Below are 71,787 nucleotides of genomic sequence, written 5' to 3'. Positions count from 1 at the left end.
ATACGACACTTTTAGCTTCACCGAATTTAGGTATAGTCAAGTGATTAAATTTTGGTTATATATGCAATAACAGATTAATTTTAATCATTAGACCAAATAAATAGTCAAAATAGTACTTTTAAATTTTGTGTGATACTTATGTAAAATGGACTAATGTCTCTCACTCGGTGTCAAATAAAAAACCGTCAACATAAAAAATGACCAAATAAATTTTATAAATAAAATGATGAGTTCGATGTTGGCCATAAAGTTTGGTCAACGTAACAAAATCATTTTATGTCGAACTCCTGCCAAGCTCGTACTTTGTAAAAAATATGATGACTTGGACATCGATCACATAACTGACCGACGTCTTAAATGTGTTCGAAGTCAATTTTGGTAGTTCATTGACATCTAATATGATGTTGAACTACTGTCGAGTTTAGGCTGACGAATGTCGAGCTTGACTGTTGAGCTGTTGAGCTCAAACTTCCAAACTATGCATAAATGAACCATACGTCGTTGGAAATCTTCAAAGTCGATGTTTAAAGTCGTTTAGACATCAGTATGGCTAAATAACCGTTATCAGCCTATGTTGAAATAATAAAAAACCTGGATCAAAAAGATGTTTCACTGTCCTTATACCACTTTAGACATCAGAGGATCATAGGACTGACGTTTAAATGTGTTCAAATCAATAAAAAAAATGTAACACAAAAGTGGCCAATTAGGGCATTAAATGTCTAATGATGTATGATATGGGTTAGGTAAGGTGTTCGACGTTATATGCTATTTTAACTTAAAAAAACATTGCGATAGAGTGCATTTTGCTCAGTGTTCATGTGTGCTCGCTGTTCTCATGCTTTCAAACGTACTTTAGCGACAACTTCGAGATCCACCAAATGCAATTTCTGTTTTATTTAACAAAAATGCATGTTCATTCCATGCTTTGAATATGATTTTCTTTCATTTTGATCGATTGTTTTCATGTGTGTACATTATTTTAAGCAACGATGAGTTCTCTTTTCTCTCTCGCCGGTGGTGACTCTTCAACTCCCGTGTTGATTCCTCCCCCAAATATATACTGTTAATTTTTTGAATGGGTAGGGTCTAACCTTGTAAGAGTTAAAAATTTGAGATTGATAGATTTTGTTACTGATACAATATGGATCGAAGTTGGGTAAATGAACATCCCATGAGGAAGAGTATGAAAATGAGGTTTATGAGTTCTTGCAATATGTTAAAGAACATGCAAACTCTATGAATGAGTCATATTTTTGTTTTTGTGTTCGCTATCTTAATCAAATACACCAAGATTTGGACAACATACATGGTCATTTATTCATCTTCGATATGCAGTGCAGATCAATGGTATGTTAAAACATTTGCAAAAATTCGTGCTCAATGATATAAATCTTGTCGCTCAATGCACTTGAACGTCAATTTCTCTTTTGTCTGTCCTCAATGAGCATCGGTTTCACATAGGGTCGATGTCCTTCGACTTCTACATTTCTCTTTGACGTCTTCAATTATGATGTCAGAGTTTGGGTTGATGTCAAAGATTAAAAATAACGAATATCAAAATTCGTTTTTGTAGTAGTATGAGAAACAACTCAATATGAATAAATGTTTATGAAAGTTAATTTAGTTTATGAATTTTTTCAATTATATGATTCACATAAAATATTTGATAAACTAAATGGAATTTAATAAAATAAAAGAACCTACCAGTTATTATGCGAAATTATATTAAAAGAAGAAACTTATGGTAACCAACTTTAAAAGTTGGTTAATAAAAGAAATTATGATTTTCTTTTTATCACAAGGTTCTTTCTCACTTAATCATCAAGAAAAAAAAAAGAGAGAAAGAAAGATAAAGATATATATGGGAAAAAAGAGAGGGAAGAACAAGAAGATTAAATAACGCATTATTAGATCTCTCATGTATTAAGGTAGAAAATTAATAAATTAACCCAGTAAGTAATTTTGTTAAATAAATTAAAAATGTAGAAAACTAGAAATTAATTTATGTGGTATCAGAATTTTTGTTATTAAATTTATAATTCTCCTTTACGATGTTTCTTTCAAATTAATATGAATCCTGAAATTTAAATCTTCATTTGTGAAATTGTTAGGAATCCCTTATGTTTTTCCTATGTGATAACCATATTTATCAATTTGGGAATTAAGATGGTCTGTAATTAAAAACAAACTATGACCAAGTTCTCTCTCAATGTATAAGAGCTGTCACAAACAGGTAATCCGGTTCGACTCGGCACGACTCACAACGGGTTGGTTACTTAGTGAATCAATTCAACCTGATTCACTTATTAGCAAGCTGAAAAAATTCGAACCCAGCTTAATCCAACACACACGTTGGTGGCTTAAACGAGTTGACTCACTAACTCACTTAATTATAAGTTTTTTTAATTCAAATCTAAATAAGTTTCACTCAAAAATGATGTTAAACTTCAAAGAAATTCAAAATAAAAAAAATATATCATACAATCTAAGCGTAATTAAAAAGCAAACCCAAAAACCGCACAAATAAGTTTTTAATATTGATAATTTTTGTATAATTTGTCCATCTATAATATTATAATATTAGAGTTTTGAATAGATAAATCTATAATATTTTTCTCTCTTGAAACATTTATTTATTTTATCTCATCTATAATATAATAAAAAAATGCTAAATAATAATATTGAAACACAAAATGATAAATAATTAAATTAAATTAGGTGGGTTGGGGAGCCAATCCGGCTCACCACAGGGTCAACTCCGATGAGTCGGGTTCTAAGTGAGCTGAATTAAAAACGAACCTGCATAAAAAAAATTATATTTTTTTCAAATTCAACCCAGCTTAAACCCGTGGTGAGTCGTGTTGGCTCGTGAGTTACAACTTATTTTGACAACACTACTTTATATTATTTAAGGTAAAATTAAATTTGAACTTATGCTTTTATTAAATTGATTTGGTTCTGTTTTATTTTTTTTGTTAATTCAAATGAAAACAAACTATTAAAATTTATATGAATTGATTTTCTCAATCATTTACTTATGATAAAAAAATCATATTTTAATATATTCTAAATTTATTGCTATTTTATATTAATGCAAGGTAAAAATAATTTTAAAATTTTAAAGATTTCATATTTGTTGAATAGAACACAAGGATGTTCTTAAATTAAGATTCTTGGTACGTAATACTGAATAAGAAATAAGAAATTAAAACAAAAATCAAATATTAAAGCATGAGTATATTAATCTACAAATAAAAATACTAATTTATCAAGTTTAAAAATTGTAAATAATAAAGTTATCACAAATTACTTTTTTATAAATACAAGTGAAACTTAATCAGAACTAAGTAAGCACAAGGTGTGTACAAGTTTAAGAACAAATAGAAAAGAAAGTTATAAGAACATTTCATAATACTCGCACCAATTCGTTTACGAATGCAAAAACATCATTACCTTCACTTTTACACTTTATTTTACACCAATCCGTATATGGCCAATTACAGATTCTCAAATGTATCACCAATTGTCATAATCAGATCACAATGCATGATCAACTGAATATTTTCTAAGAAAAAAAAAAACGTACTTGTCAAAATGAAAATTTAAATATAATTATAACAAAACACCAATGATACATTCCTTACTTTTTTCATCACTCCACCAACCATAGCTGTTCATTAATTAAAAATTTGTTTGATTCAAATTTGAAACGAAAGAAACAATTAGTAATTGAATTGGTTTGACTTAAAGAATTTATTGGATCAAACGTCTCCAATGAATTCATCTATTAAATTTCATTTAATTTTTTTTCTGTTTTTTCGGTGAAACATTAATAATTATACATAATTTTCTGACGTAATGATTGGGCCGTATTATCTATTGTTTTATTCGTTGATTTGATTTCTCACCGTGTCTAAAAAAAACATCTTTATGACCAAACAAAAAACTTCGACTTTACGAGATTGTTTTGAAATAAAGTACTTTTTATATATATATTTTTTAAACTTTTATAAAATATAAGTCCTTTCTAATATCCGTTTTTTCCGATTATAAGCCTTTGCCAAGGATGATGTGGTAATAGGTTTAGTTGGCTTAGGTCAAATTATAAAAAAAAGTGAGTGAAATCGGTCTTACTAGCCAAAGAAACATGCCTAAACAGTAAGTGTTGTATGTCCTTTCAACATTAGCTCAACATTGATGTCTAGGAATAATGTTCCATAAAGTGATAACATATATTTTGATGTTTTTTTGTCGTCATTTTTTTTCAGTTAATTGTTTGATTATCCAATTTGTTACTCATCCACCAAAACATGACATGTTTTATTTAGTATATTTGCAATAATTACACAGAAGAAGTTGTCTTCAGTCTCAAACACTGAGTTAAAATAGGAGTTGGTTTTGTTACTCTGTTATGTCCTATATATCCTCATCAACAATTCAAATTTTAACTACAAGGAGAGTTTATCAGAGAAAAAGTAAGAGAGAATATATATATTTTTTCATCCTCGTTTCACAGTAAACTTAATTACTTTTCTTAATTATTATCAATTAATCTTACGATGGAATGAATCCTAGCAATCTAAATTGTATTATTTTATTAAAATATAAAAGATAATTATGAAGCATGTGAGTAGTATAGTGCGAAAGGGAAGGGGTTGCTTAGAACGTAGAAGAGTGGAAAAGGAGAAAGAGAATTGCAAAATGGGATAATTGGATATGATTGTTTGCAATGATGAGTGATGCCAATCCTTATCAGTTTGTGCTGGAAATAAGTAATTTGGTAGTTTGAGAAGCAAATAAAAAGCAGAATGTCAAAGGATGTATCCACAAGCAAATACAAAACAGAAAAGATACTCATTATATTTGATATCACATAATCGTGGAGAATTGGATGTTGGAGTGGTTTACATTTCACAATACGCTGAGAAAGGCATGATCAAGAATCATTATGGCAATTTTAAAAAAATAAAAAAGGGAATTAACGTGCTTATGCATCAGGCTATTTTCCAAATTTCCAATTCTGCCTGCAAACAAAAAGTCAATCTTGAATGGTGTGGATATAAGGACCCCACCACCTATATTTTGAATTTACACAAAACTTCAAATAAAAGCCAGCTTCGGCGGCAGATCTATAATCACCATTAACAAATTTACAACAACGATTCAAAAATACCAGACGCATTTTATAATCAAAACCAATTAAACAAGTGAAAGTGAGGCTTTGGCCATTAATAGATATTTCATATTTCAAATTCATCTACGCTTTTATATATTTTTATAACCTCTTTTAGCAATCTATTCAAACACTTCCCTATTTTTTTTAATATTCTTTTTTAGAATGAGAATATAAGTAGTATCCACAGTCCGTTTCAGTTCGATAACATTAGTGTTGATGATATTTTTCAATATTTACTCCAACTGCATATTTAACATTCAAATTTAATATTCCGTACTAACCCGTATAATCTTTTATAAAATTCACAGATAATAAATTTAAATTAAAAAAATTATACATAAGATGAGTTGAATCCATGAATTTAACACTCAAACCTAAAACCTAATTTCAAGATTATGAATTTGATTAAATTGAGTTTAATTCAATCTTGTCTTTAGAAAAAAAATTAAAAAGAAACTGATTTTTTATAATTTTACAAGAATAATTTATTAATTAAAATATATATAATTTTGTATCCTATTTAAAACGTGAAATTTTAATGGTAGGAACATGGGTATCTTAATTTTGACATATTTTTTACGATAAATGTTTCTTCATATCAAAACTAATAATGTTTATTTTTTTAGATATAATTGAGATCCTTTCTACTATTGATGTTAGAGTAAAATTATTTTTCAACCAATATTAATTAGAATTTTTTTAGTAAACATTGATGTTATTTTTTCGACTGATATCTTAACAACTTTCTTATAAATACTCATAGTAAAATAATAAAAAAAAGTTGAATATATATTTTGTTTCTAAACTATTGATGGAAAAAAAATGTATTTTATCATTTTTCCAAAAAATGTATCAATTTAATCTTAATACTTAATTAAAAAAAATGTAAGATGTTCTCAATAACAAACAATGTTAAAAAATTTCTTTCCTTTTTGTAACTCTTTCACTTCTTATGGAGATGGGGTTTTCAAGTCCTTGTTTAAGGGTGAGTGGAGGCAGGCCATTCACATTGTCATAAACCTTTCTCAGCAACTCCAAAACCTTATTCTTATGGTTTTAGTGAATAAAAGTGAAGATTGTATAGATGATTTGAAAAAGAGATATTAAAAGAGAAGAAGATGGAGGGAGTATATGAGAGCATATTGTTAAAATATGGTCTGTCCTTGAATGATGGGAAGTGGTATGGCAATGAGATTTGAATGAAAGAGTGTTAAGATTAGGAGTGGACAAATGGCAGCTGTGTTCTGCAAACAAAAACAGGGACAAATATTTCCAACTACTGGGACATCTTCTTACATTAATAATATTACCAAAATAACTTTTCATTTTTTAAATTTCAAAATTCCCACTGCCTCAAAAGGACCCTGAAACCTTAATAAAAGCAGATTGTCTTCAACATTCTATGCTCCAACTCCCTACAACTATCACCACTGTCTTCTCTTTCTCTCTTTCTCTCTCTCTCCCTCTCTCTCATCTCACATAACCATAATCACTTCCTTACCCATCCCAACTACCACCATGGCTGATGCTGCCCTCTGGCTTCCCTCGCACTTCCTTGCCGCCCACGACCATCACATCAACAACGTCCACTTCCACGCCCCTTTCGCCTTTCCTTCCGAGTTCCCCTACGACCTTGGACTCTCTTCTCCGCCGCTCGAATCTCTGGCCGGCTCCACGGAGACCCAAAGCAGCGACGGCGAAGAGGACTTCTTCGCCGGCCTCACTCGCCGACTCAGTCAGTCCTCGCTTAACGAAACTCGCAAACACCTCTCTGCGCTGCCTATTCAACCCGACAACCGAACATTCTCGGAGATTCCGAGGAAGACTCAGGGTTTGGTCGGCTCCCCGCAGTCTACGCTTACCGGATTCGGGAGCTGGTCGGGTCGAAGCGCCGGTTCCGGCGACGGAAGCCCGAACGGGTACTCGCGCGTACCTTCGCCCTCGACGACTCCATTTGACGAAAACAACGACCCCTGGGAAGCTATATACGCTGCCGCCGGACAAGTCGCAAGGTTGAAGATAAACAACAACCATGTTTCTGAGTATGACTTTCAGAAGAGCAGGGGATTACTTACTCATTCTCGTCCCAACCAGTGTTTCAGTCAGGTAAACAAGCTTTTTTTGTTATTATTTCGTCACTTGGTTCCTTATTTGCCTTGTCGCATTGATATACACTCTGTTTTAGTCTTATTACCGGTCTTATGCGGGGATTCTCATAATGACTGATGTTCTGTTGGTTCCGTAGGTTGCGTCACCAAAGCAGCAGTGCGGTTCGGTTTGGGGAAGGCCAACCAAGCCTAACTGGGTTGTTCAGCAGCAACAGGTTCAGGTTCAGAACAGAGCGCGTGAGTTTGGCCATGAGAGTATGAATGTGAAATGCACTCGTCCTACATGTTTTCCCCAATCTGCATGGTCCCCTAGTCAAGTTCAGCAACAAAACAGTCGGGTGCAGTTTGGCGGATCCGGGTCTCGGGTTGCTGTAGGTACAGGTGGATCTTCTGTGAAAAGGGGATGCGGTGGAACTGGGGTGTTCTTGCCTCGTCATTATGAAACAACCCCTTCTGAACCTCGCAAGAAAACTGGTGAGGAGTTATTTGCTTTTACTTGTACCTTTCTCTCTCTTGCCTCATCTCTGTATATCTCAGTTGTTTTGGTGGTTGATTTTGTCTTATGGTGTGCTTTTAATCTGGTCAGGCTCTGCTCCTGTCTTGTTACCGGCAAAGGTGGCTCATACTTTGAACTTTAATATCGATGACCTAAATGGGGCTAACCAACAACGCTTTACTAATGCCTTTGCTTCGGATTACGGTGAGTTAGTATTTACAGTATCATATTTCGACCAAGTAGAGTTTTTGGCATGTGTATTGAACTCACTTTTCTTAAATTTTATTTTCGGTTACAGACGCGATTTTGGCGAGGAAAAAAGCGCTTCTGATGCAGCAGAGACTGAGTGTTCGACAAGAAGAGGCAGCTAACTGTGAAATTCGCCTACCGCAAGAGTGGACTTACTGACGCTTTTGACTCTGGCAACCAAAGAAGCTCTGATTTCTCCAAGGAAAACTTGTATGGAGAAGAAGTGAAATAGTTTTTGGTAGCCTTGTTTGGTTGTTTTGACAGAAGACGAAATTGAAGAATGCGTTTGGCTAGTTTAGTTCAAATAAGGCATCTCATCCACTTTTTTCTTCCTAGTTCCAGTTCTGGGAAGAAAAGCTAGGAAGCAGCTTTTGGGACCTGGTTTAGTTTTAGTGGAAGGAATAGTGAAAGGATAGCAGATTAGGAAGGGTTTTTTCCTTTTTTATTTTTCTTTTACCCTTTTAATATTAATATTATTATTAGTTGTAATAATAACAATAATAAGATAAAATCTGGTCGTTTTCTTTGGCGTTATTATCGTTATGGTGATGATGATACTGATAGGGCTAAGGTGCAAGGTATGGCCAAGTTTGAAATGAAGCGATGTTCATTTCGCTATGGTATATTGTATGTTTATAAGTTTGATTATGTAATAAAATGATGGTTTGTGCATTTTGAAGATCAGTGTCTGAGTTTTAGGGTTGTGATGATGAAGATAATTTGAATGAAAAAGGAGGGGAGAAAGATATTTGGGAAGATGGCATTGAATTTGAATCTGATTTTGGGATATGATGTGATATGATTGTGGTGATGTTATTGAGTTGGGTCCAATCTAATCCATGGCTTTTCTTTTTTCCTAAAAGTGGCAACTAACGATTTGGTGATTTTGACTAGGTCCGACTTCGCCATCATCCACACTAGTATTTATAAATTATCCTTTTCTCAATTATTTTTCCTTTCAAAATATTGTGTTTGGGAACATGTGGTGTGTTGTGTTGTGTCCTCTACCCTAGCTATTCCATTATTTTATGGGTGTAACTACCAGTACTTTTCATCCCCATTATTTTAACTTTTACACCCTTCCATTCATTTTCTTCACAGATACTACTACTACTACTATCTTTACCCAAAATATCATTACTGTTCGATACTATTTCCTATTATCCACTAAATAGTAAATAGATGGCTATTATAATATTTACTGTTACATTATGGTTTAATAAATATTTGTTACAAAAATAATTTATGAACGAATGCAATGTATATTCAAGAAATTTATAAATACAGTCTTTAAACGAATCTCAATACTTAAACCAATTATAATGTACTCCTTGTTGGAATAATTTACACAAAAAAATTAGTTCTTCAAGAAAAATTGATTGCTTATATAAATTTAATGAGAAACGGTTTCAATTTTAATATGTTTAAGATTGACCTGTTATATGAAGATATGCTTTTATTGTTTTTTAATTCGTTTCTAATTTCCACCCTCATTGGATATCGTGGGAGATTATTAATGTATGGAGCAACTATCAGTTTTGGACAGCTGTTACTTTATTATATTAATACACTTCTATATAAGAAGCGACTAAAGTTCGTTGTAATTCAGTTTTTATTATTCTTTCTTTGCTGTTACTTGGTTTTTAATACAATGCTAAGTTCACAGCCAAAGTTAATTTAAATATTTTATATTTTAATGATGTAAAAATTGCTGGTATCGTTTTTAATAGGAAATGAAAATTAATACTTTCTCGGGTGTTTAAACTGTAACCCGAACATAACATGTCGTTAGGGTCGTGTTACACAGTGTAGATCACTTTTACGAATATGATTATTGAAAAAAATATTTTACGTAGAATGTTGATTCGCACGTAAAGTAACCAAAATCTTGATCCTCACAGAAAAGCAAGTTGAATATTCAAGAATTAAGGTTGTCACTCCTTTAGACTAGAAAATGACATGTACCCTTATTTTACTTCATTCCAAAATTCCAGATGCTGAAACCAGAATTGAATTTCACTGTATATTTTTGTTGTTTTAGTTTTCTGGCGTACATAATTAAAAAGAGAAGTAAATATTGAACTTTATTAAAAGTAATTTTGTAGCATAAAACCTTTGAAAGATTTATATTTATAAGTTGAAAGTTTATGTTGATGGCAAGTGGCACAATACGAATGATTAAAGCAAATCCTGGAAGGAAGTAACGTGAAGTAGTGACGTGTAGGGTCTGAAACTCTGAACACAAAACAGTCGCGAATAGTTTGGTGTAACATCATGGTTTCCATTTTTATTACTTTTATTTTCCACTGTTTGGTTTCTCAATGGACGAATAGGGCTCAAACCTGCTTATTTTGTGGCCCATGTCTAACCGTAAATCACGTTTTGATGGACCCAGAATTTTTTTCCCGGTCCATTGTATTTTTATACAATTTTTTCTGTTTGTGTGCCGAGTACAAAGTAACGACCACACTAACCAAAAACCCGGGGAATAAAATAGGACAAGTCTACACCCACGAATTCATTATTCTCGGTGCACATTATCAACAATAATTAATTAACTATGCACACACTTGAGAAATTTTGAAATTTATCATTACGTTGACTGCATGTAGCAGTTCAAATAAATTACTTACAACTATTTGTTTTTAAAAGTAAATGTAAAATATTATTGTTTTTATAGGGATTTGAAATAAGCCTTTGAACATGAACAGGTGGTAAGATTTGAAAGGTAGAAAAATCTTGATGCGTCCTTATGTGGTTGAAATAGGAGAAAATTCACTAGTAAAATATTCTCTTTAATATTTTGAATAAAAAAGAATGGGTACGAGTGAGTATGTATTTTCTGAGTACGAGTGATGTGTCTTATGTTCTGATGGTAAGAATACTTTTTTTAAGGTTAATTTCAAGGAGAGGTTGAGGTTGTCCATGTTCGAGAAGTTGGATGAGTTTCAAGTTTCACGTTTCTATAAGTATGATATCTTTAGTAGCATTTAAGGGAATATACTAGTTATCAGACTGTAGTTCTTCTTGTTATTTTCTCCGGTTGCGATGTTGAGTTTTTTTGGATCCTTTTAGTTTGTTTTCTTCAATGTATTTGGCTGCTCATTCTCTTAGATCGTACATGATAAGGATTCTTTTGGGATGCTAGCCCAAGTTACCTCCATTGTGAAAGAATGAAAGTTTTTCATATTAAGTTGACATAAGTAGTTAACCTTATTCCGGTAATTCTCTTGTGGGATAGACCATAGAGAGAAAGTTAATAAGAAAGTTTGAATCTTTTGAATAAGAGAGAATAAGTACGAGTGAATGTGTTATTTTCTAGAAAATATCATATGTATTTACAGGACTTTTGAGTCTCATCATCCATATAATAAAACTGATAATATAATATGAAATAATATCCATAAAATAACAACTTGTCTCAAATATATAATAATAATAATAATAATAATAATAATAATAATAATAATAATAATAATAATAATAATGTGACACCTTGATATCCTAAATATTATGTAAACATTTAGAATAAAAAATATCGTGGTATAATTAAACGTTTCATAATTACTGTTAATATGTAAATATTTGTTTCAATAAAAATGTCTTGAAATATTTTTTTTAAGAGTTTCAAATCGATGAAATTTGATGGGTCTTGTTCTTAGTATATCTATTCAGTCTGGTAGCTACAATTTTTTTTTATTTACACTTTCAAATTCAAAATTTATATTTTAACTTTTTTTATTTCATCCCAAATAGAAAAAATGAATAACTAAAGTTAAATAAATGGTAATTGGACAACTGACTTGATTCATTACTAAGCAACATACATTAAGACAGTAAAAGTTCGAGCATAAATTAGATTAATTTTTTAGTCAAAGTGAATTATATTTTATACGTAAAATACCTTTCACGAGGCCATATATTTTAATTTCAGTACTGTTTTTGCAAAAAGGAGAAAAATACAGACGCATTGGACTAATTGATGAAATTTGGTCTTTTAAGGTTAAAAGGTGACATAAGTTCATTGTAAAAATGTAACTTGAATTGATGAAGTAACATAAATTTAATACATGAAACATTGGAGGATCATTTTAGGAATTTTGTTAATTTCAAGGGATAGTTAGACTCTTCTATAATTGACGGAAGTTCACAATTCAATGAGTTTAAGATGTTATCCTCAATTGATATGTATGGATAATGGAACATAGTGCGTTTTTTATTTGATCATTAATTACGAGTTTAATTTATGGTGACTTTTTCCCCACATGCTACTGAAGATAGGATTTGAACTTAAAACTTCGTTCACTAATTATGATTTAAATTTTTTCTTAATATTTTGATTAGTTTAATCATTTTAATGAAATGCCTCTTTTTTAACCACGCTCTTTCAGTTTACAAAACTTAAACACAGATTTTATTAAGGAAATTCTAACCAATGAGTTATCGGTTAAGTGTTTGATATTGAAATTTAATTATTTCATCACTTTAAATATATAATTATGTAAATTACTGTTTGATCGCAAAGAAAAGAGAACGAAATATCTAAATGTATTACATTTTATTAAAATTTAGTATAGTTGAGTGCAAAAAGTTTGTCTTTCTTTTTCAGACATTGAAACATATCTTAAATTTTGAAAACACTTTTTCAAAAGTATTTACACATTGTTGTATATCAATGAATTTTGTACATCGAAAAAGCAAGATTTGGATTCTTATTTTCGTAATATACGTGTTCAATTCTTACTCAATTAACTGAAAATTACACGTATCACACCAAATACAAGAAAGTTACTATATCTGTCTTCTGAATGTGTGCTTCATGTGCATATATATGTATGGTTATTATAATAAGGTTGATTTCATGATTCGGTGCTTGAACATGGTTATAGTCTTATCCCAAATTAATGATTGATTTGCGAAACGAAGCTTTGTTTTTCAATGATTTGATGTCTGAACAAGCTGCTTAGTGTTGGAACCAATTATCCTCACCATACCCACACTGCATGCATCATGTACGCCTGTTTTATTACTCACTGGCGTGCACTCAGTTAATCATTTGCAACCAACAATGTATTAAAAAAAAATAAAAAATTATCTATTTATTCGTTGACGAGTAAAATCACTCTGCTTTTACTCTTCATTCTTTCACCTTCTTTGAGTCATCAAAATCACCAATCATCTATAGCTTTATCGGCAAATCTGCACAGCCGAAGTCAGCGTAAGAGTTAAGACATCTCTTTTGACATTATTAGTAGTGTTTCACTCATTGCCAATAGTTAATCCCAACAATCTCCTACAAACAAACTCCCAGAATGCTAAAATACAACAATCCATGTATAATCCCACTGATCTGACCCTGGTTTTTTTACTTCTTAAATTTGTTCAACAGAGTAGACCTGAGTATCAAGCTGCTAGAGGAAGAGGATGAAGAAAAGTACTTGTGAAAGGGTCCTATTGGGAAGATTGGTATGGAAAACTCCTTGCTCAGTTTTGTCAATGCAGGTGTCTCCAACCCTTCGAAGGAGTTCCAAATCACTCCCAACGAACCCTTTGTCTCTTTCAAGAAATTGCTCAATAATTCGTAGTACTTTTCTGGCTCCTCCGTCTTAATCAGAGGTAGGTCTTTCACTCTCAGTGGTGCCAGTTCTTCCACTTCCTCCTCCAATATGCAATCTATGTGCAACATACAGAAAAGTGATGCATTATTGCTAGTGTTATACCGTAATTTTGTCAACGTTTGACCATTGCAAATAAATAACTTGAAAAGAAATGAAGAATAAACTTCATTAATCCCAATATTTAATAATTTCGAAAAAATATCCTTTCATAATCTAAACAGTCACAACATTGTTTATCGTTTTTTTATCAGCACACCATTATTAATCATATCAATGAATTTACCTTTATACAAAAAAAAGTACTACAGTAGATAATTTTGAAATTTTTATTATCCTTATTAATTTCTACAAAACACTTAATCAACCATACAATAAAAATTGAAGTAAAAAATTTATAAAAATCATATAATTATTTCAACGTACATAACATTTTTATCCTTCAGTCACAGGGGACTTGTTCATTAAATCTTTTTTATAATAAATATGACAGCTGTATATTGTATTTTATATATATATATATATATATATATATATATATATATATATATATATATATATATATATATATATTCATCGAATAGCTTGTATTATTATTTATCTATGCATTATTATTTCTGAATAATTATACTCGTATTTTTTATTACCTGACCTATTTTAGTCGGTTAACACTTGACACAGTGATAATCTAATATTATAATAGAAAATATAAATTTGACAATGACATTTTCCTTCTGAAACTAACAGCTACAAGGAGATAATCGAAGTTTAAAAACCAGTACAAAGAATTTTGAGTATATTAAATGTGTAGTTTGATTTTAAGAATATATTATAATTTTTTTATAGGTTTCTATTTTTTAATTATAAATTAAATTCATCTTCAAATTTAAATAGTTCATTCAGTTTTTAAGAGTAAATCTAGACAACAGTTCTTATATACTTTATGAGATTGTAAGGTATTGTTATAAAATAAGATTTGACTAAAACATGTTTCAAATTTAGCTTTTGAATGTATAAGAAAGTCATTTTAAAAATAGTTCTATACATATAAGTAATTTATTTATACTAAATGAGATTTTGTTAACAATTTTTTTTATAACGGCAATATATTATTATTATTTTATTAGTATGTTTGAATTTATTTTTAAAAAATATATTTTGAAAGAAATTAATACCACATATACATTATCATAACGTTCTGAAAAAAAAAATTGTTAGAAAAACATTTTTCAATTTTAAAATCTAATTCACGTAGATTTTAAGAAATTTAGTTTGTTTCTGAGTGACGTTCTTCTGCATATATCCAGTTGAGGATCCAGTAAGAAAAGTGAACGATGATAGGTCTAGTAAGAAAGTGGTTTTTTGAAAGGCAAAAATGGAATGAAAAATGAGAAAGTAACGAACCTTGTGTGGGAATGTAGCCTCTTTGTCTGAACAAAGGATAGGCGAGGAAAGCAACGTAGGAAGAGATGCCACTGGTTCGCAGTACAATCCTAGGAAGCTGAAGGTTGTCGGCAACAGCTTGAGTGAAGTAACAAATAGCATCTGAAATCAAACACGCGACAGGTTCCTCCGCCGCTTGATCAGTCCGTAGTAGCTTTGTGACGCAGTCTTTGAAAGGGTGGACACATTTGACGTTGAGTTCGACGAGGAAATTTAAGAGATCGGAGGGTTGAGTCTGAGACAAACCGTCTTGGAAAAAGGAGAAGGTGAAGTGAGGGTAGTTGGAAGGGTCTGGGGAATTGAAAGTGGTGTGGATGATGGTGATAGAAAAACCCTTTGAGTGAAGGATTTCTGCGAGTTGAAGCATTGGGTTTATGTGGCCTTGGACTGGCAAAGGAATAAGCAACAATCTCCGACCCTTTCTTCCGGTCATTGCTTCTTCTCTTTTCTTATCTTCTTTCTTACTTCACAAAGATACTATGAGAGGATGAGGAATTGGGGACACAAAAATCAGCATTAATCATTTGAAGTTTTGTGAAGGCTCGTCACGTGGTGTGCTTTGGCACTGTATCTCTGTGCGGTTTGCTTACCAGGCAGGTAGTGCAATTCTCTTTACGTGGTTCAGAGATGTAATTCAATCACCATTATTCAGAGATGGTAATTTAATGAAAAAGATCATATTAAATCAATTTAAAACACGAGGAGACTTTATTGAATAAAAATTAAATATTAAGACCAAAACAAATAAAAGTCCAAAATATAGAAATAAAAAATGAAACCTAATAATAAAATGATTTCAATACTTGTAACTATTATGCATATGCAAAAATATTAAAGGAAAAGGAAAACGTAGAAGCTAAAAAACCAACCAGCAAATTGAAATTCATCTTGATCTAAAACAAAAATGCGTTTACAATAGCTTTTGTGTAAACTATAAATGACATTAGTTGGAAACAATGAACTATTGAAAATTTATTAAAAGATAACTAAAATCCTTTAGTTTTGTTGCTAAGAATATATGAAATTTGTGTGATAATTGGATAAATACATCGTAATTTGGCAAAAAAAAATAACTTTTATCATTTTTGTTTATCAGGATTATATATGATATAATTCAAAGGTTTATATATATATATATATATATATATATATATATTAAAACTGTTTTTTTCTATATTTTAAAATAGATAAAACACTTGAATGTAGTCTTTCTTCTAGTTTTGATAAAAAAGACTCTTAAATATTTAATTTAAATATAAAATTCAATTTTATAGATTTAAAAAAATTTAAAGAATTAATTTACCCATTAAAAAAATTAGATTGAAAACCAAATTTAATAAAAAAATGGAACCAACGACTATTTTTCTCTTAGTTAATTTGATATACGAAAACAAAATATTTGTAAACTGCCCACGAATTTCCTTTTAAGTTTTCGGAGAGCATAACATATTTGATAATATTTTCTTTTATAACATTTTAACATTATTATTATATGATTGATCCATGTTAATATTTATATTATTATTATAGATTTTGAAAAAATTTTGAATCAACGTAATAACTCATAAATAATGTTAAAATACTGTGAAAAAAACAAAATGTCAAATTATTATTATGTTTGGGAGAAAGTATACTGTTGAAAACAGTGCAATGAATTTGTGTGCAGATTTTCTGAGTCAAAGATGATGCAGATAAGCAGGAAGAAAGTTCAAAGGGATGAAAGATAAGAAAAACTCCAACTCTCTCTCTCTCACTGGGTTACATGAATTGAAGGGCAGAAATGGAGGAGCAGAAGAAGGAACACAGATTGTTGCTGATGCCATCACCCTTACAAGGCCACATAACACCCTTACTCCACCTCGCTCAAATCCTCTTCTCGAAGGGCTTCTCCATCACTATTCTTCACACCCTTTACAACTCTCCCGATCCTACTTCCTACCCTCAATTCTCCTTCCACGCCATCCCCGATGGCTTATCCGAATCAGAAACAGCCACGCTCGACGCCGTTAACCTCACCGACCTTATCAACATCAGATGCGTCCACCCTTTGAAGGAATACTTGCTTTCGCTGCTCTCTAACTCTCTTCAATCTGTTCCATGCTTCATTTCTGATGCTGCTCTTCATTTCACTCGATCTGTCTGCGATGAGTTTAAGCTCCCTCGCCTTGTGCTCAGAACTGGTGGAGCATCTTCCTTCCTTGTTTTTGCCTCCTTTCCCCTCCTAAGAGAAAAGGGCTACCTCCCCGTACAAGGTTCCTTGCTTCTTCTTCTCTTTTTATACTTTTTTATTTTATCAAACACGATTGGTTCAGATAAGAAAATTCCTTGTGTTCGTGATTTTGTTGATTGGCTGATGCAAGTTGGGTAAAGAGTTTTTCTATTGTATATTGTTAATGAGAAACTAGTTTTCAGGAGAATCCTTGTTTTATTGAACTAGTTTAGGCTTTTGTTCTTCATGCGAATGAGGATTATCCAAGTTATGGATATTTGTTTTGGAAATACAGCTATACAGTTAAATCATTCGAGTTTTCTCCCATTTATCAATCAAGTTCCTTCATTCTGATTTTGTCTAATATTTAACCAGAACATGTCATATGTCATACCTGAGTAGATAGAGTAGTGTGTTAGATTAATCTTAAATGGGATAGATTTAATTAGATTGTTTATTTATTTAAGAGTTTTGTCAGATTTAATGTAGTGGTTTTTAGAAAATAAATGGTGTTTTAATAGTAGAGTTTATAGTTTTGTAGATGAAAAGCCAATATACGAGTTTATAAATTATAAGTGTATAATTGACACAATGTGTGGCAAACACCAGAAACATATTCAGAGAATTCTAAGAGTGTCATTTTCCAAACATAGTGTACCTAGTAAAAAACTAAACATTGACTTAACTCCGTGTTATGCTTGTGTGGATATATATTGTTTTTGACAGTAAAGAGCTAGAAAAGAGATGCCTTTCTATTTTGAGGAAATTAATAGCTTAAATATTGGTTGAAGTCTAGAAGGAGGAGGTTTCAATTGGAGAAAATTTGAGAGACTTAATTGATGCAACTGGGATTTGAGGAGCGGAAATTACACAATCCAATATCCCAAGGGCTAAAAGTACAATTAAATGTTTGCTTCAATTTTATAGATATTATGATAAAAAATGTCATTTTACTTTTATGTTTTATTTTGTTTTTAAAATGCAAATACAAGCAACATGCCTTCAGATGAACGGGCCTAAAATTTTCGTGTTTACTTTTATTGATTTCGAAAATTCAGAATCTAGATTGGAAGAGTCTGTGGTTGATTTCCCACCACTGAAGGTGAAAGATCTTCCTAAGTATCAGTCGAATGATCCCGAGGCATTCTACAATCTAGTTTGTCGTTTTGTTGAGGATTGCAAAGCATCTTCAGGGATTATTTGGAACACATTTGAAGAATTGGAATCCTCTGCATTGACAAAACTGCGCCAAGATTTTTCCATACCAATATACCCTATAGGCCCTTTTCACAAACTCTTGCTTACTGGCTCAGCTTCTTCTGCTAGCTTGTTGACTCCAGACAAAAGCTGCATGTCTTGGTTAGACAGACAAGAACATAAGAGTGTTGTTTATGTGAGTTTTGGGAGTATTGCATCAATAAGTGAGGATGAGTTCTTGGAGATAGCTTGGGGGTTATCCGACAGCCAGCAACCGTTCTTGTGGGTGATTCGACCTGGGTTAATCCGTGATTCAGAATGGCTTGAAGCATTGCCAAGTGGGTTCCTAGAGAATTTGGGAGGAAGAGGCTACTTTGTGAAATGGGCTCCTCAAGAACAAGTTCTGAGCCATCCTGCAGTGGGAGCATTTTGGACTCATAATGGTTGGAACTCAACCTTGGAGAGCATATGTGAAGGGGTTCCCATGATTTGTATGCCATGTTTTGCAGACCAAAAAGTGAATGCCAAATTTGCAAGCAGTGTTTGGAAGGTTGGAGTGCAACTAGAGAATAAGCTAGAGAGAGGAGAGGTAGAGAGGACTATTCAAAAAGTAATGGTTGGGGATGGAGCGAAGGAGATTAGAGAGAATGCTTTGAATTTGAAGGAAAAGGCAAGTGCTTGCTTGCGAGAAGGTGGTTCATCTCACTGTTTCCTTGATAGCTTGGTTAGTGACATATTATCAGTGGCATCTTCTGCATCTAGTGATCACTGATTTCTTTACTATTAATAAATAAACCACATTCTTTGCAGAATGTAACAGTATATATATGTGGCACAGATAGACAGAAGGAAGTGCTAATAGTCGAATTTTATTCAGTTAAACGCCACGGATTAATCCCACCATAACTTGTTTGTCATGTCCATATCCTGTTGGGATGAATTGTCACAAATATTGATTAGACATTTCTTTTATAAAAAAATAAAAATTATATTCTTAATTATGTAAGGTCAAATAACACTTTTTATCTTCAATCTTAAATTAAAAAACTATAATTATATACATTTTAAAATAAAATATTAAATAACAGTTACATGATAAAGTTGTCAAAATTTATTATTAGACATTTTACATGATAAAAGAATAAACAAAAAATAACAATATTTAAAAAAAGAACATAAATGACTAAATGTGTGTTTCATAAATAATTTAATTTGATAAAATTTAGACTTGCATTCTTTTAAATATAATATATTATTTAAATGAAATAACAAAAAGAAATATATGTAATTGATGTTGTGATGAAAGGAAAAATATATTAAGGATTTTATTGAAATTGGTGGATATGAATAACTTGAGGATGAGTGTGTAAAAGTTTAAGTAGAATAAAAAACATTATTTAAGATATTTAATAAATTATAATCTAAATTATAAATTAGAATGAGGAGAGGAGGGAAAATGTGTGCATTTAGAAAGCAAAAACAAAAATGGATGGTTTTCGTTTGGAAACATTGGAAAATATTAATATAACACATTGGTAAAAAGTAAAACCATCAAAGCCAAAAATCCAGAGGTTCAAAAAGCACTATAGCTTTATTCAAGAGAAATCAACAAATAACAGACGCATGCTTGTGTCAGAAATAAATCTAAAGGAAATCTAACGAATATCAAACTAGCTCTATTCACTACAAAACAGTCCGAAACGAATCCTAGGTAACCTATCAATACAGTCAACTAAAAAAATATAATATATAGCCTCCATTTCCGTACAAGTCTTACCTTTCAAGTGGCCCAGTGCCATGAAAACTTTTTAGATAGATATAATCGTGTAAAAACACAAAGTAGACAGAAAATTTAACATAATCCCAATTGGAAACCGATATCTGAAGTTAATTTTATGATTATTTAGAATATTTTGTCTGTAAGTTATTCACATTGCAGATATTTCCCTTGGATGGAAAAAAAGAAAAAGGTAAAAGTAGAAGTTTGTATTGAGTGTTGAAAATTGTTTCCTTCTATTCTAGGTAGTTTGCTGTGAGAATAGAAGGAAGGATTAAACTAAAATCACAGATTCACAGCTCAACTACAAACTCGAACATGTACCCAGTATTTACAAAAAAAAATATGTAAGGAACGCAAAGATTTACAAATCTTCGTCGCTCTCGCTGGTACAGGAATCATCCAAGTTGACAGCTGCTACTTTTGAAGCACTGATCCTAAAAGAAGCCGAACGAATCTTGTAGGGTAACTTGGCATTATTGCTTGCAACCACCCCACCACCACACTCTGCTTCCTCTTCATTATCTTCCTCTCTCTTCAAATCACTAGGAGGCAAAAAGCAGTCTATGGACAACCCTTTGATGTTAAAGTCCACTTCCTCAACTTGCCAAACCTCTTCCATGAGTGTCCTGGAATGTGTCTCGGGCCCCCCACCAAACCTGAACAAGGACACCCAAGTCTTGCCACCGTGTGCTATTTGAATGCCATCCACGCTTCTGTAGTCTTGTAACAGAGACTCCATGTTGGTTTCCCAGTATATGCTCTCGTGTTCATGAGACTTTAGTTTTAGTAAGTGAGAGTCTTCTAGTTTAACTAATAAACCTGTTCTTTGGCTGAAATACCCCCACACCGTGTGCCGAACTATCTCTACGTTGCTGTTGCTCCTTGCTCTCAGTGTCGACGTCTCGCTTTCCACTTTCAATATGAAACAATCTTCGTTGTTCACTGTCTTCTCTCCAATGCAGATAGAGTTGCCGAACAAATTAGCCGTCGACCTTGGATCAAGACCCTGTTTAAATCAAGTATTAGATCCTCCTCGTTTCTCCTTATGATTCATTATCAAAATCTGAATTTGCTGCAATGTAGTTTTTTGATATCTAATAAGAGAATCCAAGCATGCACACGATTTTAGTTTTATATCTAAAAGCAATGTGTTCATTTGTCTTTAGTATAACTCTGCTTTTCTCTTTACAATATTCTATTATTTGTGAATTTCACGTAAATCCTATGATATAATTTATGCAGAGTAAATGTTAAAATTCACTTTATGATGAAAAGATAACGGGTAAATTATACTGTTAACAACTACAAACTTTTCAATCGGTGGTCACATTAATTTACTGAAAGGGTTCCCGGCAAAAGAATAAAACAGCTTCGGAACGGATGAGGACAGGTTGTCACACACACGGAGGAAAAGTTTGGATATTGTTGACTTGTCCTAGTCGCAACTACTAACTTGGAAAAAAATTTATAATTGACTTTTAAAGGGAGGATTTTCCCGTGTTCCCTTTGTAGAGTGTTGACTTTTTTTTATTTAAACTTAAAGTTTAGACCTTCTGGTTCTGAGAGGGGATGCAGGACGCAAATTTCTACGGAAAAGCATAAGGAAAGAAAATCAGCTTTGCCAATTCCTCTAGAAAGTGGAAAGCACTTTGTTACGTGGACTTCTTTTCTTCCTTGCTGGCATGTTTTCATTTGGGATGCTGACAACAACCAACTCCACTTTCCTTCAAATGTTAAAGGGGCCAAAACTATTTGAGGAGGTTCAAAAATAGTACTTGAAAACTGGGAAAAGAGCTCAGGAGAAACAAACCAAACACGGAAAGACAGTATAGAAAGAAAAAAAAGTAGCATTTAAGCATGGTTTAGTTTAGACTTAAGGGATCCTTTAGGGTATTGATATTATAGTAACCTAGAGAGGCAATTTTGTCCTGTCCATCAAAATCAGTGAAGAATAACTCCTCTGGTAGAATGATTCAATTTTTTACTACTCCATACACTAATCATGATTAAGCTTGCTCTATGGTGTCCAGTGCAAACAGTCATAATTAAGCATGCTCCTTTATATCCCATACAAATTAACAATGTACCCCTTTTGAAAAAAATTGTTTTTATCTTTGAAGAACTACTGATTACCTGTAAGAAACGTCTAAGAGGTCTTGGTGGGCCACGAGAAGCATGAGAATGGTGCCAAGGGGTTTGCCTCCATGCCACTTTACCATCACTCCCTGCACTGATCTTGTACCCAGAAACCACAAGCTCTAAGCACCACAACTCTGGCCTCTTCTGCCAAACCACGAACCCCCCCATCTCTCCCTTCATCTGCAAATTCTTCACTTTCATCGCCTTCTTACTGTTCACATTACCTTCTCCAGCAGAAAACTCTGTTGTTGCCATCTTCACCTGCCCCATCGCATACATGCTGTCCACACAATTCAAAGCACGTTCTCCTCCCACCGCCGCCACATACTGCTTCACTATGTATTTAGCCATCGAAACCTCCTGCACAGCACATAAAGCCATTAGTAAACATCGCAAATTTCAGAGACCAAACTACTTTTCCTCCAAGTAAGGGATTTTTGACTATTTTTTTTTAATGAAACAAAACGTTCTCCATCTTTTATTTTATCACCGTATTGAATCATTGGAAAAAATTTAGAATTTGTAGTTCTTCAATCAGAATCGCAGCTAGAATTCCATTTGAGTACTTAGGCTACGGAGGTTATTTAAATGAAAACTTTTATTCTGATTGAACGAAAATAACAGTGTAAATACTTAATTAACTGTGTATATGTTTCGTGTTGAATTGTTATCTACTGAAAAAGAGTGAAAGAAAAGTTACTGACAATGTGTTGGTCTTTAATGCTGCGAGTGATGGGTTGGTTGTCAGAGGCGATGGGTGAAGGGATTAATGGCGCTCCAACAACACCCAACAAAAGCTGAATCTCTGTGTTTTTCCCTCCAAAAACTGCTGCCATGGACGTCGAGTTTGATCTGGACTCAGCGTGGGGCTTCATCCAGTTCTTCATGTTGTGCCAAGCTTTGGTGGTTCCACTCTTGTGGGTGAGAGTCTCCTCCGGAATAGGGACTTCAAGAACGGTTTCGAGCCCATCCTCGCGATCAAGATTGGGACAAAGCTTCTTCATATCAGAGAACTAATGGAACGTGTTTGTATGTGTCTGTACTTGTGATTCCGGAAAGAAAATCGAGTGAGGTAGATTATAGATAGTTTGGAGATAAAAACATAGATAATGAGAACTGAGGTAGCGAAGGTTAACGAGAGAGGGAAGTTGAATAGAAAGATAAAAGAAGAATGATAGGAAGTTGTAGTATGAGGAGTATTGAGTATGAGACTTTGGAAAAGATTGCCAACCAAACCATGGAGGGTCCCCCTAGTTTCTAACGTGGTCCGCTGTGTCTGTGTCGTGTCTGCACGCCTCTATAATTCACACTTTCACACAAAATTAAATAGGAGACTCATTAATTAAGCTTATTATTAACTTCTAATATAAAATTATCTCTGATGGTGACATGTATATATGGTTTCATTAATTTCACGTTAGTCCTTTTTTATTTTTTTCTCAGGGGAGCATGTTAAGTTAGGTTGTCGATTTTGAACTGTTAAGGCTGTTACGTTTTAGATGTACTGTCACTGTCTTTGTTTTCATTTTTCTTTCACATGGTAGAAAGGTGGAGAAGTGAAACTCCACAGATCCATAGTTTGGTACGTTGGTAGAGTTTCACATCAATGTTTTAACTTACCGTTCAACTCAAAATTTGTGTCTTCAGCAAGGACGAGTCAAATTCGTTATCAATTTGTTGAGTAACGAAATAGGATCAAAATTATCTGATGAGTTAGTATAATATGATACATTGTAACTTGAGAGTAACGGGGACTTCATAAAGTTTGAGTGATTGTTGCGACTCTTCTTAATCACTCAATCGGAGGGGCTCCATTTCAATTTTCAACCTCTCTCATTCCAAATAATTTATGAATATCGAATCATAGGAGAATTTGAGAGGTACTAGAACCATATATAAAAATAAATTCTATTTTTTTTCCCAGTACTGCTAATTATTGCACTTATATATGATTCGAAGCTTAATAGTATCAGGTCTTCTTCACAAAACTATTCAACATAACTATACACAAATTGATATTCTATATTATTTTTCTGTACTAATTCAGTGATAGTAAATATACACCGAATTTGTTAATCAATCAATAATTCAGATACTTTCTCTTTCGACAATATGTGTACAAATAATTCGTTTTTGAAGGATGAGTAGTGAAGATGACAGAAGAAATCCCTTAATTAGCCTTGATGAAATCAGAGGAAGATCTGAATGAATTCTCTTCACCAGGATAAACACTTGTTTAATACACTTAAAAATTTTTACACACATTTATATCTTTTATTTTACTTTCAATTTATTTCTTTTTTTTATAAATACCAAAATTAACTTTTTAATGATTAAAATATTTTTTAAAAGTGAATTATCAACTAGTCTAATTATAAAAACATTTTGCTTTGTTTTAATGTTAATGAGTTTGATTAACAGATGATCCAAAGTAGGGAATCAAATGTTGCTACCTTACATAAAATAGTACATAATATATATTTTGTAAACATGCATGCATCCCCCCGAAGTCGATATTAAGTAAGATGATGATTACCCACGTAGACTACTATAGAAGCATAGGAAAATGATACAGACGCAGTACAGCAATGAAACAGAGAGTGTATGTAGGTAAAAAATGGCAGAAACGAAGATTGAAAATTGTAATTGAAGTGATGGAGAAGAGAGGATAATAGGAAGAAATGAAAGTGAGGATTATTGGAGTGGTAGGGGGCAGAAACATGTGAGGTGTAGCTTGTTGATATTTGAGATGATTGATCCTGAAAATGAATAAAGTGGTCCATTGGAGAAGCAATACACATCGGGTTTAGCCGACGAGGATGTATTAACCGACAAAAGAAGTTGTTGTCGTTTCCAATCATGCCATGCACGTTCTCTTCATAATCTTTATTGTCTGTTGGAGCTGGCGACGACGTAACAATCTCCCCCTCACAACAACTCCTATTTTTTTTTATTTATTTTATTTATTTACTTCTTAAGCTAAATTACATTCTTTTCTTAAGGTTATCATCTCCCCCTCTCAAATCTCCCTAGATTGCACAACACACGAACCAAATATTATATATGTGTATATTCCTATCAATCATAGCTATTTTTTTCAGTGCCAATTGATTTTATAAGCTCCCCAATAAGGTGTAAATGGGAAGTTGCATTCTAGAATTATTAATTAACTAACTTGTGAATTTTATTAAAGTTAAATTTAGCTTCAATTGCGAGACTGATAAACAATATTACAATTATATAATTAAAATAAAATCCATTGAGTAATACAATAGAAAAATAAATATCATATGATCTATATTATATCTATAAACAGGCATGCACCACATATTTATGTATTATTTTTAAATATGTTATATGGGGAATTATTTCAATTTTATTAATGATATATTAAATTTAAATATTTTTATTTGTACTGTATATATGATTGAGTATCATTTTGCCTTATCAACATTAATATTTTCTTATGAAAACTTAGTACATAATACATTATAAGTGTCACTTAATGAAAATCAAATGTTACTTGCCAAAACTTAGGTACTCTCAGTGAGATCATGTGTTGCATGTCAAGAATCTAGCGCTATAGCTAAAGGTTTGGTGCGGACTATGTCGAAGGCCTAAAGCTACCTGTTAAAAGTTAAGTGTTGTCTGTTGAGTGTTATGTGTCGCTTGTTGAGAGCCGAGTGCCGCCTACTAAGTGTCGACTACCAGAACCAAGTTTTGGTTATTGGGACTGCGTGCTGTCTACCAAGAATTATGTGTTGTCTACCAAGACTAATGATGAACTACCTGACCATAAGTCGATTTGTCTGACTGCTTCTATCCGACCATAAGCTAGACTATATGACCACCACCACCTGGTCACAAGTCGACCTGTTCAACTATCTTTTAAACAAGTTAATGATGTTTTACTCTCTAACTTAACAAAATTTAGATCAAACAACAAACTCGTAAGATAAATGAGTCATTAGGCCTACATAGACCTATATAGGTGAGAGCTTACAAATGTGATAATTACCCTATAAATAGTAAAATCATTGAGATAAATGATTTATATTCATTAGTACAACATTAATGGTTTTGTGACACATTTAACTAACTTGGACGTCAAAACATCTTTTGGAGACACAATCTTTCTCGGCCTTGAAGAGATGTAAACCTAAAAAATATCACTTTGAAGAATAAGGAGTATTTTCTATAAAAAAAATTGAAAAGTCTTTACATAATTTATTCGCCATTCTAAAAACAAATATGTAATTTTATAATTTACCAACATATTTTGTAATTTTTCACCATTCCTTTTAATAAAATAGAAAAATGTAAATAAATTAAGAGGTGGTGCCTATCAAATTTAAAACTATTAAAAAAATTCAGACATAATGAATAGATTTCAAAATCTTTAAGTGATGTTGGATTTTGATAATCTGTAAGCGAAATAAATTGTTGAGAAAGTTAACTCTATCATTTCAAATGAGTTTCCAAGATACCTTAAATTATAATGTTATGAAAACATAATTCATGTTCACCTCATTGGGTCTTTATAAACACCATTGTTACTTGACTAGACAATAAATTATTGAATATGGTACTCGAAGGCAACAAAGCTGCTGAGGACTCGCAACACAGAGACATAATACGTTCAGAGATGCTAAAGAGAAAAAACATGATTAGTAAGAGAAAAGATAAAAAACTTTCTGATTGCTTATTTGAAACTTTGTTACAAAACAAAGGAAATCCCTATCTTAAATAGGGTTTCCGAAAACCTAGCAAAATGGGGAAAGTGGAAAAACAGATTACTTTACATAATTAAAGTAATTCTCCAACTAATCTAACTACTCAACATAAATAAAAAAACAAAACAAAAAACATAAATATAATTATTTTACATTGTATATAACCGCTTAAAAATGACCAAAATTAGAAATATGGTTAGACCATTCTAGATAATTTCAAATATATTACAGTTTTTTCCTTCATTAAATTGAACTTAGTTTTATTAAAAAATAAGGATGTTGTACCTGATAATACCATTAATTAATAAAAATGGTCTGATTTTGTTTCTGATTTACTTTCTCCAAATTATTTTCATGCAATCAAACATAAATGTTGTCGACATATAGATCATGATTACTCCTTAAATTATACTTGACCTAGCAGGAAAAAAAAGCTAAGAAAGGTATAAATTATGATGGGAAGAAAGCATTACTATCCATATGCATCAAACATTGCACTCAAAGTAATTTAGAATATCTTAATTAAGACAGCCTCAACAGGAAGAAAAAAATATGCGTTTCATAATGTTAAGCAACCGACCATACATAATTAAAAAATTATATTTACTTAGTTTAATAAAGATATAAGTTTATATAATAACAAAACAGACAGAGAAGGCGCCTACAATGGTGTACGCAAGAATAAAATGAATTGAATCTCACTATGTTATGAACAAATCAACAAAATGCTTCGTACAAATCTCTTATAATCTCGTTGTCTTATATTTAGTATGATGACAAAAGTCAGATTCCAAAAGTGCAAACCATGAAAATGTGTATATATATATATATATATATATATATATATATTTGACATTACTCAAGTATATATAAGCAAAATCAGCGCAGAATAATTAAGTAAAAATAATTAAAGCATTGTATAAATATTTTAAGAGTATTATCAAAATTAGATTTTAATGTAAACATTTAATGCTGCAATTGTTAACACAATCATACCAGTAGGAAAATTGATGCAGAGATAAACAGCATCAATTGGGAATCTTAGTTAATAAAAACTTAATGAATTTGGCGAGTTGAGATTCAAACTAATTTCCGCTGATAACGCGAGCAACCCTGCACTATCTAATTTAAATTCATGCAATTAATAACTAATCATATGATTCTTTTTCGGTGCCATTAATCATAAGATTCTAATTGTTCACTTAAGACATATACCATTTTGTCGTATTATAAACTCTTTAGTATTTAAATTAATTTTACTGATTACATTTGCCCTTGGACCCATATAATAAAAATGTAAGAATGCTATGTTCACACTTAAAGCTTATCCATCTTGAAGTTAATTAAAGTTTAGGTTCATGTGTTGACGTACGCAGCATGGTGACCGACCAATCACATGGGAATCGTCCACATGATGTCTTTTTCTTATTTGTTTGTTCCTTTGCTTTGAAATGAGGCTTATTTGTTGTAGTGTTCTCTATTTTCTGGTACACAACTTCCACAAATGCACACCATTCCCATTCCAATCAACTTTCAACCCATCACGTCTGTCTGGATGAGAATGAATAACAGCACAAAAATTGTGGAAAATTTATCAAAAAATATCAACACTTTTTTAAATGCGACAACTATGATTGTCAATGAGGATTAAGAAGAGATAATATACAAAAAAAGCATGGTTATCAGACATAAGCAAGAAGACAAAACCCTATTCAACTTTCAACTTTCAACTGAAGAAAAGTTTGGTTTAATTATAAACACTTTGTCTCTCAGTTTATCACCCAGTTAAATATACTATTAATATTTCATATTTCGTGAAAGCTTTCTGATGTACGTTTGGCAAGTGTACCAATCGTAATTGTAGTAACAAAATATCGTTCTCGGGGATTGAATGAGTTGAGTACCAGTTTACTAACTTACTTAATTTTGAGTGATGAAATTTATCCAGTGAAATGATGAACATAAACAAGTGATGGAAATTCAAATGATATAAACAATGTTAGAGAATTGATTTCATACCTTTTCATATAATTTCCTCCCCTTTTCAATCGATGTGTAAATTATAATTATCCACTTGAGTTTATTTAGAGCTTGTTTACCCCTAATCCCTTAGTAAGCAAACGTATCCCTTGAATTTGAATCCCCAATCCCTTAGGCCAATTACAAATTCAACAAGATCATGAAGAACAATCATATCTCAATTCAAACTAACTAGTCCTGCCCTGACAGCATCTAATCTGTTCTATTTATAAACGCAAGCAATTCCCAATCTCCCAACTGTGAAACTGCTCATAGAATAGACATTAAAACATAAATAGAACACTGGGATAATTAAAATGAACTTAACATCAATTGAAAAAGGTTCAGAAAATATAATCCAAAGCACTACATCAATCCACTAACAAAAGGAAATTTAGTTATGCATAATGGAAAAGAAAAATCAAAAAGCAAAAAGTTCCCCAAAAAGTTGCAGCCAAAAGCTCCAAGAAGAAGATGAAGAAGAAGCACTTGTTTGTTGTGCGTGAATACCCTTTTTGTCTCCCCTTTCCACGTGTTTTCATTCCTCTCCCATCATTTCCACAAATTCCTCCTTTTTAGGAGAGTGATTTTCCTTTTCCCTAACTTCCTCCAATTTTCCTTTAATTTAATCTCTTTAAATCAGTCATAAAAGAGATCAATAATTGCTCAATAACTGCTCCTGGAAACTTTCACAGCCCATGGAAAACTCCCCACTCTGCCTGTGTTCTTCTCTGCTTTAATTCTATTTTCTTACGTGAATCCACAGATTACTCCACAAGTTGTGGGAACTTTCACAGCACAGTTGTTGAACTTTCTGTTTTGCAACTCCATTTAGAAGCAACATCCACATGTAACTCCATAGGTTGTGAGACTGTTCACAGCTTGGTTGTTGAACTCTCTGGTTTCATCTTGGTATCTTGTACATCAATTCTTCCCAAATTGTGATTTTGGCACTTAGAATCATCAATCTACAATAAAAACACAAAATGCCAATGTATGATCCGAAACAAAGATAATCCATGACTAAATCCTTCAATGAATGCAATTATGCATGCAAATGACCTAAACTAAGACATGAATGCAATTACATTTACTCACACATCACTTTCTTGTAAATAATATTTAGTAAAATTTTAAAATCTTCATAAAAAATGTATTTATTAAATCTTTGTGATAAATATGCTCATATAATGCCGAAACATACTTGTATTAAGCTTTCACAATCTTTGTTAACGTTTTTCTTTTCTTTGTCAACTTGAGATTTATCTTCTTATTTTACTATGAAGACTTAAATGTATTTTCTTTTAACTCTCCAACATTGAAATAGTTGGGATATTTGCAAAACATCTTCACGTTCAAGTTAAGTATATATCTATTATAGAAATATGTAAGAATTACATCGTCATTTTTATAGTATTTTTGTGGACTTTTATTCAAATGAGCCTAGGTTATATAAGTTGGAATCTTTTCTTTAGGTAATTTATAGGATTTTGCTAATATGTATTGTTCCTTTAATCTTTTTATTACTCACTGAACTTTTTTCGACAAACCAAATGATCTAGATGTGCATTGCTGCTACAGTCAAGATGTTCATGTCAAGATGACGTCTTTTTTAACTGACTACACCGATTCGGTCTCATACATTACAAAATATATTGTAAAAATTCTCACAAAATTTAAAAAATTCAATTAATGTATATATCCTTAATAAAAAAATAAAAAAATAATCAATTAAATTATTTTTATTTTATTTTTTAAAAAAAATACATCATATGTTGTACTTGGCATCCTTTCTTCTTTCGATTTGTTCTTTGGATCACAGTTTTATCTTCTTTGTTCAAACTTGCATTTTGGGCCTCCTCTGGGCCACTTATCATGTTTTCGGATTTACTTCTAGCACTACAAACATATTTCACGCACCCTTCAACTTTTAAAATGACCGTTTTTTCCTCTGAACAAATGATTTCCGAAACAATATTTCGAAAACTTTCCTGAGTATGCTTTCCAGAATTTCTGGAATAAGATTTCCGGAATAAAATTTACGGAACAAAATTTTCGAAACAAAATTTTTAGAGCACATCAAATGTATTTTGGAATTGATTTTTCAGAATGAATTTCTGGATTTTACGAAACATATATAATGCCTTCTGAAATCATTTTGTAAAATATTACTAAATAAATTGCATCTTCTTTGTCCTCTGCAACTGTGGTGATGACGGAAGTAGTAATAATGGCGGTGGCGGCAGTGATGGTGGTGGTGCAGGAAGCAATGGTCCATTTTTTGTTGTTGATCTGGAGTTGGTATATGGGCTCCAACCCAATGTTTAACTATTGAGCATAAGAACAACAAAAAACAGTGGAATGCAATGATGGTGGGCCAAATCTCCCATGGCCTGCATCTAGTTCCAGGATGTTGATTGGAAAGGTGACACAACTGATCTCAAATCTAAAAGTACTTACATATGTTATCTCTTGATCTTCTCATAGGTTGTCAATAGTTTTTAAAACAATGATCAGTTATAATTGTATGTTTTTTGTTTATATATTTTAAAAATCGCATAGTTAACTTTCTAATGTGACGACATGATAATTCCATACAATTAATCATTTACGTGTTAACTATTTAATTTTTACAAATTCAACCATTTAATGTAAATAATTAACTCATCATTAAATCAACTATAAAATATTTTAAAATAACCCAAAAAATGACTTTTAAAATCGAAATAAATTAATTAACTATGTCACTATTATCAAAATTGTCAGAAACATAATTAACTTACGTTTTCTATTAACAATTATTGAGTGAGTTGGGAAATTATATGTTTGTTTCAAATATAAAATAATTAATAATAGTAATATATTAATTTTCACTATAAAGATAAAATAATAATCTTATCTTTTAATTTATTGAAACATTTTTATCTATTATATCAATTAAATTCACTCACAAACTTTCACCAACTTTGTTTTTAATTCTATTTTCAGTTCTGAATCCTTTCAAATAAACATCACAAATTCTTTTCACTTAAACCAAAAAAAAAACATCAAAATAATTTAAAACGCCTCATTTTTAACAATAAAACAATACGTAAAATATTCAATTTTTATAAACTATTTCTAAACTATAATATCAAAATTCATCCCATAAATATTATTTAAATAAAATAATATTCAATTACTACAAAATCACTGCATACTAACGTTCATTGATATATGTTATATGCTATATCGGCATACTATTTTTAATACAAATAAAAATAAATCTAAAATCCATAATTCTAGAAAGAAAAAAATCGCATATTCATGTATATAATAATATTAAATACCTAATGCAACTATCAAACAAAACAATAAAACAACTAATCACAGCATATTCTTTAGGTATTGTCATAATTCCAAAATATGTAATCATCACATAATAAAACTCCAAAGCGATCAGGGTATAATAAATTTCCTCACAACTAAAAATATCACACCCAAATTTATCCATATGTTAATAATTATTAGACATCTAATTATCACCAAGTCCACAAAACCTTCTGCAGCCATTTCATAGGAATAAAGAAAAAAAAAACATCAATTCAACAGATGGTAAAAAAATCAATCATACGGTGATAAAATAAATCGTATTTTACCTTCCAATTACAACAATTATTTTAATATTTTCGTACTAATCTAAAATAATCATCATACAAACAGATAATAAACTCAATATAATTCTCTTTGAAACACATGATCCTACAACACCAAACAAAAACCAAATTATAAAAAAAAAAATGAAGACCTCTTATCAGGATTATTATTTTCACTCTAATTCTTGGGCTTGTACTAAATATGATCTGTGGTATGTATTGAAGTCTCCTTTTAAATTTAGTTGAAGAAAGAGGTTGTGCTACCTCAGCAGGAACTGATAGGTACGTACCATAAAAGTTTTTCATACCCCAATCCTGGTTGAACCCTGAAAGTGGAACATACAGAAGAAAAGATTGAAATGTGAATGGAAGTTGAGAGTGAGGAAGAATTGTATGTTAGTGGGAATTGTACAAAAGGAGAAGGCCATGAAATATGGGTGCAGTGCGTGTTTGAAAGCAATGTGTAGCAGTGATTGGTGACTATTGAGAAAGGATGGATGGGTGGAACTAACATTGTGTCCTTCAAATAACAGACACATAACCATAATGTATTCTCCCTCAGAGGTCACAGAGCTCAACTAAAAATCTTCCACTTTCGAATCATCGTCCTGAATTTGTGTGTATATACTGAGATCGCATATAAAGCACTATAAAATGTTCACTCAGTGGTGAGGTCTATCAGGCATCATAATTTGTTTTTTACCCAATTCAATTCGAGCATTGGTCAATAGTGATGTTTTGCACGTTAGTGTAGACAAGATCTAGCACCATCTATCATAATTTGGAGCCATCAACTGATTAATAGAAACGTAAGATTACTTGTGACCACCGTGTCAAGTCTTGCTCATCCACCAACTTTTCCATATTGCTCTTCTCTTCAGTGTTAACACTATGTTTATCATCTACTTTAAACAAAATAATAAAAGAAAAAATAAATGATTGGAAGTCGGTTTTATGAGATTGAGTTAGACTTAAAAACTCACTTTCTAATATGATATAAGAGTTATGGTTAGAGTCTATCCTACCGAGTTTTAAGTAGACATTTTTGTTTCCACTCGTTGTCAGGCCGTTATCGGATCACTTCATTAATTTCTACTCTCACGCACAAGATGTCTATACTTCGACGTGAAGAGAGAGTGTTGGAAGTCTCACATCGACTAGAGATATATCCAATTTATAATATATAAGTGAGGTGTAAACCTCATTTTACAAATTGGTTTTATGGATTGAGTTAGGCTTAAAGTCCACTCCTATCATAAATAAATAATTTTAATTTGATTTAAGGTACAAATGTCTACGTCTTAACTAGAAGGTATATTTATGTTTTGGTGTAAATTTACTTTAAAGAAAAAATAATGTTACTAGAAATCAAGTAAATAACATTTAAAAAGAAACGTTCACTTGATGCTAAAGTGTGCGATTCTAAGTAGCCATGTGGAGAACACGTGGTTGCCAAAATAGTAAATAATGTGTACCTCACATGTTTGCTAATAGAATGAGTTGATGGGCTACCTTGAATTTATTTTTTTCAATTTTAAGAATTTATGTATGAGTTTTCTACTTTCAATTACTGACAATTTCATAAATAAAAAGCAAGGCTTTACTTGATTTTTATATGTACCTATTAAACTATGTATGATCGAAATCCCAATGTTTTTTTTTTCTTACTTAAGGTATAAAATGCTAATGTATAGGGAAAATACAGTTAAAAAGCGTTTATTAATAAACACATTCGTGTGTATATATATATATTTTACTTTTTAAAAGAATTCATAAAAGAGTAAATATTTTCCACATCTTTAATAAATTTATTGGTTGACAATTTAATTTAAAGACAAAAGGATGATAAAATACTTTGAAGATCATGCTCTTTCTTCTAAATATTATACATGGGAGGTTCTGGTTGTCACCAGTGGGCCTGAGCATTTTGGTCCAACGGATCTGATTTCCATTAATTTAAAATAATTTAAATTTAATATTTTTAATTTGTATTCAGCACTCATTTAAGTTACGGAATTAATCAGATATGGATTGTTTAAGTTACGGATTAATTCGGTTGAATTATTCGGATTATATAAATTTATATTAAGTCAATTTCTTTTCAAGAAAAAATATATTTTAGAATAAATGAAATAAATATAGTTTTTTTATACACAATAAAATAGTATATAGTGAATCTTTAGCTAAAAAAAATAATACATATAATTTTAACAATGATTGTTATAATGGATTATAATTTTATATAATTTACTATTAAATTTTACCAAAAAAAAAGTATGATACTAAAAATTAAATTTAAAGTTTAAAATATATGTATGAATTTACGAATATAAAAATATAGATTCAGGTTGGATGAACATCAATACAATTTCAACTCGTTACATAATTATTTATTTTATTAAATTTTATTTATCTAATATATATATATATATATATATATATATATATAAGTAAGTCAATTTATAAGAAAAATAGTTTATAGTTGCTGAAAAAAGAAGTTGACATGAAAATGCATACAGTGAAAAGTCAAACAAATAATATTACATAAAAGTCGTTCTTTGAATGGTTGTAATTGAGATCGCACGTCTAATGAAATTAGAATAATTTTTTTACATATAAAATGATAAGGGTTTTATTTTTTGATTAGTTGTATACATATTTATTTTATTTTATTTTTTTTTATTTGAACCATCATAAAATTTAAAACTACATTTGCAAAATCAAAAAAATATTACAATTATTTTCGTGTTAAAATATTTAATAATACCAATTGCAATTATTTCCATTGTCAGGAACAGTTTTTTGTGATAAAGTATACTATAAAATGGAATGATTTTTCGTAGAGTGAGATGTTGAAATCACTTTATTAGTGCAATTAATTAACGAATTTACAATTCAAAACATTAGAAGAAACTAAACAAATTAAATAATTATATCAGAAGGCAACTTAAGTATAAATTTGCTGAACCTTTGAAAATGTCTAAACAAAACACAGCCAACAGCAGAAAAAATTAAGAAATTTAATGAGTTTAATTAGATGAAATAGAGTTTATAAAATTGTCCTGCTAAATTTTTTATCAATGAAAAATCGAACTTGAACTCACAGACAAGCAATTCTCTAAAACACAAGTTTAAAAATACTACTACAACATCCTTTTATTTACTCTTCTATTTTATTCTATTTACGTTGTATAATATGTGATGAAACATAGTATATGTGTTTAGAAGACCATCTAAATATATTTTTATTTAATTATTTATAAAGCAAAAAAAGTAAATTTTGTTGTGGCGAGATTGAACTGGTGGTTTGGTGAGAATATAATTAAGATATATATAGCAAATATAATATTTATAATCAGAAGGGAAGTAATTGGGAATTTCCAATAATGGATAGGTGGCCCACTAGGGGGTGAAATTAATTTCAGTGTGTTTGAATTGATAGGGAATGGGCTCTACATTCTAAAAAATATCTTAATTTTGTGAATATCGTCTTTTCCATAATTCCCAAATCTACGTTCAGAAGAATAATAAAAAATGAATGAAAATTAAAAGAGTACTGTTTTGTTATTACAAGCACCCCTTTCTCTCTCACCAAAAAGTCTCTTCCTCAAACTCAAACTCAAACTCAAACCTACCCACTTTCTCTCCCATAAGAGACCAAAGAGAGAGGACTATATAGTGTTAAACCCTCAACTCCCAACAATTCATAACAAGGGTTTGGTTATTCCACTGCAACTGGAGTAGGCATCCAAAGGGATCGCATTGATCCAAAATTCAACCTTTCATATTCTCTCTTTTCGGATCATGCTATCCCTTTGGATTTCTCCTTCACTGGCTTCTGTAACGACACCTCAAACACAATCGCACAATTCATTTATGTAAGTATATATTCTTTTCCATGCTTTCTTTCTTCAAATATATCATCTTCTTTTTCAATTCTTCAAATATTCTTTTATCTATACTATTTTCTAAAAACAGGTCTTTGATTGCCTTAATTGTTTCACGTTTCTTGAATCTGTATTCCTTTTCTGAAAGGAGCCACCGGATCCGACCCTTGAGGTAATTAGTTTTCCAAGGCTTTTATATCCTTATCGGTTCGTTTCTTCATACAGTAGTTGCTTTATATTTTAGCCATGTATTGTTTTACATGAATGTTAGTAATATGTCAGTTTTTGTGTGAAAGTGTCGTATACACATACTCAGTACATGAATATATTTCAGAGTGAGGTCACTCTCCGAAGCCAGACATATTATACGCTTAAAAGTTAAAAAATTACAACCTAAGTTAGCTTTTATAGATGAAGTACACACGGGGAGACCCTTTTGCAGTTTTTGCGTTAAGATTAACAACCATTGGATGTTTCTGTCATTCACCTTTGAGTATAGAGCAGTGTGGAATTGAGAAAAATATTCTGGATGATATCTTTATGTAAGAACTCTTCATTGTTATTACTTTGAGATCCTTTAAGGGCTTTTATTATTGTTAGAATAAGAGAAAGAAAATTGTAATTTATGTTATCTGCACATGCGCATATTCTGGCTTTAAGAATTAGAGGGTGCCACTGTTAGAAAAATAGAAATCATGATTAAGTACAATAACAAAGTGGGAGCAAGCTATTTAGCAATCAGTACTACGAATAAAACAGTACCAAATGATTGATGGGAAGGAAATGATTCTGTGTATTTTCGCTTGGTAAAATTCATATCTACCCCATTTTGGAAGCTTTTGATGATTACATGTATCCAACAAATTGATTTCTTTCACCTTTTGATAAAGTGACTTTCTTTTGGTTTTCAACGAAATCAAATCTTTTCTGTATATATTACACCTAACTTGAGGTTTTCTGGTCACAGTTAGTTGTGTTTGTGTTGAGATGAAAATGTTGGAATTAAGCAACGCAGTGGTGGCCCTGAGCTGCGTCAATTATACTCCAAAAACTCTTGCTTTTATGGACTTTAAATTAGAATCCAAGGCATTAGAAGTCAATTACACTTGTAACTTTGGGCCTCACATCTCGTGTTCAAAGTTCAAACCGTCACTGATACATGTGCTGAGACAAGTTAATTAAGAATTAAAAGTGAAAAAGTCTTGCAAACGTTGTTTATTTTTTATTTTTTTTGCCTTTTTCCTATTCTTGGCACATGTACCCAACATTCTAGCATAAACCCACCTATTCTTCATTATCCCTTTAATCACATGCCTCCATCCTTCTCTCCTCTCTTTCTATCTTTTTTGTATACTTTTTCCATTTCTGTCAAAATAATTAGTCGTTGAATCTCTATCAGTTTCCCTGAAATGGCAAAAGCTTTTCAGAATAATAATATAGTAATGTAGGTAAAGGCTACAATGAAGGGTTTTGCCACTTGTTTCATGAACCATTATCCCATATAGTTTATTTTAATATTCAATCCTATTTACTCAATTTGCGTATCACCTTAAATGTACTCATTTGCTGATTTTAACTATTTCAAAGACTTAAAAGAGGCTCGAGTGGGGCCTCCTTCGACTTGGATCTATGCAGCTATATCAGCACCTTTATATGGTTTATTTGTGAGCTAAAATGTAATAATATATATAATATTCTTGGTTGAGCATAATGATAAAGGGATCATTATCATTATGTTTTAAAATGCAATAACTATAATTATTTATTCAATATAAACCAAAGTTGAATAGAGCCTCTAATGTTGTTCGAACTGTTTTCTTGGTACCACTTCCTCTCTTTCTTAATTAATCGTGGCATGTGGCTGTTTATGGCCTTCAACCAACTGGTATGAGTTCAAAAAATGGAACTGTTCAAGGAAGCATATTATTCAGTATTTGTGTTTTTCATTATTACCTCTTATGTTTTCATACATTTCAATGGACCTAATTAACTATTCCACTATTTTTAGTATTTATTGATTTTTTTAAAATTTTCTGAAGTTCAAATTAAAAACAAAATTAACATTATGAATTGAAGTAACAAATTTTCATTACATGTTGATCTGTAAAATTATACAAATGACAAATGTAAACAATATGCAATAATAATTTAAATTGAGAAGTAAATAATTTTAAAAATTAAATAAAAAATAAAGTTGATTAATACTCAAAATATAACTCGTCTAAATGAAATGGCTTTTTCAAATAAAAAAATGTACACAAATTTTAAAAAATAAATAAAAGTACTAAAAAAATCTAAAATTGTAACTATATAAAAATATATTTTTGCTTAAAAATATATATATTTTTATATATAATGAAACTTTTGTAGATATATCTGTGTATCTCAGTTTACATTTTATCAACTAGTTTATCAAACACCTCTATAATAAAATAGCCTATTAGCTTAAAATTTACGTTGTAAAAGTTGGTGTATAAACTACCAACTAACTTATCAATTGCTTTCACCAGATATAGACTCGTAATCAATAATTAGATGTTTAATACATCGATATTCAAATAAGGCATCCTTATGACATAACAGCAAACCATTTGATAAAGGGAAACATTAATTAGAATAACACGCTTGTCACATTTATTTAACTTAACTTTTTATCTGTTGAATTTTTCTTTTATTAAAGAAATTAGTTGAATTTTGTTTTTCTTTCCAAAAGAATTAATTTAAATTTTTATAATGATGTACAACGCATTAACGGAACACTTATAACCTTAATAAGATATTAAATAATATAAAAATCAAGATCAAACCACTTGATATCTTAGTAAATTTGATCTTGGACTTCAATGTGATGTACAGATTAAGAACCACTTATTAACTTGACGTTGGATTACAATATAAAATGTAAAAATCAAGATCGCGCCACATATTTTCTTAGTAAAATTTGAAGCTAGACTTTGTTATATTATACATATAAAAGACCACGGACATTATTACCTTGATAAATTAGATGTTAGACTTCGATGTGATATACAAATCAAAGATCAGGTCATTTATAAGCTAAATAAATTTGATTTTAAATTTTAGTATGTTATACAAATGTACCTTATCAAGCATAAATTTTAAAACATTAGTACAAAGAGAAAATTAAAATTTACAATACATACACACACATAAATAACACAAAATATATTGAAAAAACTACTATTAATTAAATATCAATATATATATATATATATATATATATATATATATATATATTGTAAAACTCATACCATATTAAAATACTAAGAAACAACCAAAATATATGAATTTTTTTTTTGTTTTGAATATTATTATTTACCCACCTATTGTAGGATTGATAGACAAGAATCAGTTATAATATAGTAACTAGTTTATAATAAAATTTATTTAACTAACACTAGTTTAATATATATATATATATATATATATATATATATATATATAAATAAATAAATTTTAAATTTAAATTTAACATAATAAAATTATCATTATAAATTAGAAAATACTAAAATATTTACTTCATTAACCATTATTATTTATGAATGCTAGTTAATTGTGCACGTTGGGATTCTGAGAATGAGTATTCAGATGCTATATTCTCAACATTTCACAAACAAAGTCTAAAACACGATTACATGATTAAAATAAAAGCAACTTATTTCTTCTATAAATAAAAAATTAACTAAATTTAAATAATCATGTTAAAAATACTAATATGGTAAGAAGACTTAATCGTGAACTGCTTTCAAACTTATGTGAATTATTTCTTCTACTTTAAAAGGTTTTATGTTTTTTCTTTGAAGATGGATGAGAGCACTTTAATATATATATATATATATATATATATATATATATATATATATAATTTTTGTAAGATTTATCATATTAAGTAAATAGAAATTTTACTTAAAGACAAAAATAATTTTTTTAATGAAACTACAAGTATAATTTCATATACAATATTATATGTTATGGGCTTTTAATCTTTATACAAAAGAAGGATGTTATAAATTATGTTTTAATGCATCTCACCTTCTGAGAACATCTTGAACGTGAACGACCTTGGAAAGTTCAGTAATTGTAAACTAATTTCAAATGTAGCAGTTGCAGCTCCTAACGATGATCCAATTTGAAATCACGGTCACACAAAAACGTGGTCTCCAAAGTGTGGCAGTTTCACGAAGATCGTGGGAGAGGCTTACGGAAGATTTTGAAAATTCTCCGTCATTAAAGCACGTTGAATTGTCGAGTGTCGATAGTCTCGCGTTCCACATCAGATGCAAAGGATCCGTTGCCATTTCCAAACGTTGTCTTCAATGCAAGAGCTTCTACTAGTCCGAGTTCTTCCAGAATCCGACAAAGATGTCCGAATGATCAAGGAGGAATATGCGGAGTTTATTCGACAATCGAGCTAGAAGATTAGGCGCAGTTTGACCTATGAAGAGTTGCATTGTGTCAACGGACAATCTGACGCGTTGAGAGTTCATTGGACAAGGCTTTCTCGATTAGACATGGTGGAGTGAATATTGAGCGTGACAAAGAGCCCTTTTTTCCGACGGACGAAGTCCCAGTGACGGTGACAGTGATGGAGATTGGAGTTTCTCAAGAACAACTTTGAAGATGAAGGTGCGAGTAGAGTTCAGAGTTGCTGATGAAACTCTGAAAATGCTAATCTTTTTGTTGTATTTAATTATAGTATTTAAAATACAGTGTAATTTATTTTGGATGGTAGGATTTCTTGCAATATGTAGATTTCATTGTTTGATAATTGAAAAAAAAAAACACACTAAAATAGTACAATAATTTAAACACAATCTGTTTTTATATACTTGTACAACGTTGGAAATTAAACTTTAGAGGAGAAATTTTGTCACCCTAATGTGGCTACCTAACTTCACCTGAGTTAATCGAGCTTCAATGAACATGAGTAGTGTTGGACAAAATCAATTAAAACTCAAAGGTGGGAACAAGAGCTGTTCTAGAAGGTAGAACACATGTGTGTGGTCTTTCCTTAAATTATAGAGGTGCATATGTAGTTCAAAGGTGTAATGAAATGACATTGAATTGAAATTGTACGCAAGGATGGGTCCAGGTTGAGGTGAAGATTTTTGGGCATAAAGAGTGTAAAGATTGTCTTCAAATATGAAATGTGTAGTTCAAATGTCTCCCTCTTGGACTACACAAACTTTATATAGAAGACATAAGCTGCCAAAAGAAAAATAGACCATGTTTCTTTCATGAAATTAGGGGGGGAAACAATAGAGTATATTTAAGAAACTATTTCCTAGAATTTTTGTTGTACACCATCCTTCCTACAATAATTGTCGGTTGAAGTTGTATTCATCATACGTTGTGAAAAAATTAGACTAATCTAAAAACCTCTTTGCTTTGTTCCTCTTGAGGAAGGTTTGACTATGTGTAGGACACACATTTGGGCCCCAAAAGCCCTTGACCTGTCTCCTAATTCAAACTCCTTTCCTCAATTTCTTCTCATTCATTAGTATTATTGTTCTTTGTAAGAAGTTGGTGCCACAAATTGAGGATCTAAGGCTTTGATTTCTTGATTTCTTGATTTCTTTTCCTTGTGAGTGGGATCAGTTGATTGAGATGTGTGAATTCATATGTATTACTTAACTATAAATCTTCATCTCCTTTATTTTTCACCCTTATGGGTAAATTTTAAAAGTAAATGTAAGTCTAGGTAGCGCAAGACAGCAGCAACACTGTTGGTTTTGTTCATTCACGGTCGACCATAATAATTGCATGGATAACAACAAAAGTTGTTTTTGCCATTATCACACAGTAACATATGAATTGCCTGTTACTGTGCTAAACGTATGGATGACTCTTAACCTTAAATCATGCATGGATCAATTCTCACGTTAACATGGAAGAAAATAACTTTTCATATCTTTATCTTCATACTCACTTTCCTTTCCCTTTTTTTTTCTTTTAAGTTATGTTTCTTTTTAAATATAAGTTTGGAAGAGTAAATTTAAATGAATGTAAAAGAAAAGAAGAGTAAAAGTGAATTTTTTTTAGATTAAAGGAAATAAATAAAAAGAAATTTATGAAAGTTTCAGTGATTGATGTGATGAATGATAGATTAAAAGTAATATTTTAATTGATAAAACTAAATGACTATCATTTATTTTTTTCTTTAAAATTAATTAAAAATAAAATATAATTAGTTTAAATTAAGTTAAAATTATTTATTATTATTATTATTATTATTATTATTTATGATTTTCTAATTAATATTATTATTATTTTATAAATTCATTTTCATTATATTTACTAATTTATTACTATTATTGAAAATACTGTTTATAACTCATTTCAGGTATGCTTGACTGCAAACCATTTCCTACTCTTGTTGATCCTTCGGTTAAGCTTCACATAGATGAAGGAAATATTATTTCAAACCCTTCTGCATATCCACGTCTGGTTGGAATATTATTTGTTGCGGATGTGAGGGGTTGTGCTGGTCCTACGTCTCCACGTTACTCTCTGCTCGTATTTCGTACGTCTGATCCTCTGTACTCACTCTTCGATTATCTTCTTAGTCCGCTGGTGGGAGACCTGCAAAAGATTCTCCGCAAAGTCAGTTAAGAGCTATGGCGTTTTTCTCAGACAGTAGTAAATGTGTAGTAAATGCAACCTATCTACCACTCACCATGGATCTGTATTTATAGTTTTCACTATGGGCTTGGGATTAGTGAAAAGTTAATCACGGCCCAATTCAGCCCAATAGCTTTTAACCCCTACTTACCTTAAGCTAAGTTGATTAGTAACGCGGCCGGCCGTCCTCGCGGGTCTTATCCTCATGACCGGCCGGCTTCGGGCGAGTCTTGATTATGGGCACATGGGCGTCCGCCCTACCATGCCTACCTTTCCCAGCAGTAAGTGATTATGGGCATATGGGCGTCCGCCCTACCGTGCCTAACCCTTCCCAATAGTAAGTAGAAGGGTAGTTTCCTGGGTCCCATACGGTGATGTGGGTGGCCGATCCGTTTGGTGGTCCAATGACGTGGACGTCCTTCCGTACGGCGTCTGGTCCCTGCTGGTACATTATTGTATTTGACAAATACTAGGATTGATACCATGTAAGTGTTTGATTAAATGTCCGAAAGAAAATTTCTCATTATGCTTAAAGAGAATTAATACGTCACAAGATGATGAAAGCTTGAATACAAAGGAACTCAAGTAAGGACCAAATACACGTTTACACACATTAACAAAACGTCCAACAGACTGATTGATTAAAAATACAACAGAAAACGGAAGAATATATCTAGGATGATATATTTGTATAGACATAATCTTTCAGGAAAAAAAAAGTAATCATTTATATTATAACCAACCCTCCAAAAGTATAATATCAAGATGCATAAAAACACGAGTAAGAAAATAAAATAAGATTATATGTTAAGGCTAAAGAAAAAAAAGTCAAAGATATGATTAATTGACATTAACTTGATAAGGTTATGTTAAATTTGGATCTGGAAAACAATTGCACATAGAAAAAAATTAGTTCCACCTTATAACGTGTTGAGAAAACGTTATTTCTGATTCATTTGACAAATTATTAATAATTTGTAAGAAAATTATCTCACTCAAATATTTAAAATTTGATTTCAAATAAACTAATTTGAGGATTTTATTTTATTGTCGGTAAAGATGAAGTTATAATCCAAGAAAGAAATAAGAAAAGTAACTGGAAACGAATAATTTCTTAATTTACTATAGTAGACAACATGTTAGCCATACGAAAATATTTTTTTAAAAGGGAAACAAACTCACCAAAGTACAAACTAAATAAAAACACATAAAAAAATTTAATGTAGTTTAATACTTGAAGACCTACCTTTATAAATAGTTAACAAATTTAACATGTAATTTTTTTTACAATAACTGCAAACATTCATTAAATTTCTTTTTTTGAACAAAACTACCAAACTTTCTTATGCAATGTTGTGAATAAAAGTGTAAACTACAAAACTTTTTGAACAAAACATTCATACAATTTTTTTTTTGAACAAAACTACAAAACTTTCTTAATGACACATAACTACTTAAGCTTCCTATATACTCAAGATAGTTAGCGAGTGTGATAAACACTACATTATTCTTTACTTTTTCTTTTAACATTGCATAGTTCCGGTTAAATATTGTGAATTGGTCATTATTTTTTGTTAAATTTTAGAAGTTAGATTGATACTATTTTTAATTTAAAATTTTAAAATAATCGATGTTAAATTTTTTCATATATATATATATATATATATATATATATATATATATATATATATATATATATATATATATATATATATATATATATATATATATATATATATATATGAGACTTAAACTTACTTTCCAACACTTTAGGTGATCATTAACGTGAGACTTTACTTATTTTTTCATATAACTTACGTAGGTTTCGTTGGTGAGCCTCAAGTACAATTATGTTAACGAGGATAACCCTAAGATCATTAGTAAAATAGATCATCCAATTTCCGGAATGAAATATACAAGATGTAGAATTTGGTTAAAGTAACAGTGCAGCATATATATAAAATGGTACATCAACTCACTTTTTGTTGGATAAAGAGGTGCCATAATCAAGTTAACTTCAACATATTTTTATTAGCCAAATTCAGCAACATAATTGGTCTGTTCGAACAATGAATCTCAATCCTTAAACGAATACGAAAAATTGATAATATATTTGGCTTTGAACATTGAGCTTGGAATCCATTTAGAACAATAAACCCCAACGAGAAAACCACTACCCTTAAGTTATGGAGTAAAAAATAAATGTTTCTGCTTCTATCAATAATCCTAAAGACAGAAACGCATTGAATATTTTAGTCATGAAGTTATTGAATTTGTTCTGCCAAATGGACAATGAGAAATGGAGAAATTAAGATCTTGTTTCCTTTTACAAATTTGTGGATTTTTTTTTCCAGTACGGTGGCCTCTCCTATGAATAAAATTAACTACATAGAGAGAAGTTCATGGAAGCTTCTCTCTCTTTAGTCTATGTTTAACGGCTAAGGGTAATTATGAATTTTATTTTCAAATCCATTTAGAGGAGTAAAGGTCTTGAATGAATTAAACTGAACCTTGCAAATGTCTTGCTAACCAGTTAGATAAGAAAGCATAGAAGATTTTTGCATATAATTGCATATACAGCCATTCTGTATATATATATATATATATAAAATTGATTTTTGCATCTTCCTCGTACAAGCTATGGTTATGAATTGAATAAGAAAATTTATTATTTGCAGCTGTACCCACGATGAACAGTCCGTATAACTGTGAGTTGGAGATTTTGTAAACCAAAATCCCTCATTTTAGGGAGTTTGAACAGGGGAGTTGCAGAAAGCTTTAAGCAATAAATAAGAAGAAGAATGCATGTATCAGTAGGTAAAGCAGAAATTTAGATGGAATAGACTGTAATGGAACAGTGAAATTGAGTGAAAACAGTGGCTTCCCTGTGCATAGAGGAATATGAAAGTAATGAAAATCCATAGATGAGCTGTGGAGTGTGGAGGCAGCATACATAGGTGCAGCAACTAATGCGCCCCAGTGTGGGGGCAGAACAAAACAATGAATGCCGCTACGGATTCACTATTTAATGAGTGGTGTCGCAAATAAAAACACGTTAACATGGACCGTCAAATTGATTGCATAAAGGTAATGAGAGGGTTACGGTGATGATAGTAGTAACTATGCCAATGCTCCTCATGCTGTGCTCTGTCCTGCATCAGGTAACTATGCCGCTGCCACTCTCAACTTGGGAGGACGGCCATTTACAATCTATTATATTGCAACAATATTTACTAAAAATATTTTTGAATTTGGAATTTTTTTTTTAAGTTTTGGAAAATAAAATTTATTTTACATGAGATGTTTTGGAGAGTATTTTATAAATTTGAAATTATCTTTCAATAACATTTAATTTGAAAAATATTAAAAATAAAAAATGTAACGATTTTTATTATATTTTTGAAGTAGGACTTTTACGGGGGTGCAGAAAGAAAATAGGAAAGTGAAGCAAGAAGCACCAAAAGCTTGGGCGTGACGCTTAAGCCTCGTTGCAATGGGCCCAACTCCAAACATTGTCCAATCATGATGAGCCCACATTCATTATTTCTAACTCGTCTCACAACCTGGACCCAAACATAAAAAAACCCCTCTCAGTAAAGAAATATAATTGCAATTTCGGTAAAACTTTCATCGTAAATTGAATTGAATAAAATCATTATCAGTTTAAAAGATGGAAAAGGGTATTCTTTAAGACCAAAATAGGTGTGGTTTTTAATTTTTCTGATACTATATATCAATAATAGAACAAATCAGAAAATGAAACTAAGAAAAGAAAGGGTGGATTGAGCGGTGGAGACGTTGGCAGCAAAGAAGCAGCAGTTTTGAGCTGTGGAAACCAAAAACAGAAACATGCGTTGAAGAATAAAGATTGAAGGGAGAGAAGGAAAACAGAGAGAGAATCATTGTCCCATCCAAAAAAACGTAGCGGCATGGTTGCATTCTCCCTCTTCATCTTCTGTTCCTTAATTCTCCTCGTCCAGCCGTCTTTTTCCTCCACGCAGTCCCCCAATCTCGATCCTGACAGCATCGACCTCTTCGGCGACGCCCACGTTGTCACCAACAACGACGCCGCCCCCCACGTGCGCCTCACCAACCCCTCCCTTTCTTCCTCCGGTCTCCTCCGCGTCCCCGAGCCCCTCGTCTTCGTAGACGCCACTACCAACCTCTCCACCGAATTCTCCTTCTCCATCACCGGCAATGGTGACGGCGTCCTGTTTATCCTCACCGCCGCTTCCGGCAACGGTTCGGATACCGTCGCTGTTGAGTTCGTCACGTCCAAGGATGAAAATGTAGGAGACCCCAACTCGAGCCACGTTGGCATCGATGTCGGAAGCCACATGTCCCTGGCTGTTGCGAATGCTTCCGATGTGCGTCTGGTTCTCAATAATGGGGAAAAGTGGAATGCTTGGGTTGATTACGAAAGTGGGCCTAAGGTGATGGAAGTTAGGTTAAGCAAATGGGGTGAACAAAAGCCTTCTGATCCCATCGTTTCTCATAAGATTGACTTTTCTAAAATGTGGGGTGGGAATTCTGTGTTCGCGGGTATAACTTCTTCCAACGCTGGGCATTCGCTGCAGGTTGTGAGTATCTATTCGTGGAAGCTTACATTGAAGAAAGTTTCAAATGGGTTGCATTCTCTTCCTGTGGATCCGCATGGTTTATCTGAGGATGAGCATAGGAGAGTTTGTCCTTTGACGATTCTTGCTGGGGTGATTTTTGGAACTGGGTGTCTTGCGTTGGTGACGTTTGTGGTGCTGTTTATGTGGGTGATTTTCTTCCAAAAGGGTGCGGAGGAGTCTCTTGCGAGAATCCCCGATCACCCTTCGGATATCAGGTATGAAAGAATTGATGTAGCTGTTGACAAGAATGCGCAGGATGATGAGAGTTAGAGAATAGGTGATGACGATCATGTTTGTAACTTTTGCCGTCATTGTGTTGCGTATTTATGTCACCTGAAGGATACTATTATAGGAGAGATTGTGATACTGTAAATTTGTTTGTAACAATATGTAAAGTATGTTGGCTCCCTGCTTGGGAACCACTTTGATTTTAACTTTGTAACATGATTATTGGCAGCTTATTGCAGCTGCAGCTTTGATATACCATATATTTATTCTGTTTGTTTACTTCTTCATTGTGTGTTTGTTTCGAGCTAAATTTCATTGAGATTTAACAGATAGGTTTGAGATTTTATAGCAACAGAAACTAATAAATAATCCGTTTGTGATCCTTTTCCCTGTTATTGATATTTATGTATGTATGCGTGCGGTGAAGAGGATGTAGTGTTTCCTAATTAAATTGAAGGGGGTGTGATATCCTCCAAAAAGATTGAAAAAAGGGATGCAGTCTCAGAATAACTAGAAAACTGAAAATGATTGAAGCGCCAGCGCCCTTGTTTAACGCCTGAACGTGATTTTCAGTTTTCTGCTTATTCTGAGATGCAGTATTCCCCCCATAGATAGACGATAGAACAGGATTGCACTGGCCTTGTATTCCCTGGTCACATGAGGAAAGAAAGGAATTAACTTAATGCTTTACAGATGAAAAATTCATCATCTGTTTTCAGAATCCGATGCAGTCATGTGGTGAAATAATTGATAACACCAAGTTGTGTTGGAATTATTCATATTTATCTATGTTCTCTTCTTTCCTTCAAGCTTTGTCATTATCGAACAATCTTCTATCGTTTTCCAAGCAATTAGAATCATAGACTTTGAGTGTACAACCAATGATCCTTTCTAATTCAGTTTTTGTGCCTTACGGTAATTGTACCCTTCAAGATAGATATACAAGGAGATTTTACTACTTTTAATTCTCTCATGCTCTATACACACTAGAGTTTTGATTTGATACTATTTCTCATTGTTTTTTGTTTTCTCTTTTTTTCTAGAAATATAAAAATTAACTTTTATTAAGATCGTTTTATCTTTATAAAGATTGTGAAGTGATGAGTAAATGGTGTTAAAGAATATTTTTCCACAAAGTAGATCACGATGTATGGTCGGAGCAATTGGGTGACATGGTCACCTTCAAAGTTTCAACCTTCTTTTGAATTTTGCACATAATAGTGTTTTACGGGTCACTCTCATTATACAGTTCTACCTGTCATTGCAGGTTGTAACTTCTATCTAAGAACTGAAGAATGCTTAGAAACATTCTCTTTTAAATTCTAAACAAATGTTAAAATATTACATTGTCAACTTTATATTCATCTGTAAAACAAACTCACTTTAATAATATTATGTTTTAGCTAGGTTTTTCAAAAATAAATTTTTCATTACATAAAATCACATTACAAGAAAATTAATTCTTAAATAATGAATACTTTTAATAATAAAAAATAATTAATTATTGTAATGATGAATTTAGATACTTATTTATAAATTAAAAATTATGAACAAAAAGTAGTTTCTATTATAAATAAAAAATTATATTTGATTTCTCATATGGTTTTTAAATTGGTTTTTCTTGTTTCAAAAACTACGTCTAAGACCTTTACTTTTGTGTGTCATATATGACATTAAGATTTTGAAACATCAACAACTTCTAACCCATGCAACAAGAAGGAGCAGTGCGTGAAGATATGGATTTGATGATATGAGATGTATAATGTTGGTGGTTGAAACCCTAAATAGAAGACACTTAGGTCACTATACTTCTTTACTGTGTATACACCTTAAACGCATGACTAGTTTATCAAAAGAATACACTCTTTCACACCAAAGCTCTTTTCCAACACAGTTGCGTTGTCCAAGGGAACACGCATTTTATAAGCGATAGAGTTTTCCCTAAATATATCTATTATAATTGAGTATAGTATTAACAAGAATCTATAATAAACTTGGATTTAAAAATTATAAATAATAAAAATATAAATATTACTTATTTTAATAATTAAGCTTATAAAATTTATTAATTTTACTAATTTAATTAAATACAAATTAAGTTATTAAAATAATGATGGTATTTACATATTTTAATTAAGGGGAAAATTATAAAAAACTAATTTATTATGTGTGTCAGCAGGATTGCGAATCATACATTAGGTGGAACAGGTCAAAGGAATTAGTTCATATAGGACGTGTCACTCCATTCTAATATTTAGGAATTAAATGCGGGATGAGTCAAGAGATCGAGTAAATTTAATAAATATGTGAAAATATAAAGTAAGTGTACTCCACTTAATAGTTTACATTATATTTTCTCAGCTATAATATTAAAAAGCATATAAAGAAAGTTATTCAACGATAGAGAAGAAAAGCAAAGATGCACCGTGAAGGAGACATCAACGTAGATGTTTGATGGGAAAAGGTAACAGCACTACTCCAGTAACCTTTTTAATTAATAATGTATTTGTTTCCAAATAACATTATTAATTACATACTATCCTACAGATAGTTTTATGAGTCTCCTTTAATCCCTAAATTAACTGTGATAAGCATTCAAAATTAACCGCTTTCACCTATAATTTCATAGGGAAAGAAAATAAAGAAATAATGCAGTGAAAATTTGAAAGAAATAATTCCAACCTAGTTTAGATGGACTCGTAATTGAATAATGCCAACATGCTAAAAGCTGAAGCATCGGTCAAAAGGGTGATGGAGCTTTTGAATGAATTTGAAATTAATCAGTCTCTTTAAAAGTCTTGTTAGAATCTTTCCCACTTTAAATTTGCTCGGTAGTGAATAATGTGTCACTTTTTATATTAAGAAAAATGAAAAGAAAGAAAATTAAAGCAATTCAAATATATAGAGTTTGTCTTTGGATGATATCCAATAATAGGAAAGAAAGATGGGCAACCTTTGGTTTGGAATCATATGGGAGGCGATACCCACCATCAAACCAACTACATCATTCATAATAGATCAATTAATACAAGTTTTTAAGATAAAACTTGTATTAATATTCAATACTTTTAATACATTGTTTTTTTCGCACATTTAAAGAGAAAGTTTAAAAAAAAATGTATATTTTTCCTTTGATAAATGTACTTTCCACACATTTCTTCTTTATTTATGTTTTCGTCATTGGAAAAGAATAGGTGCTTAATATAAATTCATTTCAAATATAAACAAAATTATAGATATTTTATCTGATTGAAGTAAACTTATTTTTTATGAATATATTAATTAGTATACTGAAAATTGTAACCCAAAATAATACCAAACGATAGTGAATCAAGAAGTTAAAAGATAAAAAAAGAGAGAAACAATCAATGGGAGTGGTTAGCGTCATTGCGTTCACAGTATATTTTGGCAAATTTTTTGGTTAAATCATTGCATTGGTTTTCGGTGGTCAAATTGTAAATCAGTGTCCGTATTGTTGTTTGTGATTTTTTTATTTTTTAACTATTTTTATTTTTACTTTTTAAAAATTCTCTTAAAAAAGATAACAAATTTGTCACTCGTTAATGTTACATATGATGTGATAATAACAATATTAAATATTAGTATAATGTTAGATGTTATTACTTTAATTTTAATTTAACTTTTCTATTTTTTTCTTAATTTAATTCTTTTTTTAAAATAAAATAATTTCAACCTTATATAAATTAAAATAAGATTTAATTTTCTTATAAATATATTTAACAATATTAAATTTGTTTATATTATGCGGTACTAATAGTTTAGGCTCTTAAGATTCCATAACTCTTTTGAGCCAAACCAACCAATAAAGTAAAATTTTTAGATTTTTTTATTTCTAAACCAATCAAATGCTTACCATCCAATGTAGTGAAAATTGTGCTCTTTAAATATATATATATATATATATATATATATATATATATATATATATATATATATATATATAACTTTGTTCTATAATAAAAGAACATATTCTTGTTGCTCAAGTGACAAACAATGATGACTCCAGATGAGTCTATTTACTGTAGAGAGAGGATAACCTCACTGTAGAGAGAGGATAACCCACTAATTTTGATAATCTGAATTTTGAAGTTGACAAAAATTGAATGCGTATTCATTAATTCGAGAATATGTGAACTTTATATGTCAAATTTGACTGTCACTAATCTTGGATGAGTGTTTCTCCTGCATTTTACTGGTTTCATCTTTCACCTCTTTATATTTATATTATTCCAATTGTGTCTTCTCAGAACTACATAATCAGAGAGAATCTTTTGACTGTTGATTGTATTTATTGTTGTATGTAATATTTGTATGTGTTATGATGCATTTTTGGGTTGGACGAGGCTTTAACTGCAGTGGTTGACAGGACGCCGTGCTAGGTTGGATGCATTAGTGGGTTGAATGGGATGAAGGTCTAAATTAAATACATTTCTGGGTTGATGGAAAAAGGTTGAGTCAAGACGTAATGGTTGAGAACAACCGAAGAGTGGTTGTAGAGGTTCCGCACTTGGAAATGCGATTGAGCGTCCACATAACCGTAGTTAGAAGTGCGCGGTTCAGATCATGCTGCAAGCGCGATTCATACCGCGCTGCAGTTGGAATTGCGGTAGCCGCACATTTAGACCACAACTTGAATTGCGGTGAATGAATTTTATAATACTCCTTCTTTTTCTTTTTCACTATAATGTTTTTAATTTGATTTTTTTTTTTTTTATTAATTTATTTAAATGTTTTATATTTTGTAGTTAATATTTTTAATTTGTATTTTTATATTTGACATTTATTTAAATATTATTTTTAATGTAATTAATTTTTTTTTAATTTCCAAATTTAAATACGTTTGTTAATTTTTTGAATTTATAATTATTTATTAATATTTTATTTTCAATATGAATTATTATTTAATTATTTGTTGTTGTTTTTTTTGGTTTTTGATTAATTTATTAATTTAAACTTAATTTATTGTCTTTTTGTGGTTTTTAATTAGGTTTAATCCTTTTCTACATCCCTATTTATGTACGAATGTCTCAATTGGGTCCTCGTTTTTTAAAGTGTATCAAAATGGTCCCTAATTTTTGAAATTGATATCAATTGAGTCCTTCCCGTTAAGTTGGCTGGACGGCGTTAAAAAAATTGATGAGTGGGATGCTGAGATGACGAAATGTTACTGACGTGGCATTGACCTGGCTTAATGGTGAGTTTTTTATATTTAAAAAACGTGAAATTTGTAAACCAAAACGCAACGTTTTGATTTTTAACATAAACAACGAACACTTTATGAGAAGGACGAATCCCTAAATTGAAGAGGGTTTTGTCGAGAGTTGTCTTTTGTGGTTCCAATTTGGCGGACAATAGGTATCGTTTCTAGATTTGCGAGTGATCTATCGGTGGTATTTCGGTAGAATCAGGAAGGTGTTGGCGGTGAAGCACGTGGAAAGCAGTGGCGAAAGTGTTCGAAGTGAACCACGTGTTCAGGTTAGTAAATGTGCTTTTGATTGAATTTTGTGATGAATTTGTCCTTTATGGTTGTCGTAACCTGTTGTATGTTGTATATTGTTTCGTTTTCGATTGCAATGTGGTCCCTCGTTATTAAAGCGTTGTTTGATTGTCTTTTTCAGTGGGTTGTGGTTTGAATATATTGTTAATGCTTTTTTTTTTGTGGTCCCCCATTGTTAAAGTCTTTTCTTACTTTATAGGTTAAAATATAATTGTTGTGTTGTACGTAATGGAAGGAAATTTTGAAGTTGTTTTTCACCATGGTGGAAAGTTCATAAATGAAGGAAAACTTAAGTATGAGGGGGAGAGTACAAGTTTATCCTTTGACCCAGACATGTGGAGCTATTTCCTTGTAGTCAGTGTAGTAAAAGGTCTAGGTTATGATGGGTTTAAGGAGTTGTTGTACTGCGTTAGTGGTGGTTCTGTTTTGGAAAATAGGTTGGAACCTTTGTTGGATGACATAGGAGCCATGCACATGATTACCTTAGCCAGGCTTAATGGTGAGGTTCATCTATTTGTTGTTCACAATGTCTCTGAACCTGAGGTGATAAATATGTTAGAATATATTCCTCAAAATACAGATGAAGTAGAAGTTGAACCTGTAGGTATGGTTATGGGTGAAGGTGAAGAGGAAGGCGGGGGTATGGTTGTTGAACCTGTTTTAGAAGAAAGAATTGAGGCTGATGATGTTGTTGAAGGAGAAATTGAAACAGAGGTTGGTGGGGGTGAATGTGAACAACATAGTGAAAGACAATTTGAGGTGGCTGTTAATGAAGGTGAGAGAGGCCAGTGTGATGGAATCAATGAAAGTGTTGTGGTGTCAGAAGAAAGAGTTGAGGCTGATGATGTTGTTGAAGGAGAAATTCAAACAGAATGTGAACAACACAGTGAAAGACAATTTGAGGTGGCTGTTAATGAAGGTGAGAGAGGTGAGGATGATGATGTTGTTGAAGGACAAATTGAAACACATGTTGGTGTGGGTGAGGTTGAAGAGGATGGTTGTGATGTTCGAAGCTGGACCAGTAGTGGTCATGATGATGGCAATGAGGAGGTTAATTACGACTGTATGGAAGGTCTGGTTGATGTTAATGTTGAGTGTGATTTAGAAGAGGAGGTAGGAGACAGAGTGGCAGATTGGTTTGGTAATGTTGAAGTTGATGTGCAATCTGATGATAGTGATGTGGATGATGGGTATCTAGATGTATGGCTTATAGGGCAAAGGTCATTGCTTCAGACAATGTTGATGGGTCTTTCAAAGACCAATATAGAAGGATTTATGAGGTTTTATACATGTCTAAAGGCCTGCAAGGATAGTTTTGTGTCCTGCAGGCCAATAATTGGGTTGGATGGTGCTTTTCTGAAAGGAAAGTATGGTGGTGAAATGTTAACTGCTGTTGGTAGAGACGCAAATGATCAAATGTTACCTCTTGTGTATGCCGTGGTCGAAGTAGAGAACAAGGATACTTGGAAATGGTTCCTCCAATTTCTGGTTGAAGATCTCGGTGGGGAGGAAGTAAGTTCATCATTTACATTCATGTCGGACCAGCAAAAGGTAATGCACATGACCTATTCCCCGATTATGTTAATTATCTTTGAGGTTGAAATCATATCTCTAACAACACTGTCATAATTTGATTCAATAGGGACTACTACAAGCTGTACAAGAAGTAGTGCCTGGAATTGATCAATGTTTCTGTGTTAGGCACTTATACGCTAATTTTAGAAAGAAATTCCCTGGAAAACAACTCAAGCGTTTGATGTGGAAGGCAGCTACAACAACCCATCCACAAGCATGGGAAGCAGAAATGAGAAATATTAAACAGCTTAACGATGAGGCTTTCAAATACTTGTTAAAAATCCCTCCCAGGTTTGTATTTAAATTTCTATTCTTAAAAATCTGCCAAATATTCACAGTAACATTGATGAACATATATATGTTGTAGGTACTGGTCAAGATCAAGATTTAGCAGCAAGGCTCAGTGTGATACTTTGGTTAACAACTTGTCGGAGGCTTTCAATAGTGTAATGGTGCATACAAGGTCTAAGCCAATCGTAACCATGATGGAGGAAATCCGACTTTACTTGATGAAGAGATGGGCAACTAACAGGACAAAAAGTCAATCACTTTTTGGGAACATTTGTCCAAAAATCAAGAGTAGACTAAAGAAGGAGTCTCAGTTAACTAAATATTGGATACCGTGGTAAGAATGAGGTTTGTTCACTTATGATTTGTTTTAAAATGTGTTAGTGGTTTATGATTATAATGTGTTTCTTGTTTTGATTTTACAGCTGGTCAGCAAACAAGATTTTTGAAGTTCGCCATGTGTCCCAAGCCGGTGACAAATTTGTAGTCAATTTAGATGAAAATTTGTGTACATGCAAGAAGTGGGAAATCACTGCCATACCATGTTGCCACTCGTTAGCTGCTATGAAATTCCTAAATCTTGATGCAGAGGAATTCATTCCATGTTGCTTTAGGAAGTCAACATATGAAGAAACATACTCTTCAATTATCTATCCAATAAATGGTAACAATATGTGGGAGATTACCACATATGAAGATGTTCTCCCTCCACCAAAAAGAACTTTGCCTGGAAGACCAAAGAAGAAGCGAAGGTTGGAGCAATGGGAGTTGGTGAAGGATGACAAAAGAATGAGGAAGGGTGGTTTAAAGAAAAGATGTGGCATTTGTAAGGAACTCGGCCACAACAGGACTTCTTGCACCAAAGCACAACAAACACAACAAAGTACCCCATCAACTCAACCAAACATCCCATCATCAAATGAAGAAGAAGCTGTAGTTTAAGGGGATAAATGAACAACTTTAATGTATTTTTTAATGTCTCTTTGTATTAGACAGCAACTTCGTGCTCTTTTTGTATTAGACAGTACTTTGGTTATCTTATGTTAATTACACAGCTGATAATGCTAATTTTGATGTTAAATCCTCTTTTTTATGTCTTGTTTTGTAAATAAGAGCACGCTCGTCCACTGTGGACGCTCGTCCACTGTGTATGCATTAAAGAACGCTCCCTCAACGACAAAAAAGATGCTCGTCCACTGTGGACACTCGAGAGGACGCTGGCCAAGCGATAAGAGCACGCTCGTCCACTGTGGACGCTCGTCCACTATGTACGCATTAGAGAACGCTCCCTCAGCGACAAAAAAGACGCTCGTCCACTGTGTACGCATTAGAGAACGCTCCCTCAGCGACAAAAAAGACGCTCGTCCACAGACTCCTAAAAACACCTCAGATATGCAAACATTTTTTTAGACTCATCACATTTCATAACAAAAATAAAGTTTTAACTAGTAAGAAGTCTGACTTTCATTGAAATGGAAGAAAAGTACAACACGGTTACAACCCATCAGCCCATTCTCATCAACATTGATACGCAAATTGTATTTATTACACATAAAAGAAAAACCAAAAATATCAACACCTTCATCCAGTTCTGAACAACCAACAAAGATTTCTCAAACTTAACTAAAATTTTCCTATAACTATCCATTTCTTCACTGTGCACCGAACTTTCTTTGTTTCCTTCACACTTTAAGCATTTCCCCCTTTCCTCTTCCACAACATCATTGAACCATTTGAAGTAGTTGCAACCACCCTCTTCAGCACCACTCTGTATAAACAACAATCGATTCTCAAAAACACTTCCACATAATACAAACGTCAAATAAATCATACCTTATACTTCGAGCATCCCCAAAATTGCTTGCCACGATTCTTCAAAGTTTTAGCAGTTCTCAGCGCGCATCTCAGTCCACAGTGGCAAATCGGTGAACACAAATTACGGTTTTCCTTCCGCCACACATTGCATGTCGACGAACAACAAGAATGCTCCTTCGACATCGTCTTCGAACAACTACGTTCTTAAACCCACCCACCTGCGACGAACAACTACGTTCTTAAACCCACCTACCTGCGTCGAACAACGACGTTCTTAAACCCACCCACCTGCGTCAACCGATTTGGGGATTTCTTCAATTTAGGGATTCCTCCTTCTCATAAAGCTTTCGTTGTTTATGTTAAAAATCAAAACGTTGCGTTTTGATTTACAAATTTCACGTTTTTTAAATCTAAAAAACTCACCATTAAGCCAGGTCAATGCCACGTCAGTAACATTTCGTCATCTCAGCATCCCACTCATCAATTTTTTTAACGCCGTCCAGCCAACTTAACGGGAAGGACTCAATTGATATCAATTTCCAAAATTAGGGACCATTTTGATACACTTTAAAAAACGAGGACCCAATTGAGACATTCGTACATAAATAGGAATGTAGAAAAGGATTAAACCTTTTAATTAAATCATCATTACACTTTTTCATATTTTATTAAATGAAAGACATAATTGTCAATTAAGAGGTGTAAGATGAAAGAGATGAAGTGTTGGGAGAATCACTCATCTTGGATTTAGGAAATATGTTAATGTTGTAAAAAGTTAATGCACTTTAGTTACTTTAGTTGATATTTTCTAATATAAATTTGTAATTACAGTATTAGATTAATCAATATTTATCCGTCCGATTATATTTCAAATGCAATCAATAAACTAAACTAATGTAATAAAGTTCAAATACAGGTTAAAGATTCCAGAGTAGAAGCATAACTTTTTCTAGTAAAACTTTCAATCGAAAAGACTTGTTTTACATTTTACACTTTATAAAGTGAGATTATATAGGAAAAAAATAAATGTATTATTGACTTCTAAAATTATAGAGAATTCAAAGAAAAATAATTTTAAAAACATGTTGATTTTTATTAAATGAATAATAAATTAGTTACATTTTAAATTTATATACTTAAAACTTTACTTAAAATTCCAAATCATCTTGTCTAAAATTTGTTAAAATTAACAAGAGTTCATAGAAAAATATGAATATAGTTTTGGAAACTTAAAGAAAAGAGAAACAATTGATAGTTCAATTGTATATCTGTTTAGACGCTCTTAATAAATTTGATATTGTTAAAATTATATTATAATTTCAAGCAGTAAAAATATTATAGAAAAATCAGTTATTAATAATTTAAAAAAAATATCTTAATTTAAAGAGCCGCTGGTATACACTTTTTGTCATTTAGAGAATATAAATAAAAAAGTAAATCATACAGAAGTAAAGACTTATTGTTTTAAAGATTTACATAAAAAATAATGATAATGCTTTATATAATTACACTCGCATCTCATTGGTATTAGTATTTTATCTCTTCACTAAACTTTTTTTGTTGATAAACCAAATAACATATTAATCACTATTATATATGTGAGAAACAATCAAGATTGAAAACAATATCACCCTTATAAAATGCAACTGTTAGAGTAAAATTGTCTTTATATTGAGAAAGAACGATCATTCTTAACTACAACAGTCATTGTATCTCTTTTTATCCATCTCCAACGCAGCATTCCTTTCGCTTGTTGCACCTTCTTTATCTTTTCTCTTTTCTGTCTGTTATTTCTTGAGTTTTAGTCTCTTCTTTTCATCAACTTCATGTTATTATTATCTCTGTTTTTGTTCACGTTAATCATGTTGGGTACAAACAAAGTTTCACATCAAATAAAATAAGAAATAGACATAAGTTTATATATAAGATACATTCCTTGATAAGAGGTCTTTTGGAGTGGTATAAAAATCAAATTTATGAGGGCTTAGCCCAAAGCGAAATGATCTGGTATCAAAGCCCATGGTTCAGGTTTGATGACCGGAAAAAAAAAACTTTTGAAGAGATACCAATAACAAATTCGTGAGCTCATGGTTCCGGTCTAGTGGTAGTGATAATTTATGATTACGAATAGTATTGAAAATGATTTATACAATACATTAGATATTTTTATATTTTTCATAGAGTAAAAATTAATACTTTTAGAATAGGAGCCTTTTTGATAATTACAACATATTTCTAAAAAAATAACATTAACTAAACACATGTTTTAATGATTCCTAAAATGTAAACAGACAAATTTGCTTTTAATACTCAAAAATGTTATTTTCATTATGTTGATCCAAAAATAAAATATATAATAACTTGAGTTAAATACCTCTATAAATAAAAACACTTTTGCAAGCACTGATTGAAGAGAAGATAGGTTTGTGGGCAACGCAATTGAATTTCCACCTCAGGTTTCGTAGCAACATGAAAAAGAGTTATGCTTTAGGTTAGCACCACTGATAATATTGAAAAGCATGCAGAGAAAGTTATTGAACGAGAAAAGGAAAAGAAAAGTAAAGATGCAGCACCAAGGAGACACCTCCCTCATCATTGCTACCAAAAGATTGTTATTAACACCACCACTACTTCCCTTCTCTGACCGAGTATATGGGGATAAAATATCATACCTACTTATTAAAAAAAATTAAAATTAAAATTTAATTTATATTTTATTAAGTTAAATTTAATTGAAATTAAAATTTAATTAATATTTATTTACATTATATTTTTATATTTTATTGTAATTTTATTTAGATTTTATTTTAAAATTTTTTAAATGTTTATTGATATTCATGAATTTTGGATATTCATAAGTATTTTTTAAATAGATATTTGATAAATAACAGATCAGATTATTTTTTTAATAATTGGATAACTAGTATCTTTTTAATAATTGGATAACTAGTGAGTAGTATTCCTGGACATATTACTATCTTTATCTCCAATCCTTTAATTAATATACTTTTTTTCCAATAACACTATATTAATTAGGTTATCTCACGACCTCCTGCAACAAATCAATTCACTCTCATTCCATCCCAAAATTAATCATCAATAATTTGCATTCAAAATCAACTACTTTCTCTTACTATAATTTCATAAATAAAAAGGGGAAAAAGAATGTTATAAAAATGGAAAGGAACATTAGTCTTTCTTAATTTGATTCATTAGTAAAATGTTTAGAAACAAGAAATTAAAAAAATTATTAAATATTTTGTTGTCCTTAAATTATAACGAAAATTTTTAGAATTGATTTATGTTAAAAATTTTGATTCTATTTGATACTCTAACTTTAGAAATAATATATTTATTTTCTAAATATTCAATCACATAAAATTATGAAAAGTAAAGAGGAAGATAAAGAGGAAAAAAAAAGTGTCATAAATGTACTTTTTTTTTTGTTTTAAATTATCTCACATAATTAATTTTTGCAACATAAACAACACTTGTCAAGAAACACATCAACATGTTATACTTTCATGTGAAATGTTGTTTATCACATCAAATAAATATAATATCATTGAGTGAGAGAGAGTAAATTCAATGTTTTCTAAAGTTAGGAGATCAAACAAGATCAAAATTTCAAACGAAAATCAATTCTAATTTAAATTGAAATACTAAAAACATATTTAATTCTTAAAAAAAATAAATTGAGAGCAACGGTTTTAAAAACAAGAATTTTGAGTTGATGGCCTACAATTTTTTTAGGACAGATTTTTGTGTTGCATTTTTTGTTTAAAATATGGAGTGGACATTCTCAAAGCACAAGCATAAATTCTATTAATTATTAATGTGGTCGGAATGGTAATTAGCCATTTGAATGAATTAAAAAAGATATCACTTTGTTTAAAAATGTAGTTAGAATCTTTTCAGCTTTATGTTTGTTGTGTAGTAAATATTGTGTCATTTTCATGTAAAGAACATTCAAAAGAAGAAGAAAAAGACGAAGTGTGAAAAACAAGTAGTCTTTAGTTCTGTATGCAATTTAAGCAATACAAATTTGGCGTTTATATATAAATATGGGATTACCCTTCGACCATACCCAATAGGAGGAATTGGGGGTAACCTTTCATTTGAAATGAATTGGGATAACACCCACCATCACATGCAACACTAACTTTCTTTCATTCTGGTACGAACTCGCACCAGTTTCATTCATAATTCATCAAGCAACCTTTCATTGGATTCTCGTTCGTTCAGTTCAGCCAACAGGTAAGCAACGAAAGTGTCAATTTTTGAATGAGTTAACTCTGTTTCAGATGTTTAATGTTAATACTCTCTTTCTAATTGCTTTCTGTATCACTTTTTACTAAATCTCATTCATCTCTATTTGCCTAAGAATGTGTGACCCTGTTTGTGTCCATTTACCCAAGAAGAAAGTAGACATTTTTTTGTGTGTTTTTTTATGTTCAATATTGTTATCATCTATCTTCATCAGCCCATGTATAAAGTTAAATTAAACTTAAAATCTATTTTTTATCTTTTGGTAGTTTATGTTTGCTAGAACGCTTTCTTTTAATAGGAAAGGAAGAAAATAGATATGGAGCCAGAAAATGCATTTTTCTTAGCCATAAAAATCTATTTGGCACAATAGGGTATGTTTAGTTTGATTTAGAAAAGAGAGAAAGTTTCCTATGAAGAGATGTTAAGGTTTTTCTTTTCAAGTGTTATCATACTTGCTTCTCTTACAATAGCGGTAAAAGTCATGTATTTCTGCTATAAATGGGGTTTTTTTCAGAAAGAAACGGCTACACAGCATTTACAAAAATAACTAAGCCCACATCACTTACGAACTTTGTTTGGTCCTTTTATCTTATTTATTCGACCATTTTTTATATCTAAAATATATATTTTTCATATATATATAAATATATATACATGTGTTTATTTTTTTGTATAGTCTCTCTTTTAATTATGTAATTTTATTTAGTTAATTATTTTTATTGATAAAAAATGTTTATTTGGTGTCAACGAGTAGGCAACCTAACTTTATCTAACTTTATGATTGAAATATGTGGATCGGCAGGTTGAACTTTCACGACTTATATAGACGTTCAAATAATTATTATTATTTTATGAGTTTAATTCTAATTTTTCTATTGTTGTGAATATTTTTATATTACTGACTAATGAAAAAATATCTTCATATAACTCTAAAAAAATGAAGTTTAATAATTTTACTGTCAATTTATGATGAGGTGATGCGTTATAAAAAGTTTAAAAACGTTAATATATTTTAGACGAAAATAAATTCATAGGAGCTGTGTATATTAAAAACAAAATCATTTAAAACAAAAATTATAAACATGACACGTTGAATGGACCGTTTCAGATCATAAATGACACTCTTATCTAGATACTAAAATCCAATCGTATATATTTACATCCTGTTGTGTCATAAATATTAAAGATGAGATTTTGATTATAAACAAAAGAAGAAAAAAGAAACTTGCTTTCATCATTATCGGTAAAATATTTAGTAGGAATAAGATTAAAACAATAAATATAAATAATTATTGATTTCTTCGCCCAAGCTTTCTTCCAATGTTTGTGTAGTGACTTCTCCTTCTTCCATGTTCAAAGTATTTGTGTTTGTGTTTGATTCGAATGCCTTAATTTCCGTTTTCTTTTATTATTGTATTTTATGCATATCTTTTGGTCAGATTTGTTTTGGTTTGGAGGCACCAATAAAAGAAATTGTCTGTTTTTTTCTTTTGGCTAAATCAGATAATGCAGAAAATGTTCTTATGCAAGTGTCGCTCTTTCTATATATATATTTTTCTTAATAGAAATATTGTCTTTTAAAGAAAAAGATAATTAAAGCATTAATTATTAAGAAAAAAAAACGCATTGATATACGTAAATTTGATACCATTATCTTCATTGTTCTTTTTATCAGTAGTCTTGCCTTTTCGAAGCAGAAGGATATTAGGTTAAGTATTAATTGTTGAAAAAAAGACAAGAGTAATTTACACTTAATTATAGTTATAATTTATAATCGTAAATAATATTGAAAATAATTTATCTAATACTTGGATATTTTCTATATATGTCATTACATTAAAAAAAACAACATATTTTATATAGTAGAAGCATTTTGACAAGTATAACATATATTACCAAAAAAATAACATTAGCTAACCACATGTTTTAATCATTCCTGAAAATTTAATTTTCTTGCAACTTTACTTATTAATAAGATATATTTGTTTTTAACTTGATATAAATACCTCTTATAAATTTGAGTAAGAGTAAAAAATATACTTTAAAAAAACGTATGTTTATGCAGAGTATATACATGAGTTGAGAGTGATGAGAACAAATAGATATTGATGGATGGTTTCAACATTTTGTCACATTTTTTTATTATTTGCATATTACTTCCAAACTCTAAGTTTGATCTTTAATCTTGTATTGCAACAAATTAGCGTCATAGAAAGTTAATCCCCCTTAACTCTCTTTCATCCCTATAATAACATTGATTAAAATTGTAAAATGAAGGAAATACTATTAAAAAATCACTTTATTTGTCAGTGTAATGTTTTAAGAATAAAATGTTTCAGTGTAGTTTTTAAATAAAGAAATATTATATGTCAAGCATAATAAAAAAAATATACACTTAAAGCCATCTAGTTACTAAAAGTAAATACGAATTTAAATCCTTAACTAATATGATTTCTTTATAGAAGGAATTTGGAAAATATTTAAATTTCGAAACCAATTTAACAATCATTAAAAATAAAAAATTAAATATGAGAAGAATACAAACCCACAGAATTTATAAAGTTCAAATTTTACATACAAACTTATTTTTACTTTTACTCAATTTAAAATTAATCAAAATTCACAATCCTAACAGAATAACTTTTAAAACACAGTTCTTCACATTAGAAACACTATGTTTTTCACACAATTAAAATATTTGCATTGGATTAAAACTTATGTGAAAACAAAGAAAATACATTTTGACATAAATTTTTTAATAATATTTTAACATAATATATATATATATATATATTATTTATCATTTATTATTGTATTAAAATATTGTAAAAAAACTGTGTTAATGTATTATTAGTCGGAAAGATAATTATGAAACAGAGTCCAGTGATGGGTACCACAAAAATGGACGCACTGAATAAATGTGGAGCCAATTTATTTTTACGCGTTCTATCTGTTCCTATCAAAGCAAAGGGACAAAGCACTTAATGAAAAAATAAATTAATAATATTCAATTGAAAAGCAGATAATTTGTTTTAAAACACGTTTAACACTTTCCTCTTATTTAAGCTAAAGTAGTAAGAAGATAACTTTTTTCTAAGTTGAGAATGAGAAATTGTAAGTATATTACCTTATTAATTTTTGTCTATAAAAGGACGTGTGATTGACTGGTTATTGTTGGTCTTGGTTGAATATATAAAAGAAGGGTGTTGGTTCATCCGTTCGCTGGCGGTAAGGCATTGTTTGGAAGGAGCAGCATCTTACCGTCACGCTGCTCTCCACGACAACGAAACAACAAACACTACCTTCCGTGACAACGTCAAACAATGGGAAGAGGAGGCATTGAACTCGAAACAACCAAGGTCTATGACCACGATGATGTAGCAGACGTTGAAGTTCCAAGTACCGCTCATCAAATTAGCAGCGGTTTGTGATCTCATTGCTTTTCACTTTTCCATTCATTCATTACATTTCCAACATTTCTCTCTACAGAATCTGAAGACTCCAAGGTTTTGAGTTTGAATGAATATGGTGTAGCAAGAACATAATTAACACGTGTTTTATTTTCTAATAACGAAGAAAGTTGTAAAGGATACACGCAGATTAAGAATTTTTCAAAACTACCCTTTTGTTTTCACCAATTCATGTCTTCAATTCCAGTACTCTAATCTTGTATTTGTTGTCTTTTCTTTTGGATGGCATAGGAAGAAAACAATAGAAATTAATTCTGCCTTTAATGGTTCGATTCTTCCCCTTTAATATATATATTTTTAATTTTTGTTCTATGTATGTGTGCAGATTCATGGTTTCAAGTGGGCTTTATCCTCACGACTGGAATCAATAGTGCCTATGTGCTTGGATATTCAGGAACCGTTATGGTTCCATTGGGATGGACAGGAGGTGTGGTTGGTCTAGTTCTTGCTACCATAATATCACTCTATGCAAATGCTTTAATTGCTCATCTCCATGAATATGGAGGACAAAGACATATTAGATATAGAGATCTTGCTGGATTTGTGTATGGTAAGACAAATTAGCTACTTTTTCATCACTTCACTTTGCTTTCCCTGTTATTTTCTGCTGCTTATGTTCATTTCATTATTGCAGGTAAGAAGGCTTATTCTCTCACATGGACTCTGCAATATATCAATCTTTTCATGATAAATACTGGCTACATCATTTTGGCCGGTTCAGCCTTGAAAGTAAGAGATTCTTTTGGCAAAGTATATATTTTCTTGCCATTTAATTAGGTTTGGATTCTTTTCCTTGATAACACATTCCACAACTGATAAGTCTTTTGCTGTTTGTCATCTACATATTGCAATGAATTATTTTTTTTTTTTTTTCTGTTTTTCTTTGTTGAAATAGATATCTATTGATTTTTTTTTCTTTGAATCGAATTTTGTTTTACTGTGATACAGGCTACTTATGTTCTATTCAGGGATGATGGTCTATTGAAACTTCCATATTGCATTGCCATAGCTGGATTCGTGTGTGCAATGTTTGCCATCTGCATTCCTCATCTTTCAGCTCTTGGAATTTGGCTTGGATTTTCAACTATCTTCAGCCTAATATACATTATCATATCATTTTTGCTGTCGCTTAAGGATGGTAATATCTCGTGTCTGAAATGTTTATCCCCGCATATTAATCTCATGATAACTTGTCAACTGGCTTCTTACTATATTTTTTTAATGTGACACAGTTGAACCATGTTAGGGACTCGAAAATTATAATTATTAGTTTCTGATAGTGACATCTCAAATATAAAACTCATGAATCGTGAAACAAACACTATAAATGTACATTTGATATAGCATGCGATGTGGTGTACTATGCTTACTTTGTCGTGTCGAATATACTGTGAAAGACATGTCCTTTAAGACTATGCACTAACAGTACACGTTACCAGGACTACAATCCCCGCCTCGTGATTACAACCTTCCAGGAGATGGTTTCAGCAAAGTATTCACGATAATTGGGGCATCTGCAAACCTTGTGTTTGCATTTAATACGGGCATGCTTCCTGAGATACAGGTTAGATAAAAGCTTGTCAATTTTCATACAATACGTTTTTCGTTGATATAAGATTCTCTTTCATTCATTATACGTTCTAGAAGTTGAGTTTTATTTGGTTATATAATAACTTGCAGGCAACAATTAGGCAGCCAGTTGTGAAGAACATGATGAATGCACTGTACTTCCAGTTTACTGTTGGAGTTTTACCGTTGTACCTAGTTACGTTTACAGGATATTGGGCTTATGGATCTTCTACATCAGTGTATTTGCTTAACAGTGTAAATGGTCCAGTTTGGGTGAAGGCTTTGGCCAATATTACAGCCTTTCTTCAATCGGTCATCGCATTGCATGTACATACATCTAAATTAGACTCTTCGTTATTATTGAATGTTTTACATCAACTTTTTCCTTGGCTTGACTTGATAATAATTCTTGTTCTGCTTCTATTAGATTTTTGCAAGTCCAATGTACGAGTTTTTGGATACTAAATATGGGATTAAAGGAAGCGCGTTGAATGTTAAAAACATGTCATTTCGAATCGTGGTAAGAGGTGGTTACCTGGCTTTTAACACATTTGTGTCGGCTTTCTTGCCATTCCTTGGAGATTTCATGAGCCTAACGGGGGCGATAAGCACATTTCCCCTTACATTTATTCTTGCAAACCATATGTATCTTAAGGCAAAGAAGGACAAACTAACAAGCTCGCAAAAGCTCTGGCATTGGTTAAACATTGGTTTCTTTTCCATCATGTCTATTGCAGCTACAATTGCCGCCATACGACTTATTTCTGTAGACTCCAAAACATACCATGTTTTTGCTGATTTGTGATTAGATTCCTTCTATTCTTTCAGCAATAGAAACCCAGTAGTTTTTAGTGTTTAAGTTACCTTTTGTTTTAGGAATAAAGATAAGCATAGAATTTCCTTGTAGGAGATTGTATTGTACCAATGTATTGATGTATTTATTGAGTAAACTTTTTACTTTTGAATCAATACTGGTCACTCAGATCAGAAAATATGCATATTTGTCTAGTTAAGAAATTGATCATATTCCTGACGGGAGTTAGCCTATCAACATCAACTCAGTCATGCAAGGTAAGCTAGAATCAACAATACATAAAATAAATAATTTGATAATCAATTCTCAATAAACTGAATACAACACTGAATTTAAATTGAGCCTAACTAAGTTAATACATTAAAGAACGTTATTTCGTGGTAATAAATAATATCAAACAAATAGGAGAAATACTTTAGTTGATATTTCTACAAAAGAATTTAGTAAGCCTGCTATCTTAAAGACCTTCGTGAAATCATCTAACAAAAACTCCAAACCTGCAATATTTAAGAAATAGGCACTTGTATCAATAAATTAAGGTCTTTAGGCTCTTTTAGAATAATATATATATATATATATATATATATATATATATATATATATATATATATATATATATATATATATATATATATATAAAGTAACAAATGTAATGTACATGGCTACGCCATTTTCATATCCTCTACCTAAATGAGAAAATAAGTTCTATACTGTACAAACTTCATAAGTGACGGATATAAGAAAGTGCTAAGGATTATTGACTCCGCTAGCTTGATTTCATTGAACTATGCGGTTAGTTTCATATCATCAACCTTGGTTGATTACGGTTACAAACCTCAACTATTATTTCAAACCAAACAAGAACTCTAGCACTTATTTCATAGCGATGTGCAACAATCAAAATAGGGAAGATTAAGAAAACTAACTATCACTAAGATCATGAATAATTACAGCTCATGTACAGTTGCATATAAAGTCAAAAAATAACACATGATGATGTAGTATGATGTAAAAACGTCATTTTCCTATCTCGAATGGCTAAAATATGACTTTAAGGAAAATGCAGATTTCATCTTAAAATACACATGGAGGTTCAATATCACATATTTTTTTGAACTAGATGCAGAGCTCAAGGCACTCCCATAACAACAAATGTTTGTTTGAATTATCCCTTTTGAAAAACATATAATGAACAAACGCATGAACATATAATTGAAAAAATATAAATAAAATGCTTGAAATAGACATCTGAGGCTCACCTTGTCAAGCATCATCCAGAGACCAATTTGAGAATGATGCAAATGGAGTTGAGAAGTATGAGGGGAACTCTAAGGTACTGAGTTGCATAAATGAGTCCTATAAGCTGGCCTTTGAACGACTTAGTCCTTCCTACTGAGAAATCTGCGAAACCCCATCCTCTAGGTGCAAGAAAACGACCCTCATTTAAAATTGCCAGTGCATTTGCAAGAAGCAAAAAACCCTCAAGTAAAGTCCACAAACCCATTTCCCTACATTGAATACAAATCCAACCATGTCATTATCACGTAACTGATGTTTGACATAGACATTTTAAAGGAAAGAGTATGCTTCCATTCTCACAGAGCTCAACTCAAAAGAAACCTATTACCAAAGGATTGAATGCATCACTTTCCCTGGACTGAAGGTTGGTTGTACAAAACTAAAAAATTACTCTATAGTTACTGTTTTACAATCAGTTGGAGACTATGTGCACCTCACTCAATTACCATAATTAAATGACTGTTTTTTAATTAAAAATTCCAGAATATGAATGCATTGCACCAACTAAAATTCCACAATCCAAATTTCCTGATAGAAAATAAACCGCAATAAATGAATCTACAAATAATTTCCCACATTGTGGGAAATGATGAACAAAACAGGTGCAGACATTTAACTCGCACCAATTTATACAAAAACAGGAATAACTTTTGAATAACAAAACCACAAAAACATTCAGCCAATGCCACAAAACAGGCGATTAAGGATGGCAAAAAATCTTAGATCTTCCAACAAAAACCAACAACTGATGCTTATTGTTTCAATAAACAACAGGATCAAATTAAGATTTAAATGAGTTGGATCGAAAAGAAAAATTGATAAAACCTGATATGGAAACGTGAGATGAAACACTATCGATCAGATCATGTTGATGTTGAATGCGTGAATGAAGTCGGAGGAAGGAGAATCCAACACCCCCAATCAGCTTGACCGATGAGAAGAAAAGGTCACAGATTTATGTTGGATGGGCAAGCCCAGTAATTAAGAACCAAACCAAACTCACTTAGCAAAATAATTTTTTAGTTAAAAATTTAGTTTCTCCTGTAACTTATTTTTTCTTTCTTTTCTAATTTTTGTTTTTTTGTGTTTAGTTTAGAAATTTTACATAATTTTAATCATTTGATTTAATCCAAATATATTGAAAGTATAAAGGTTTTCTAATCCTACTTTAATCATAGCACGCTTTGTTCACTTTTATAAAAGTTTAATTTTTATTCCCTGTTTTTTTTTCTTCTTTCATTTACTTTGTACAATATTGAACTTAAGGGAACATATGTGTTTTATTTCAAAGAAGGTGAAGTTAAAAGAGCATATTTTAAATAAAAAAAGGTGTGACCATCATGCATGAGATATTAAATTGGATATTAGTACATTTATATGGTTGGTGTTCTTAACTGGTGACAAGAAAATTATTCTGAGAGGTGTGTTAGCACTATTTGAAAGTTTGAGTTGTATTATTTAAGAGGATTGAATGCACTTATATAAGTAATATACCTTTTACATTTTCTTTAATGGCAAAATTGATATGGATAAAAAAAAATCAGATAAGGAAAAAGCTCCACATATTTACTTACCACAAGTTTTATGTATTTGAGCATTCAAAGTGTCAAAAGTATATAACTACATTTTTAAAATTTAAATGATTTGATATAAGAATATTCTAAAATAATATAGTATAATTGGAAAACTTTCCAAATATTTTAAAATAATATAGTATGATTGGAAAACATTCCAAATATTTTAAAATAATATAGTATGATGGGAAAACTTTTCAAAAATATAGTACTAAAACCATAAATGGAATTATCACATATTAAATAAAATAAATTAGTTAGAAGTTAAGATTATAAAGCTAATTTACACTCATATAAAATAATCATAAAACAAACTTTATACACAAGATATTAAGATCAAAACTATAAACAAGAATGGTCGTCTAAACCACCAAAAAAAAGTTTACACTAGTGAAAATATAGCTAACAAACTATCTAAGCATTAGGAACATGTCCACCCAAGACCTGCTCCAGTATCACTGATGCATGACATCAAAGCACAAAAGGATACAAAAAAATACAAAGAAAAATGGTAAGCTAGCATTACAAAAACAATCCATAATATAATTAAACACTTCATATATGAATCATACTTCACATAAAACAGTACAAATATCTTAAACATGTTGATGTACGTTTGGCAAGTGTACCAATCGTAATTGTAGTAACAAAATATCGTCCTCTGGGATTGAATGAGTTGAGTACCAGTTTACTAACTTACTTAATTTTGAGTGATGAAATTTATCCAGTGAAATGATGAACATAAACAAGTGATGGAAATTCAAATGATATAAACAATGTTAGAGAATTGATTTCATACCTTTTCATATAATTTCCTCCCCTTTTCAATCGATGTGTAAATTATAATTATCCACTTGAGTTTATTTAGAGCTTGTTTACCCCTAATCCCTTAGTAAGCAAACATATCCCTTGAATTTGAATCCCCAATCCCTTAGGCCAATTACAAATTCAACAAGATCATGAAGAACAATCATATCTCAATTCAAACTAACTAGTCATGCCCAATTTCCCAATTGTGACAGCATCTAATCTGTTCTATTTATAAACGCAAGCAATTCCCAATCTCTCAACTGTGAAACTGCTCATAGAATAGACATTAAAACATAAATAGAACACTGGGATAATTAAAATGAACTTAACATCAATTGAAAAAGGTTCAGAAAATATAATCCAAAGCACTACATCAATCCACTAACAAAAGGAAATTTAGTTCTGCATAATGGAAAAGAAAAATCAAAAAGCAAAAAGTTCCCCAAAAAGTTGCAGCCAAAAGCTCCAAGAAGAAGATGAAGAAGAAGCGCCCTTTGTTGTACGTGAATCCCCTTTTTGTATCCCCCTTCCACGTGTTGTTCATTCCTCTCCCATCATTTCCACAAATTCCCCCTTTTTAGGAGAGTGGTTTTCCTTTTCCCTAACTT

General features: G+C 31.2%; 8 protein-coding genes across 10 annotated transcripts; 5 read left to right on the top strand and 3 right to left on the bottom strand.

The window, feature by feature from the left end:
- The first annotated feature begins 6,571 nt into the window (after positions 1-6,571).
- LOC108327955 (uncharacterized) lies at positions 6,572-8,788 on the top strand. Its single transcript, XM_017561701.2, has 4 exons — positions 6,572-7,285; positions 7,425-7,761; positions 7,874-7,987; positions 8,082-8,788. The coding sequence occupies exons 1-4, from the start codon at positions 6,698-6,700 to the stop codon at positions 8,189-8,191; spliced, it is 1,149 nt and encodes a 382-aa protein (XP_017417190.2). The 5' UTR covers positions 6,572-6,697; the 3' UTR covers positions 8,192-8,788.
- Positions 8,789-13,231: 4,443 nt separating this feature from the next.
- LOC108327595 (UDP-glycosyltransferase 76F1) lies at positions 13,232-15,582 on the bottom strand. The gene is made up of 2 exons (XM_017561283.2): positions 15,052-15,582; positions 13,232-13,705 (listed from the first exon to the last, which is right to left on the bottom strand). Exons 1-2 carry the CDS (start codon positions 15,521-15,523, stop codon positions 13,398-13,400), a joined length of 780 nt encoding a protein of 259 aa, XP_017416772.2. The 5' UTR covers positions 15,524-15,582; the 3' UTR covers positions 13,232-13,397.
- A 1,160-nt stretch (positions 15,583-16,742) lies between these two features.
- LOC108327700 (UDP-glycosyltransferase 76F1) lies at positions 16,743-19,378 on the top strand. Its single transcript, XM_017561388.2, has 2 exons — positions 16,743-17,342; positions 18,358-19,378. The coding sequence occupies exons 1-2, from the start codon at positions 16,871-16,873 to the stop codon at positions 19,266-19,268; spliced, it is 1,383 nt and encodes a 460-aa protein (XP_017416877.1). The 5' UTR covers positions 16,743-16,870; the 3' UTR covers positions 19,269-19,378.
- A 1,083-nt stretch (positions 19,379-20,461) lies between these two features.
- On the bottom strand, positions 20,462-23,645 carry LOC108326937 (uncharacterized). Its single transcript, XM_017560565.2, has 3 exons — positions 23,120-23,645; positions 22,410-22,775; positions 20,462-21,282 (listed from the first exon to the last, which is right to left on the bottom strand). Exons 1-3 carry the CDS (start codon positions 23,417-23,419, stop codon positions 20,638-20,640), a joined length of 1,311 nt encoding a protein of 436 aa, XP_017416054.1. The 5' UTR covers positions 23,420-23,645; the 3' UTR covers positions 20,462-20,637.
- A 12,737-nt stretch (positions 23,646-36,382) lies between these two features.
- LOC108328727 (uncharacterized) lies at positions 36,383-37,995 on the top strand. Of its 2 annotated transcripts, none has more exons than XR_001832139.2 (3): positions 36,383-36,680; positions 36,781-36,861; positions 37,657-37,995. XR_001832139.2 is itself a non-coding variant. In XM_017562621.2 (3 exons), exons 1-3 carry the CDS (start codon positions 36,607-36,609, stop codon positions 37,202-37,204), a joined length of 336 nt encoding a protein of 111 aa, XP_017418110.1. In that variant the 5' UTR covers positions 36,383-36,606; the 3' UTR covers positions 37,205-37,317. The 2 variants fall into 2 exon arrangements, 1 of the variants encoding a protein (XP_017418110.1); XM_017562621.2 differs by lacking the exon at positions 37,657-37,995 and adding an exon at positions 37,024-37,317.
- A 9,078-nt stretch (positions 37,996-47,073) lies between these two features.
- On the top strand, positions 47,074-48,457 carry LOC108328015 (L-type lectin-domain containing receptor kinase VIII.2). Its single transcript, XM_017561782.2, has one exon. It carries the CDS (start codon positions 47,261-47,263, stop codon positions 48,218-48,220), a length of 960 nt encoding a protein of 319 aa, XP_017417271.1. The 5' UTR covers positions 47,074-47,260; the 3' UTR covers positions 48,221-48,457.
- Positions 48,458-61,451: 12,994 nt separating this feature from the next.
- Positions 61,452-67,680, top strand: LOC108328380 (proline transporter 1). Of its 2 annotated transcripts, none has more exons than XM_017562239.2 (8): positions 61,452-61,631; positions 64,846-65,066; positions 65,439-65,663; positions 65,748-65,842; positions 66,062-66,251; positions 66,553-66,677; positions 66,794-67,009; positions 67,110-67,680. In XM_017562239.2, the coding sequence occupies exons 2-8, from the start codon at positions 64,967-64,969 to the stop codon at positions 67,485-67,487; spliced, it is 1,329 nt and encodes a 442-aa protein (XP_017417728.1). In that variant the 5' UTR covers positions 61,452-61,631; positions 64,846-64,966; the 3' UTR covers positions 67,488-67,680. The 2 variants fall into 2 exon arrangements, with proteins under 2 accessions (XP_017417728.1, XP_017417727.1); XM_017562238.2 differs by having other exon boundaries at positions 64,843-65,066.
- Positions 67,681-67,807: 127 nt separating this feature from the next.
- Positions 67,808-69,792, bottom strand: LOC108328386 (uncharacterized). The gene is made up of 3 exons (XM_017562249.2): positions 69,621-69,792; positions 68,756-69,004; positions 67,808-67,993 (listed from the first exon to the last, which is right to left on the bottom strand). Exon 2 carries the CDS (start codon positions 68,998-69,000, stop codon positions 68,767-68,769), a length of 234 nt encoding a protein of 77 aa, XP_017417738.1. The 5' UTR covers positions 69,001-69,004; positions 69,621-69,792; the 3' UTR covers positions 67,808-67,993; positions 68,756-68,766.
- Positions 69,793-71,787: the final 1,995 nt, after the last annotated feature.

This window comes from Vigna angularis, chromosome 2, assembly GCF_016808095.1.
Source record: "Vigna angularis cultivar LongXiaoDou No.4 chromosome 2, ASM1680809v1, whole genome shotgun sequence".
NCBI lineage: Eukaryota > Viridiplantae > Streptophyta > Magnoliopsida > Fabales > Fabaceae > Vigna > Vigna angularis.
This window is presented reverse-complemented; position numbering and strand designations above follow the sequence as displayed.

Bases quoted from the DNA above. Each gene is read 5' to 3' on its own strand.
- LOC108327955 (XM_017561701.2), top strand. From the start codon at position 6,698: ATGGCTGATGCTGCCCTCTGGCTTCCCTCGCACTTCCTTGCCGCCCAC. The intron at 7,286-7,424 runs GTAAACAAGCTT...TTGGTTCCGTAG, and splicing joins CCAACCAGTGTTTCAGTCAG to GTTGCGTCACCAAAGCAGCA. The intron at 7,988-8,081 runs GTGAGTTAGTAT...TTTCGGTTACAG, and splicing joins TGCCTTTGCTTCGGATTACG to ACGCGATTTTGGCGAGGAAA.
- LOC108327595 (XM_017561283.2), bottom strand. From the start codon at position 15,523: ATGACCGGAAGAAAGGGTCGGAGATTGTTGCTTATTCCTTTGCCAGTC. The intron at 13,706-15,051 runs GTTCGTTACTTT...TGTTGCACATAG, and splicing joins AGGCTACATTCCCACACAAG to ATTGCATATTGGAGGAGGAA.
- LOC108327700 (XM_017561388.2), top strand. From the start codon at position 16,871: ATGGAGGAGCAGAAGAAGGAACACAGATTGTTGCTGATGCCATCACCC. The intron at 17,343-18,357 runs GTTCCTTGCTTC...TCGAAAATTCAG, and splicing joins GGGCTACCTCCCCGTACAAG to AATCTAGATTGGAAGAGTCT.
- LOC108326937 (XM_017560565.2), bottom strand. From the start codon at position 23,419: ATGAAGAAGCTTTGTCCCAATCTTGATCGCGAGGATGGGCTCGAAACC. The intron at 22,776-23,119 runs GTCAGTAACTTT...TGTGCTGTGCAG, and splicing joins GCATTAAAGACCAACACATT to GAGGTTTCGATGGCTAAATA. The intron at 21,283-22,409 runs GTAATCAGTAGT...TGATTTAAACAG, and splicing joins CTCTTAGACGTTTCTTACAG to GGTCTTGATCCAAGGTCGAC.
- LOC108328727 (XM_017562621.2), top strand. From the start codon at position 36,607: ATGCTATCCCTTTGGATTTCTCCTTCACTGGCTTCTGTAACGACACCT. The intron at 36,681-36,780 runs GTAAGTATATAT...TTCTAAAAACAG, and splicing joins CAATCGCACAATTCATTTAT to GTCTTTGATTGCCTTAATTG. The intron at 36,862-37,023 runs GTAATTAGTTTT...AATATATTTCAG, and splicing joins CACCGGATCCGACCCTTGAG to AGTGAGGTCACTCTCCGAAG.
- LOC108328015 (XM_017561782.2), top strand. From the start codon at position 47,261: ATGGTTGCATTCTCCCTCTTCATCTTCTGTTCCTTAATTCTCCTCGTC.
- LOC108328380 (XM_017562239.2), top strand. From the start codon at position 64,967: ATGGGAAGAGGAGGCATTGAACTCGAAACAACCAAGGTCTATGACCAC. The intron at 65,067-65,438 runs GTTTGTGATCTC...GTATGTGTGCAG, and splicing joins CGCTCATCAAATTAGCAGCG to ATTCATGGTTTCAAGTGGGC. The intron at 67,010-67,109 runs GTACATACATCT...TGCTTCTATTAG, and splicing joins AATCGGTCATCGCATTGCAT to ATTTTTGCAAGTCCAATGTA.
- LOC108328386 (XM_017562249.2), bottom strand. From the start codon at position 69,000: ATGGGTTTGTGGACTTTACTTGAGGGTTTTTTGCTTCTTGCAAATGCA.